This window comes from Diceros bicornis, chromosome 16 (assembly GCF_020826845.1).
Source record: "Diceros bicornis minor isolate mBicDic1 chromosome 16, mDicBic1.mat.cur, whole genome shotgun sequence".
In the NCBI taxonomy this organism is placed as follows: domain Eukaryota; kingdom Metazoa; phylum Chordata; class Mammalia; order Perissodactyla; family Rhinocerotidae; genus Diceros; species Diceros bicornis.
Window position 1 is genome coordinate 14,644,456 of NC_080755.1, and position 65,799 is coordinate 14,710,254.

General features: G+C 44.3%; 2 protein-coding genes across 5 annotated transcripts; one reads left to right on the forward strand and one right to left on the reverse strand.

The window, feature by feature from the left end:
• Window positions 1-15,703: 15,703 nt before the first annotated feature.
• TYMS (thymidylate synthetase) lies at window positions 15,704-32,351 on the forward strand. 2 transcript variants are annotated; one of them, XM_058556856.1, is made up of 8 exons: window positions 15,704-15,914; window positions 17,668-17,741; window positions 19,997-20,171; window positions 22,534-22,635; window positions 23,804-23,979; window positions 24,612-24,683; window positions 30,608-30,709; window positions 31,228-32,351. In XM_058556856.1, the coding sequence occupies exons 1-8, from the start codon at window positions 15,719-15,721 to the stop codon at window positions 31,387-31,389; spliced, it is 1,059 nt and encodes a 352-aa protein (XP_058412839.1). In that variant the 5' UTR covers window positions 15,704-15,718; the 3' UTR covers window positions 31,390-32,351. The 2 variants fall into 2 exon arrangements, with proteins under 2 accessions (XP_058412839.1, XP_058412840.1); XM_058556857.1 differs by lacking the exons at window positions 30,608-30,709; window positions 31,228-32,351 and adding an exon at window positions 25,842-26,162.
• Window positions 28,681-57,315, reverse strand: ENOSF1 (enolase superfamily member 1). Of its 3 annotated transcripts, XM_058556852.1 has the most exons (16): window positions 57,198-57,314; window positions 51,860-51,968; window positions 47,317-47,432; window positions 44,745-44,831; window positions 44,341-44,367; window positions 42,368-42,440; window positions 42,214-42,252; window positions 41,656-41,738; window positions 40,807-40,841; window positions 38,545-38,632; window positions 36,905-37,039; window positions 33,319-33,360; window positions 32,075-32,204; window positions 31,706-31,805; window positions 29,933-30,014; window positions 28,681-29,087 (listed from the first exon to the last, which is right to left on the reverse strand). In XM_058556852.1, exons 1-16 carry the CDS (start codon window positions 57,279-57,281, stop codon window positions 28,986-28,988), a joined length of 1,332 nt encoding a protein of 443 aa, XP_058412835.1. In that variant the 5' UTR covers window positions 57,282-57,314; the 3' UTR covers window positions 28,681-28,985. The 3 variants fall into 3 exon arrangements, with proteins under 3 accessions (XP_058412835.1, XP_058412838.1, XP_058412836.1); XM_058556853.1 differs by lacking the exon at window positions 31,706-31,805 and having other exon boundaries at window positions 29,028-29,087; window positions 57,198-57,315; XM_058556855.1 differs by lacking the exons at window positions 47,317-47,432; window positions 57,198-57,314 and having other exon boundaries at window positions 51,860-51,922.
• Between the last annotated feature and the right edge of the window lie 8,484 nt (window positions 57,316-65,799).

Consider the following 65,799-nt stretch of genomic DNA (forward strand, 5'->3'; position numbering starts at 1 on the left):
ATTTCTTTTTGATACAATAATTCCATTTCTAGAATCAATCCTAAGGAATAAATCTAAATTTGATTAAAAGTCTCCCCCTTGCCCCAAGATCTATATTTGCAAAATTATTTAAAATAGTAAAATATTAAAAACAATTTTAATGTCTAAAAACAAGAGAATGGATAAGTAGTTTATTGCTAAATATCTCCTAAATTAGTGGCACAATTAAAACTGTTTATAGGGGCTGGCGTGGTGGCGTAGTGGTTAAGTTCTCGTGCTCTGCTACAGCAGTCCGGGGTCTGCAGGTTTGGATCCTGGCGCAAACCTACACTTGCTCATCAAGCCATGCTGTGGTGGCATCCCATATACAAAATAGAGGAAGGTGGGCACAGATGTTAGCTCATGGCCAATCTCCCTCACCAAAAAAAAAAAACAAACCAAAAACTATTTATAATATTTTCCTTTGGTTATATGATCAATCTTAAAGAATTATAAATTTTAATTCTAAGTTGTCATTCATAAGGGACCTTGTTAGTAAGTCACCATCAATGTATAGTTAGGCTAGATATTACTGGATATGCTGCCTTTCCCTTTCCCTCTGAATTTTGGAGAACTTTTTTCAAGTTCTGTCAGTCAAACAACAACCATCTTTTTAGCATCTACTAAGTGACAGCACAGGACCCAGGCACTGTGAAGGAGCAAATGATGAATTGGACAAGATCCTTTCCCACATGAGCTTCCTATCTAGTAGGGGATGAGGTAGTACAAGACACACACACACACACACACACACACACACACACACACACACACACCAGTAATGCAGAGCGGCCTGTAGTGAGTGCCCAAGGGTTGGGGCCTCTGGGAGTTGAGGGGAGGGTCATTCGCTTTCCGGAAGAGCAGAACTTCTCAACTGGATATATTTCCTTTTTTCTCTTCCTTTCCCACTAGCTTTCTCTCTCTTCTCCTTTGCTCTTTCACTTCCCTCTCTCCTATCCTCCCTTCTACCTTCCTTTCAGTAAAAAAAAAAATATATATATATTTAATCAAAACGTGGAAGTGGGAGAGGAGAATACTTCAAAAAAGGTTCCAAAAAAGGGGAAAGTGTGAGCAAATGGGGCAAGAAAGAGTGGAGTGTCTAGTACTAAGGATGTTGAGAAGTCCTTTTAGTCTCCTCCCATTAGGGGCCTTTGAGCTTCCCTCTGCCTGGGAACCTCCCACCTTTATGAGTTTGGATTCCTTCTTTAGTTGCAAGCAACCAAGACTGACCCAGCTAAAGGAAATGCAAGGATACAGTCTGACGCACAAAATCAAAGGGGAGGCTGGACAACCATGTCTGGGGCTCAAACTCTATAGGCCACGGTGAGACACTATAGGGTTTTGAAGGAGACAGTGTGCTATGCTCAAATGGGTATTGACTATGCATTTATATCCAGATAAACATATTTTCAATGAAATCATCTCTTCACCGATTTTGGAATGATGCAGGTACAATGACAATAGGAAATGAGATATTGAGAAATTGAGCAAATTATTTACTAATAAGGCTCACAAAATGATCTTTCACAAAGGTAGTATTAATTTTTTTAATTTATAGTTTTTTTTTTTTTTGGTGAGGAAGATCAGCCCTGAGCTAACATCCATGCTAATCCTCCTCTTTTTGCTGAGGAAGACTGGCTCTGAGCTAACATCCACTACCAATTCTCCTCCTTTTTTTTTCCCCCCGAAGCCCCAGTGGATAGTTGTATCTCATAGTTGCACATCCTTCTAGTTGCTGTATGTGGGACGCGGCCTCAGCATGGCCGGAGAAGCGGTGCGTCGGTGCGCGCCTGGGATCCGAACCTGGACCGCCAGTAGCAGAGCGTGCATTTAACCACTAAGCCACCGGGCCAGCTCTAATTTATAGTTTTTAAATTCTAAAGGTAACAAAATCACAAATTCCAAGAATTTGGAAGACAAAAATTATCCATAATCCCACCATCTTAACAAAACCATTATCATCATCTTACTATACTTTTCATTCACATTTTCCGCTTATTTTCTTAGATGGATTCCAAAAAACAGAATTATTTGTTTTGAAGGTTAGCATTTCATTGTTCTTGATATATATCATCAAATTTGATAGCAGAAATACCAATTTCTCATATCCTAACTAGCACTACAACTTTAAAAACTTTACTAATAAATGAAAAATTTTATCTTACTGTTATAACTTTCATGTTTTTGGTTATTTGTGAGAATAAACATTTTTCCAAGTGTGATTACTAACAGAATCTCTTGTGCATCCTATTCAATACAGCGGATAAGATTTTGTCAGTGTTCTGATTAGATCAATACATCAGGGTCTCAAACCTGCCAACAGTGAAACAGAAACATAGTAAGGAAAAGAACGAGAAAGATAGTGGAAAAGAAACACCCCTGTCATTTCCAATCTTAAATATTTGTTAGGTGCCCTAGCTGCAGGTGTGTAGCTTGCTAAAATTGGAATTCCCATTTTATAGGGTGGGACATATATTTAGAACCCTCCTCTGGAATTCTCATTGAGTAATCTAGCTTCCTGAGTGCCCGACTTTCCTGATTGGTTTGCGATGTGTTTTATTTCCCTATTCCAAACTTCCACAGCTGCCAGGACTGGGATCAACAATCACAGGCTGTAACAGGATGTCTTGCACATCCTGAGTGTCCAATAAGCATTTGTTGATTGGGTCTTACCATCATTATCATCAGGAAAGGCACACACAAAAAACTCGTTGACTAAAGTAAGGGGTCATAAGCACAGAAGTTTATTCAGGAAACACTGTGCATGTAAGGACAAGAGAAACACTTTAGTTTCACATCACAGGCAGTGTCTATTGTAGAGGTTCAACAAACCAGGGGAACTGTGAAGATCCCTTCAAATAGTGTTATCAAAAATATCCATACATATGGATTTTCCATTATTTTGCTCTCTATTAATTTTTTCAAAAGCCAAGAGTATTCTATTACCCATTCTGGACTTTTATTCCAAGAAAAAAAATACACGAAGTCAATAAGTAATTTATTAATATTTTGATTACTTCTGCTTTTTTTAAAAAAAGGTAAGAAGATCTGATGCATCCTATACCCAGAAAGTAGAATTACCTCTTCAGCTGAGATCTGGAAACCCTGAAGTACATAGGAAAATGCAACAAACGTGGCTGCAGGAATGTGTGACAGTTACGTATTATGAAGTACTTTTAATTTCCTTATGTTGAGTGGCAGTTTAATAGCTATTCAAATTAATTACAATGAAAATTTCCTTCTTTAAAACATCAAATGTACATATTGCTGTATTCTATGGTATGTTAGTAGTTCTTCATGTAATAAATAAATATTAAATCACCGAGGTGTTTGTGTTCTGTCATTTCCACTATAAAGGTGTCACTTTCTAATTAACCAGGGATTCTTCTTTAAATTTGCTTTTGAATTTATAATATATCATAATTGACTTTTTGAAAAAATCTATAATTCATTCCTTCACTTAGTAAAGACCTGTAGTTTCTGCATAGTTTTTTTTTTATTGTGGAAAAAGATACATAAAATTTACTATTTTAGCCATTTTTAAATGTACAGTTCAGTGGCATTAAGTACACTCAGAGTGTTGTGCAGCCATCACCACCATCTGTCTCCAGAACTTTTTTCATCTTCCCAAACTGAAACTCTGTACTCATTAAACAATAATTCCCCATTTCTCCCTTCTCCCAGACCTGTGCAGCCACCATTCTGCTTTCTGTCTCTATGAGTTGGGCTACTCTAGGTGTCTCACATAAGTGTTATCATACAGTATTTGTCCTTTTGCAATTGGCTTATTTCACTAGCACAATGTCCTGAAAGTTCATCCATGTGGTAGCATATGCTGGAATTTCCTTCCCTTTTTAGGGCTGAATACTATTCCATTGTATGTGTTATCACATTTTGTTTATCCATTCATCCATCATAGACATTTGAGTTGCTTCCACCTTTGGGCTTTGTGAATAATGCTGCTATGAACGTGTGTGTACTGCATAGTTTTTTCTTAAAATTAACACGACAATGCTTTCTTTTAACAAGGTCATACATATTTTTTGGAAAACACAAGATATTTTTGGCTGACACTTTTTTTTTAATTAATTTTTTGTTGCAATAAAATTTGTAACATTGTATAAATTTCAGGCATAATCATTATGCTTCTATTTCTGCATTGATTACATCATGTTCACCACCCAAATACTAATTACAATCCGTCACCACACACATGTGCCTAATCATGCCTTTCGCCCTCCTCCCTCCTCTCCTCTCTCCCCTCCTCCCCTCTGATAACCACCAATCCAATCTCTGTCTCTGTGTGTTTGTGTGTTGTTTTTATCTTCTACTTATGAGTGAGAGCGTATGGTATTTGACCTTCTCCCTCTGACTTATTTCGCTTAGCATAATACCCTCAATGTCCATCCACGTTGTCACAAATGGCTGGATTTCATCGTTTCTTATGGCTGAGTAGTATTCTATTGTGTATATATACCACATCTTCTTCATCCATTTGTCCCTTGATGACCACTTAGGTTGCTTCCAAGTCTTGGCTATTGTGAATAATGCTGCAATGAACACAAGGGTGCATGTATCTTTACGCATTGGTGTTTTCATGTTCTTTGGATAAATACCCAGCAGTGGAATAGCTGGATCATATGGTAGTTCTATCCTTAATTTTTGGAGGAATCTCCATACTGTTTTCCATAGTGGCTGCACCAGTTTGCACTCCCACCAGCAGTGTATGAAAGTTCCCTTCTCTCCACATCCTCTCCAACACTTGTTTCCTGTCTTGTTAATTATAGCCATTCTGATGGGAGTGAGGTGATATCTCATTGTAGTTTTGATTTGCATTTCTCTGATAGTTAAGGATGTTGAACATCTTTTCATGTGCCTGTTGGCCATCTGTATATCTTCTTTGGAGAAATGTCTGTTCGGGTCTTTTGCCCATTTTTTAATTGGGTTGTTAGTTTTTTTGTTGTTGAGATGCATGAGTTCTTTTTATATTTTGGAGATTAACCCCATATCAGATATATGGTTTGCAAATATCTTCTCCCAATTGTTAGGTTGTCTTTTCGTTTTGTTGATGGTTTTCTTTGCTGTGCAGAAGCCTTTCAGTTTGATATAGTCCCATTTGTTCATTTTTTCTTTTGTTTCTCTTGCCTGGTCTGACATGGTGCTTGAAAATATGTTGCTGAGGCCAATGTTGAAGAGCATACTTCCTATGTTTTCTTCTAGAAGTTTCATGGTTTCAGGTCTTATATTCAAATCTTTAATCCATTTGGAGTTAATTTTTGTGTATGGTGTAAGGTAAGGGCCTACTTTCATTTTTTTGCATGTGGCTGTCCAGTTTTCCCAACACCATTTGTTGAAGAGACTTTCCTTTCTCCATTGTATGTTCTTGGCTCCCTTGGCGAAAAATAGCTGTCCATAGATGTGTGGGTTTATTTCTGGGCTCTCGATTCTGTTCCATTGATCTGTTTGTCTGTTTTCGTGCCAGTACCATGCTGTTTTGGTTACTATAGCTTTGTAGTATACTTTGAAATCAGGGAGTGTGATACCTCCAGCTTGGTTCTTTTTTCTCAGGATTCCTTTGGCTATTTGGGGTGTTTTGTTGTTCCATATAAATTTTAGGATTCATTGTTCTATTTCTGTGAAAAATGTTGTTGGAACTTTGATAGGGATTGCATTGAATCTATAGATTGCCTTAGGAAGCATGGACATCTTAACTATGTTAATTCTTCCAATCCAAGAGCATGGAATATCTTTCCATTTCTTTGTGTCTTCTTCAATTTTTTCCAGCAATGTTTTATAGTTTTCGGTGTACAGATCTTTTACCTCTTTGGTTAAGTTTACTCCTAGGTATTTTATTCTTTTTGTTGCAGTTGTAAATGGGATGGTATTCTTAATTTCTCTTTCTGCTGCTTTGTTGTTAGTGTATGGAAATGCAAGTGATTGTTGTATGTTGATTTTGTATCCTGCAACTTTACCGTATGCATTTATTAATTCTAGAAGTTTTTTGGTGGATTCTTTAGGGTTTTCTATATATAAAATCGTGTCATCTGCAAATAGTGACAGTTTCACTTTTTCCTTTCCAATTTGGATCCCTTTTATTTCTTTCTCTTGCCTGATTGCTCTGGCTAGGACTTCCAATACTATGTTAAACAGGAATGGTGAGAGTGGGCATCCTTGTCTGGTTCCTGTTCTTAGAGGGATAGCTTTGAGTTTTTCACCATTGAGGATGATATCAGCTGTGGGTTTGTCATATATGGCCTTTACTATGTGGAGGTATTTTCCTTCTATACCCATTTTATTCAGAGTTTTTATCATAAATGGATGCTATATCTTGTCAAATGCTTTCTCTGCATCTATTAAAATGATCATGTGATTTTTATTGTTCATTTTATTAATGTGGTGTATCATGTTGATTGATTTGCGAATGTTGAACCATCCCTGCAGCCCTGGAATAAATCCCACCGATCATGGTGTATAATCTTTTTAATGTATTGTTGTATTCGATTTGCTAGTATTTTGTTGAGGATTTTTACATGGATGTTCATCAGTGATATTGGCCTGTAATTTTCTTTTTTTTTGTTGTCCTTGTCTGGTTTTGGTATCAGGGTAATGTTGGCTTCGTAGAATGAGTTAGGGAGCTTCCCCTCCTCTTCAATTTTTTGCAAGAGTTTGAGAAGGATAGGTATTAAGTCTTCTTTGAATGTTTGGTAGAATTCACCAGGGAAGCTGGCTGGTCCTAGACTTTTATTTTTTGGGAGGTTTTTGATTACTGTTTCAATCTCCTTACCGGTGATTGGTCTATGCAAATTCTCTATTTCTTCTTGATCCAGTTTCGGAAGGTTATATGATTCTAAGAATTTGTCCATTTCTTCTAGATTATCCAATTTGTTGGCATATATGTTTTCATTTTATTCTCTTATAATCTTTTGTATTTCTGAGGTGTTCGTTGTAATTTCTCCTCTTTCATTTCTGATTTTACTTATTTGAGCCCTCTCTCTTTTTTTCTTGTTGAGTCTAGCTAAAGGTTTGTCATTTTGGTTTATCTTTACAAAGAACAAGTTCTTGGTTTTATTAATTTTTTCTACTGTTTTTTTAGTCTCTATTTCATTTATTTCTGCTCTGATTTTTATTATTTCCCTTCTTCTACTGATTTTGGGCTTTGTGTGTTCTTCTTTTTCCGGTTCCTTTAGGTGTGCTGTTAGATTGTTTATTTGAGATTTTTCTTGCTTGTTGAGATAGGCCTGCATTGCTATGAACTTCCCTCTTAGAACCGCTTTTGCTGTATCCCATAAATTCTGGCATGTCATATTTTCATTTTCACTTTCTCCAGGTATTTTTGATTTCTGCTTCGATTTCTTCATTGACCCAATCGTTGTTCAGTAGCATTTTGTTTAATCTCCACATATTTTTGGCTTTTCTGTTTTTCTTCCCATAGTTGATTTCTAGTTTCATACCGTTGTGGTCAGAAAAGATGCTTGCTATTATTTCAGTTGTCTTAAATTTATTGAGACTTGTTTTGTGGCCTAATATGTGATCAATCCTGGAGAATGTTCCATGTGCATTTGAAAAGAGTGTATACTCTTTGGTTTTTGGATGACATGTTCTGTATATATCTACTAGGTCCATCTGTTCAAGTGTGCCATTTAAGGCCAAGGTTTCCTTATTGATCTTCTGTTTGGATGATCTATCCATTGGTGTAAGTGGAGTGTTCAAGTCCCCTACTATTATTGCATTACTGTCTATTTCTCCTTTTATGTCTGTTAATAATTGCTTTATATATTTAGGTGTTTGTATGTTGGGTGCGTAGATATTTACAAGTGTTATATCCTCTTGTTGGATTGTTCCCTTGATCATTATGTAGTGCCCTTCTTTGTCTCCTGCTACAGTTTTTGTTTTAAAGTCTATTTTGTCTGATATGAGTATTGCTACCCCAGCTTTCTTTTCAACGCCATTTGCGTGGAGGATCTTTTTCCATCCCATCACTTTCAGTTTGTGAGTATCTCTAGGTCTGAAGTGTGTCTCTTGTATGCAGCATATATATGGGTCTTGTTTTTTTATCCAATCAGCTACCATATGCCTTTTAATTGGAGCATTTAGTCCATTGATGCTTAAAGCAGCTATTGATAAGTATGCACTTACTGACGTTTTTTAACTTTTTTTTTTCTTGGTGTCTTAGTAGTTCTTCTCTGTTCCTTTCTTCTCTTGCTCTCTTCCCTTGTGCTTTGATGGCTTTCTTTAGGATTATGTTTGGGTTCCTTTCTCTTAGTTTTTTGTGTATTTATTATAAGTTTCTCTTTTGTGATTACCATGGGGTTCATATACAGTAACCTACGTATATTGCAATCTATATTAAGTTGATAGTCTCTTTAGTTTGACGTCTATCTGAAAACTCTACTCTTTAACTCCTCTTCTCCCAGATTTTATGTTTTGGATATATCTAACCTCTTTTTTGTGCATTCGTATCTTTTACCCTCTTATCATGGAAATAGATAATTTTTCCCATTTGTGATCTTCTCTTTCCCCCTTAGATAAGTCCCTTTACCATTTCTTGTAGAACTGGTTTCTTGGTGATGAACTCCTTTAATTTTTGCTTGTCTGAGAAATTTTTTCTCTCTCCTTCCATTTTTTTTTTTGTGTGTGTGTGTGTGAGGAGATCAGCCCTGTGCGAACAGCTGCCAATCCTCCTCTTTTTTTTTTTTTTCCTGAGGAAGACTGGCCCTAGGCTAACACCCGTGCCCATCTTCCTCCACTTTATATGGGATGCCGCCACAGCATGGCTTGCCAAGCAGTGTGTTGGTGCATGCCTGGGATCCGGACTGGCAAACCCCGGGCTGCCGCAGCAGAGTGCACGCACTTAACCGCTTACACCACCGGGCCGGCCGCTTTCCTTCCATTTTGAATGATAACCTTGCCAGGTAGAGTATTCTTGGCTGTAGGTTTCTTCCTTTTAGCACTTCAAATATATCATGCCACTCTCCTCTAGCCTGTAAGCTTTCTGCTGAGAAGTCAGCTGATAGCCTTATGAAGTTTCCTTTGTATGTAACTTGTCTTTCTCTTGCAGCTTTTAGGATTCTCTCTTTATCTTTAATTCTGGACATTTTAATTATGATGTGTCTTGGTGTGGGCCTCTTTGGGTTTATCTTGTTTGGTGCTCTCTGTGCTTCCTGTACCTGAATGTCTGTTTCCTTCCTTAGGTTAGGGAATTTTTCAGCTATTATTTCTTCAAATAGATTCTCTGCCCCTTTGTCTCACCCTTCTCCTTCTGGGACACCTATAATACAGATGTTAGTGTGCTTGATGTTGTCCCAGAGATCCCTTAGACTGTCCTCACTCTTTTTAATTCTTTTTTCTTTTATCTGTTCAGCGTGAGTGATTTCTTTTAGTCTTTCATCCAGCTCACTGATCCGTTCTTCTGTATCCTCTACTCTGCTTTTGAGTCCCTCTAGTGAATTTTTCCTTTCCTATATTGTATTCTTCATTTCTGATTGGTTCTTTTTTATATCTTCCATTTCTTTGTTGATGTTCTCACTGAGTTCATCCATTCTTCTCCCAAGATCAGTGAACATCATTATGACTCTTTGTTTGAACTCTCTGTCAGGCAGGTTGCTCATTTATGTTTCACCTAGTTCCTTTTCTGGGGTTTTGTCCTGTTCCCTTACTTGAAATTATTCTTTTGCCTCCTCCCCTGTGCTTGTGTCTAAGTATTAGGTAGGTCAGCTACGTTTCCTGCTCTTGGAGTAGTGACCCTATATAAGCAGGCCTTATGAGGCCTGGCAGTGTGCTTCCCTCTTGTCACCAGTTCCAAATGTTCCAGGAGTGACCCCTGTGTGGGCTACGTGTGTCCTTCTGTTGTGACCTGTTTCCTCTCCCTGTAGGCGCCCAGGGAGGCTGAGCTGTCCCCCATCCAGCTGGTTGTAATGCTCAGCTGCGTGTAGTTGTTGTGGGCCCTTCAGTCTCTTTATCAGGTGTGGGGAGCCCCAGCACAGTTGGCTGCAAGGTCTAACAGCATATCCTGTTCCTGTTTTTCTATTAAATGAGTAGGGTGCCAGCATGGCTGGTTGTTAGGCTCAGGGGCTTACATTTGCTACAAGCCTCTGGCCTATAAGGCTCTTGTCAGCTCTCTGAGGATTTCAGCTGGGTGGGGCTGGCCTCAGGTGTGGGAGCACCCAATTATTTTAGGCTTTGGAAGGTGGGGCCTATCCCCTATGTGGGTCTTTGAGAAGCACAAGTCTTCTGCAGCTGACAAGCCCCACCGCCCACAAGTCCACACACACAGTCAACGCCATCCTGTCCCACGTGCATGCCCCGACCCCCTGAAGTGGACCCAGTCTCTCCAAGGCAAGAGCCCCACACCCTCCACCAATGCCCCACACTTTCCACCTGCTCCTTGTGCACGCCCTGCCCCACAGAGGTGGACCCAGTCACCGGGCTGCAGAGAATCCAGTCACTAATCTACGCAGGCCCACAAGTTGCCCGAGGGCTTGTTGTTGGGTGGCGCCAGTCTCTAGGGTGGGCTGCCTGCCCTGGCTGAGCTGGATTAAATCAATGCTCTAGTGCGTGGGGCAGACCCTGGGCTAGCAGGCCACAGGGTGAACTCCAATGGCATCTGCCAGTGTCTGTGTTGGCTGACACTTAAAGCCATAATTTGGATCTTGATGCAATACAATAACGGGAGAGTCATTTGCCAGTATATGTCGCTAAATATTACATTGGGGATATATTCATAGTCAGTCTTTCAAATTATAAAAAGAAATGTAATTAAAGAGAGGGCTCAAAACATTTAAAGCATTTTTCACCCAGTCTTAAGCTATTTGATAGAAAGGCTTGTCAGAGAAAGTTAGGGTTCAGAGGCAGCCCATTGAGTACAATCAACCCCAGATGAAGATAAAGCCTTTCCTATCATAACTGAAGGCTATAACAGCCTATCCTATCAATAGGATACTATTGATAGAATCCTAGATTCCTTAATGTGCAGAAAATCTCAAATAAATAGAGCCTATTCAACCATACATTTGATATATTTGTCAGAAAAGGTGCTAAAAAATAAGTTATAAAGGAAATCTGACTATTTTATGGCCAATGAGCTATCAAAAACTTGTAGAGTGAAGAAAGGAAAGGGAGAGCCAGTCCTGATGGTCTGTCTTGTGGTTAAGGTTCGGTGGTCTCACTGTTTCGGCAGCCCTGGGTTCATTTCAGTGTTGTGGAACCACACCACCCATCTGTCAGTTGCCATGCTGTGGTGGCGGCTCACATAGAAGAACTAGAAGGACTTAACAACTATCATATACAACCATGTACTGGGAGCTTGGGGAGAAGAAAAAAAAAAGAGGAAGATAGAACAGCTAATAGAAGTGAGCTCAGGGCAAATCCTTCCCTGCCAAAAAAAAAAAAAAAGGGAGAGATCAGGAGCAAAGCAGCCAGGCAGTAAAATATCTTTGCGCGCAGGCTGACCTGAGCTTAATCCTAGCCGCTACCTTTTCCGGGCATGTGACTAGGCAAGATCTTAATCTCTCTAAACCTCAGTGTCTTTATCTATAAAGTGATAAAACTAATGGTTTTTGTTTTGTAGAGTAGTTGTGAGAACTACAGTAAATAATCCATAATGATAACCATCAATAAATGATAGCTTTGACTATATAAATATTATACTTAGTATCTGATTCATGGTTGGCTCTCAAACATGTTAGTTTCCTGCTTTTCTTTACCTAATTGTATCAATATTTTTGAGAGTTTGTTATGCAAAGAAAAGGGGAAGGTTTCTCTAGACCAATAATATTCAAATGTTTTTGTTCTCATACACCTTAAAAGGAACCTGAAAAAGTTATATACATATACATTCTCTCACATGATTTTTCAATATAAGTTGAAAGAATAGCAAATTTTAATTTTCCCATGTATTGTAAATATTAGCATTTTAAAAACAAAACTAGGGGCTGGCCCCGTGGCATAGTGGTTAAGTGCGCGCGCTCCACTACTAGCGGCCCGGGTTCGGATCCCAGGCGCACACCAACACACCGCTTCTCTGGCCATGCTGAGCCCATATCCCACATACAGCAACTAGAAGGATGTGCAACTATGACGTACAACTATCTACTGGGGCTTTGGGGGAAAAAAAGGAGGAGAATTGGCAATAGATGTTAGCTCAGAGCCGGTCTTCCTCAGCAAAAAGAGGAGGATTAGCACGGATGTTAGCTCAGGGCTGATCTTCCTCACAAAAACAAAAACAAAAACAAAAAAAACCAAAAACTATTTCATCCCTCTTTAAAATGTACCCAGTAGAATTGAAATATCATGGCAATTTGATACCCAGCATCATCCATTTAAACAAATATACAAACAAGTTTTTCTTTAACAGTAAGAAATTTTGTATCATTCCATTTTTTTCCTTATTTTCATTCTACTTTCCCCAGAGAATTTTATCCTAATGTAATATATTTTTATGCTTAAATATCTTTTATTGATCAGGAAAACGTAAATATTTTAACAATTAAAAATTTCCTGGGACCCAAAAATCCAGGTATCAAATATTCATTCTGGATTGAGTTATCATTTTAATTCTTATTTGTACATAACTGATCAAAATAGCATAAATACATTGCAAATTTCTATAACTATTAAACATAAAAAGTAAAATTTTTAACAGAATCAGAGCTGTTAATGAGAAAGAAGAGATTTTTTCCCCCAATAAGTTAATGGATCCATTAATTATTTCTTCCTAGAATGAGATAAGATTCAGCATCAATACCAGCCTTATTTTTCGTTTTTATAAAAAGATGCAAACGCTGCAAAGCCTTCTAGCATAAATGCCCTGGGGGTTGGAAGGCTATTTCCTCAGGTCCTCCTCTGCTGCTTCCTTCTCAGTGTTCAGGTCTCAGCTCAGATGTGACCTCCTCAGGGAGGCCTTGCCTGATGACCGGATCTAAAGCAGTCCCTCTGTAGCCCTTTACCCGGTTATGTGATCATCACGACGCGTGTCACTATCTGCAGATGTCTTGTTTGGGTACTTAACGCATTGTTCCCCTCTGCTAGAACATCAGTTCTATGAAGTCAGGGGCCTTGTCTGCTCCTTGTAGAGACGTGGCAGGCACTGTGATATAAATTCTTGTTGGTTGGATGAATGAATGATACGCTTGTCTGAGAGGACTATTCGTTTACAGAGCAGCCACTGAGAAAGGAACTATTTTCCCTGTATAACATCAAACCAAGATCCTTGGAGCACCACAACGGAAGAGGAATCTCCATGCGGGCAGGGGAGCCTACTCTTGCGTCTTAAGAGTCACCTTGTGGTACAACTGATATTCGACTGGAACGATTAAACTTGGCATAAAATAACAAAAGGAAAATAAACACACAGGGTAACGTGCAACTGGATAAGCTGGGAGTTTTCAGCCTGAGCTCCTCCCCATGGTTGGAAATGTGTGGAAATACTTTTTGGTTGGTGTGGGGACTGGCCAATAGCTGTAGCTAGTTGGCTTTCCACAGGCATGCTTAAGCCCTGCAACCTGCAGGACAATCCCCCCAGAAAGAACAGTCCCACCCCAAACCCTGAGAGCATCCCCGTGAGAAACTCCGCAGCTCCCGGCCGCTCAGGACCGCGCCGCCTCGCGGCATTTCAGCGTCTCACAACCAAGAGCACTCTAGCCCAGACAACCGGAGGTCCCATTCCCATCAGGTCCCATTCCCGTCGAAAGCCTGAGTTTCAGGTTTTCTGACCGAGCACGTGTCTCTTCCCAAATGGCCAATCAGAAAGAATGTCCACCCCCTCTGAGGACAGCCCACCACCACCTACCCTATCCAAACAATATAACAAGACAGGAGGCCCATGGTTCCCAAAGGAGATACAGAATGTTACTACACAAAATTGGGGTTCTCTTGCCTGATGTGCATAAAAAAAGCCGATTATTACAGCATCAGCTTTGGGAAAAGAAATGTAGCTTTATTTTGCGAGATTGATCTGCAAGGAGACAGTGGGCATGCGCGCTCAGATCTGTCTCCCCGATCCCGGGCTTGGTGCACAATTTATGGGATGAAGGGCAGGGCAGTCTGAAGTGTGGGGATAGATGATTGCAGGTAAGGAGGAGTGAGGTAATTGATGATCTGCGCAAACATAGTCAAGCTTCATGCCTCTTCATAGGATGCATGTTCACAAAATGGCGGTGTTACCATGATCTAAGGTTGGAGTTTTTAGCTCCTTGATGTCAAAAAAAGGCACTTATGAGCATTTGCGCAGGCCCAGTTGACAGCTTGGTGGTCTCAACTGGCCTTAATTGGACAAGGGGGTCTCAGTTCCTGAAGGACAACTCTTAATTACTCTGTTGATAAGACGAGGTCAGTTGAACTGGTCCTGGAGGGACTGCGGTTACAAGATGACTTTTAAAAACTGTTATTACACTGGTATGGCGGTGGGGTGGAGAAAGTGCTCGGGGAGGGGAGGAATCTACTTGGCCTAGGAAAGGCTAGCCTAGTATTGTGAGGGATTAAATAGATTTAAAACATCTGCTATCTTGTAACCCAATGCATTTCAGCGAGCGCTATGAAAAGGCCTTTGTGAGCACAAATAGCAAGAACACAGACTTTCCAACCACGAGGCTTGTGAAATGTTCCCTGAAACACTTCCTTTGTTTGTTCTTAGTATTTTTTTTCCCTCTAGTTAACCCAAATGTGCAGCTATTTTGTAAATTGTTTTTAGGATTCAATTTATTTTGTAAAGGCTTTGTGCCACATGAAGGCATGTAACATTGTTTTTTACCAAGCAGATTAGGTAGGGCGGCAGCTGAAAGATATTTATCTCCTCCCAGAATCTGTTTTCCTGTTACAAAAATTTTAACCTTGAATTTGAGAGGTGGACGTTAGCAGAAAGATTCCAGAATCTTGCACAGACAATAAACTTGAGTTTATCAGAAAAAAACCCATCGACTTTATTGAATGGCAAGAAGTAGTGTTTAATAAGTTTCAGCAGAGCCTACATCTTATTTTTCATAACCTCAGAAGTAGCAATAACAAAAAATTTATTGACCATCTACTATGTGCCCAAAAAAGTTGTTAATTCAAAAGACTGCTTATTGCATGTGCGACTCATTATCAAATAGTCCTACTCACCAGTGTTTATATTTTAAACATTTCACTAAAATTGAAAATTTTGTTATTAAAAACTTGAAAACGACTGGTTGTCAGGAACCATGTAAAAAAAGCTGCCTTTTTCCATTTGCTCCAGTTGCCGGCCTTCAGTGAGGACGGGGAGAAAACGGAAATGCAAATCACCTGACAGCATGTCCCTCTTACCTGTAGGAAACACATCTCAAATAACAGGGTTTTGTTTGTTTTTAGATTTTACGAACAGGTGGGGATTGTTCCAGGCTGCCCTTGATCAGTGAACCCGAAATTTTCCAACTAGAGCAGCCCTTTTCAGCCAATGCACTAAGATACAGGCTTTTAGAACTTCTTTCTAGGCCAAATGTTCTTAACTTTTAAAATGGGCTCAACGCGACCCGAGGCGGGAGCTAGTGGTTTCCCCCGGCGCCGGCGGCTCAGCGCCCTCCGGGGACGTGAGGGGGCGTGGTCGCGCGGGCGCGGGGAGGGGGCCCGACGACCCCAGAGCCGGAACGGGCGGAGTCGCCGAGAGGGTGGCGGGAAAAGAGGAGCCCGGGAGAGGCGCCGCCTCCTGGCCCGGCGCAGTCCCAGCCTCGGCCTCCACGCCGTCGCCATGCCAGCTTTCGGCTCCGAGCTGCAGCGCCCGCCCTCGCCGCCCGCCGCGCAGGAGCGGGGCGCCGAGCCCCACGGGGAGCTGCAGTACCTGGGGCAGGTGGAGCACATCCTGCGCTGCGGCTTCCGAAAGGATGACCGCACGGGCACCGGCACCCTGTCGGTGTTCGGCCTGCAGGCACGCTACAACCTGAGAGGTGACACAGGGGGGCCCCGGGCCTGGGTGGGCTCCGAGCTGCAGCGGGAAAGCGCTCGGGGGAGGCCGGGCCCCACGGTCCACGTTTAGTCCCAGCCTCGGTCCTCTAAGGTAGGGGTGGCATCCTTATCCCCGTTTTACAGACGCCGAAACTGAGGCTCAGATTAGAGCAAGGATTTGCGTAGGGTCACACGGACAGGAGTGACATCGCTGGGAGGTGACACCAGGCAGGTGCTTCTCACCCCGCTAGGCTGTCTCCCCCAAAGCGGGCACGGTCCAGTAGTGTCTGCCGCATTCTAGAGAGTGGGAGAGGATCTGCCCGGTCTTGACCAAGGGCGTGGCTAGAGGCCCGCGCTGTTACCCCTCCTCCTCCCTGCCGGCACTGGCCGTTTCGTTTTGCAAAGGTTTTAAAATTGGAGCGAAGATTATGTGGGTGGGGCAGCAGCGGCGGGAAGAGAGAGAACTGACAGGCGCGGGCGGGAACTTGTGGTTCGTGACCGTTTTTCCCATCCAGGTGGTCCCACGAACCGGCTTTCCTCTTAAACCTTGAAAGAGGAACGCGAGAGCCCGAGTAGTTCTTATTCGTCTTTTCCTTTAATACTGGATGGCTCCTGGGAAGAAGTGTCTCCTGGGGGTTCTTCGGGTCAGGCTTTCAGGGGACACAGGGGCGGGATGGGGATGGGCACGGGACATACATCCTTGACTCGAGTCTGGAAGGTGGTTTGAGTGGGAGACCCACTATTAGTGAAGCAGATTCACTGTGGTCAGGGGAGAAAGCCTCCACCCCACACCCAACTGGAGACTGGAAAATACCGCGCGCGGTGGCTCGTCTGGCTTGGACAGCTTGGGGAGTTTCATCTGAGCAGAGGCATCCACCTTCCTGCAGCTCCAGGCACAGTGGCCTCCAGGGAGCCTCAGACCTAGTTTGTACTCCAGCCCAGCTGCTTGGATCCTGGGCAAGTTACTTAACCTCTCTGGTCTTCAGCTTCCCCGGGTGCTCAAAACAGAGGCAATAATGCTCGTAGGCGATACTGATGAAAGTAGGTGCTTGAAAAATCTATTAATCGACTTTACAAAGGATACTGTGGACTGAATAGGTGCCAAATTTAGAGATAAGCTTTTACATTTTTATTTCTCTATTGCTTGTTGCAAACTTCTGTATTGCCTGTAAAATAACGCTGCCTCAAGGAGGGCTGTTTGAGGATTAAGTAGGATTGTGCATATAAAGTGTTCAAATAGTTACTATTTTTGGTACACTTAAAAAATAGAGGTCAATTTGCTTACAAATATTTAAACTATTCTTCAGTTTTCGCCAGGGCGACATCTACTATCCCCTGGTCCTGAGCGAGTTTTCCCTGGCAGGATAATCAGGGAGTGTCCTGGGAGCCTGCAGGCTCATCTAGGGCACATTTTGTGTGTTGTCATCACACCTCTGCGAAGGAGTCACACTAACTGGGTATCGGTTGGTAGTCTTTCCGTGTCTACACAGGCATCCCTGCCTGGCCCCGCCCCATGTGACTGTGGAAAGCTTGTGTGCGGTGGCAGGGGGCTCGGGAGGGCGGGCTTGGTCTGAACTGTGTCAGCAACTTGCTCTGCAGCCTGGGAGCTCCACCCTGATCCCGGCGCCAGCGTGGCAGGAGTGGAAGTTTCCCAGTTGCTCCTGTTATGTCCTGGGGCAGTTTTCTTCCACAGAGAAAGTTGGATGGCGTGTTCTATTTTCCTGTCTTAAGAGTATATGGCAAACTCTTTTTCAGATGAATTTCCTCTGCTGACAACCAAACGTGTTTTCTGGAAGGGTGTTTTGGAGGAGTTGCTGTGGTTTATCAAGGTAAAGAAGTTGCTGCTATTGGAAATTGACCGTCTGTTCTCAACACAGCACCAGTGAGATCCTTTTAATAAAAAGTCAGATCGTGTTGCTCCTCCCCTAAAGCCCATAGTGGCTCCCATTTCATTCAGTAAGAGCCAAGCTCCTTACCAGGGTCCCTGTCTGGCTCTGGCCTCCTTGCTAATCTTTGAGCACACAGGACGTTCCCGCCTGGGGTTCTGGCACCTGCCAGTCCTGCTCCCTGGACCCTTCTTTCCCGGCATGTATCATGACTCACTCCCTCACCTCCTTCAAGTCTGCTCAGTGAGCCTCTCCCGACCTCCAGGTCTAAGACTGCGATTACCCCCAAACACCCTCCTCCCTCCCCTCCTTTGTTTACTCCCTAGAGAAACCTCATCACCTGAGGTATAGTGGCTGCCCTCCTCCTTCCTCCCCTACGAGGGGGAAGGCAGACAATAAATAAGTAAAATGTACGTTCTGTAAGGGCAGAGAATTGTTTCTCTTGTTCACTGTTGTATCCCCACGGCCTAGATCACAGCCTGCCACATACTAGGCCCTCAACATAGATTGATCACTGAATGTAGATCCCAGCCATGTTCTTGTGTTCGTATAGTAACAAGCTGTACCTCTTCCAAAAAGCCGTGTAGGTACCCCGGGCAAGGTTTGCAGAGTGCCGTGATGACAGGCAGCGGCCACGCCTGGCTTCCCTTTGTTCTGACTCCTGGTCCAGACCAGGTCAGAGGATGCCTGAGGACATGGGCTCAGCTCTGGGCCGTGCTAGAAGTTGGGATTCCTTCTACAGAGCACTTCGTGTGGCTTGTATGGTCTTGAGCCAAACCAGAGATCCAAGACCTCTTATCGCACTTTAGAAAGGGTTTAGATTTGGATCCAATCTAGTCTTCCTTAGTTCTGTATTCTTGGGGTATTTTCTTCTGTGTTGGCCTATCTCCACTGACAGTGAGCCTCTAGTTCCACATACATCATCAGAAGTCTTAGAAGAGGACATCTGTAAACCAGCTAGAGCCCAGTCTGAGTGGATGGAAAGGGGAGACTTGGAGCAGTATGTGAAAGATCGAGAAATTATTTATTGGAAGTGAAAAAATTAGTGCAAAGTCAACAATAGAGGAGGAAATGAGATGCTCAAAAATAAAAATGCATTCACCAGTTTTATCTTAAAGCTTGAATTCAGGATTCTAAGAAATCCTCACCAGTAACACGTCAGACTCACCTCTGATAGAGTTATTCCATTAGTGACTCCATAACATATAGGAGTCAGAAGGTACCTGCATTTCAGGTGGGACCTGCAGGCAAGATGGAGAGATGGGGTCTGAGTGGTAGTTAATGTCTATTGAGCACCAAGTGTTTTGCTTGTATTATCTAATCCTCACAGTAATATGTGTGGTCAGTACTACTGTGTGCTCTTTTGTAGATGTGGATATTGAAGCTAGAGGGGTCAGGGAGCTAGTCAGAGGAGAAGGGAGGTAGAGGACAGGCACAGAGCCCGGGTGTGTGGGGCACCACAGCCTTGCTTGTAATCGTTACAGCACATTATACCCAGAGGCACCAGAGGCCGATGGAGTCTGTCCTTGAACTGGATGCATGATCAGGATACGGGTTAGGAGGACATGGGCTAAATCTAGTGAGATGAAATATAAGAAAAAAATATAAAGCTTGTACTTGGCACAAAAGAAAAAAAACACCCGAAAAACCAACTCCACCTTAACTGTGCAAGTACCAGTTGAGGGTAAACATAACTCTCTAGGTGGCACACTTCCAGATAAGGTATGTGACTGACACATTTGCCAGAAAAGCTAATACTAATGAGTCCAGTCAGTAGAAATATCCTATATTCCAGGTCTGAGATATACCAAACAGATTGCATGTGAGGCATTAAATTCATTTTGGAGCATCACACTTAGACACAGCACATTTGGTTAAGAAACACAAAACTGTCAGATACGGTAGGAATAATTAAAGGAGTTAGAGATGTGTAGTCTAGAAAATTTAGATGAGGGGAGTAGGGAAAAAAGATTTGAGAGGGTGGTTCTGAAGAAGGGATCAGACTGTTCTGGAGGCCCTCAAAAAGTTTGGGCTGGGACCAGCCTACTTAAAAAGGGGCTGTGCAGAGACGTGTCAAGTGCCTGTCCCCTAGCGTGTCAGCGAGGCTGGAGGCCCACTTGTTGGGAGGCTCTTGGGGCATCAGCCCCGATGGCTCAGAATTCACCTGGATGCCTGCCCTACTTTCCCATCTCTTCCAGGGATCCACAAATGCTAACGAACTGTCTTCCAAGGGAGTGAAAATCTGGGATGCCAATGGGTCCCGAGACTTCTTGGACAGCCTGGGATTCTCCACCAGAGAAGAAGGGGATTTAGGTCCAGTTTATGGCTTTCAGTGGAGGCATTTTGGGGCAGAATACAAAGATATGGATTCAGGTGAGGAGACACAGCGTTGCCTCAGATATCCTGAGTGCCCAAGGTAGCATGAGTTTGTTCCACTATTTCAAAAAAAGTCTGGGGCTAAGAAGTCAGTGCCTGGGGAGCTGATGTATAACTGACCTTGTGAGAGGCTGTTTGAGATTCAGGAGGCACAACTAACCCTCACAGAGGTCAGATCACACTCTTGGTGATTAGCACTGATTGGGTGTTTGGCACTCTTCTGTACCCTGTTTCATTGGCAGATAGCAACATGGTCGCTGTGTTGGGGTATAAGGTAGAAAGTTCATCTGGGGGACAAGACGCCCAGGGATTGCCTTGCTGCAGCTTTGGTCTCCCTTTTCAAGACTGAGCCACCCAGCACACTGGGTGGTGCTGATGTGACAGCATAGTTCTTGGGTCACCCTTTTCTCCCTACCCTGCTGCGGTGGAGGAAGATGAAACTTTTCACTCCTGGATGTCCACCTTCCTCTGTCACTTGATGGCACCACTTGCTGAGTGTCACAGAGCCCAGCCCTGGTCCCTTGACTCTTCCTATCCCACATGTCCTTAGGTCAGGGGTTGCAAAAGCAAATGCCTACCTTGGGGTGTGTGTCTGTGTGTGCATGCATATGGGCAGGAAGTAACTGTGCTAGCTGGGCAGAGACCAGTGGCCTGGGCCTGAGTCTCACCCAAAGGGGACAGTCACCTCTCACTTCCAGCTAGCTAGAGGGATTTGTTGTCAGAATTCTTCAAGCCTAAAATCTGCATTTTATGTGTGATCTTGAGATCTTTTGAATGTTGGCGTGAAAATTCAGTAAGTTTAAAATGCTGTACAGACTGGGAATAGGCAAATTCATAGAGACAGAAAGTAGGATGGTGGCTGCCAGGGACTGGGGAGTTGTTGTTTGATGGGTACAGAGTTGCAGTTTGGGAAGATGAAAAAGATCTGGAGTGGATAGTGGTGATGGCTCTACAATGTTGGGAATGTACTTAGTGCTACCGACTACACACTCAAAAATGGCTCAATGGTCAATTTATGTTATGTAAACTTTGCCACACACGCACACACAAAATGCTGTCTGGGCCAGACTCTTCCGCAGGTAAATAAATGGTCTGTCAGTTGTTAGTGTGCAACCTCTGTCCTAGGACGTCCTCAGGATTTGAGGCTGCTCCCCTGGCTTAATTGTGCCTTAAATCCTGCCTAGTGTTCAGTTATTTATTCTCACTCAGGGGCCTAATAAAATTATGACCTTAGTTTAGAGTTGTGTGAAAGCTCGGCTGTTGGATTTCAGTAGGTGAGTCTGTCTTTTTTGTTTATTTTTAAATTTTTATCCTGAAATAATTATAGGTTCACAGGAAGTTACAAAAAAATATACAGAGAAGTCCCTGTACGCTTCACCCAGTTTTCCCCAATGATAACATCTTGTATAACATCTCACATAAATCCACAGAGCTTGTGAGATTTCTCCAGTTTTCCATACACTTGTGTGTGTGTGCGCGCGCATGTCTGCAATTTTAGCACCTGTAGATTTGTCTAACCACCACCACAATCGGTGCAAAACTGTACCATCACAGTTCATCTTTTTTTTTAATCTTCGATATTACCTTTTTTGGAACTGTGATTGTAACAGGACTTTCTCCCCCCGCCAAATTAAGAACTACTGGACTAGAACATAGCCTGACACCAGTAAGTGGAAGTTTAAGCAGAGGGGATATGAAGCTCTGCTCTTCTCAGCTTCCAGTTCCACTGCAGAAGGAAAGCAAGGAATTAAGTCCTGAGATCAGAAATGGGAGAAAAGTACAAGGCAGTATAATAATTATAGAGGTTTCCTGATATTTACAAGTCAATAGGTGTTTAGCTGCTAAATTGTAATTTTAGTTGGAAGTGTTGGAAGGATAGTGTCTAGATCATAGAAAGGAATCCATAGTCCTGTTAGTTGAAACGTGTATGCAGCAGTATATTCTACTTAAGGTCTGGTGCTTTCTGTGGCAGTGAACTGTGCCAAGAATGGTTGATGGGTATGGAGACCAAGGCCCACGGGGACCACTGGAAGAAACAGATTGTTGAGACTGGAGGTTAGCAATAGGGGGAGGGGAAGGAGACGACAGCATGACGGACCAAATATTTACAGGACTTTTACATAGAAAAGAAAATAGATTTTGTTATGGCTCCAGAGGGCAGACCTAGGAGCCTAGACAGAGCCCTGAACTCAACATAACCCAACAAGATCTGAGGAATTCGTAGGGCACATTGGTTATCTTATAACCATGGGCCAAGGGGGACTGTGGAAGGACAGTGTGATAGATGACCTCCAAGGCTATCTCACGAGATGCTGTGATTAACGTGTGTATGTGTTCTCTCTTTTTGGCAATTCTACAGATTATTCAGGTCAAGGAGTAGACCAACTGCAAAAAGTGATTAACACAATCAAAACCAACCCTGACGACAGAAGAATCATCCTGTGTGCTTGGAATCCAAAAGGTTGAGAGCATCCCAGTCACCCTCTCTTGTCCTAACTGTACCGTTAGCACAAAGGGCAGCATTATGGCCTCATGCCGAGGCAGCCGGCGGGAGGCGGGCCCTGGGAACTGTGCCTGGCCACTCAGCTGGGTGTCTGACCCCCGGCTAATTTTTTTTAATTAATTTACTTTTTGCTGAGGAATATTCACCCTGAGCTAACATCTGTCGCCAGTCTTCCTCTATTTTGTATGTGGGTTGCAGCCACAGTATGGCTGCCCACGAGTGGTGTAGGTCTGTGCTCGGGGACCAAACATGGGCTGCTGAAGTGGAGCACGCCAAACCTAACCACTAGGCCACGGGGCTGGCCCCCAGATTTTAACTTTTTAAATCAGGGCAGATGAAGTTTCAGATCACCTCCACCTTGATATTATTAATATCTTTAACAACTGTGTTGTAAAATTAAGCTTTACCAAGGTGTATTAAATATCCAGAGTGGAATATTTGCATTTATAATAGAGACTTTGGATACAGGACGATGTTCCTGGGACACCAGCTTCCTGGGGCCCCTGCAGATGAGTTAAATGAGTTCCTTCTGTACTCGTCGTCTGCTGCCATGACAGTAGCACAAGTAGTTAATTTCAGCTCGAGTGGAAGAGCGTTGCTTCAGCGGTAGATGTACACGCACACAAGTCTCCTGTTGGTGGACAGGTCTCCGTCGACTCTGTGCCGTCCCTGGGACTGGAATGGTCTGCCTTTATTTATTTATTTATTTATTTATTTATTTATTTGAGGAAGATCAGCCCTGGGCTAACATCTCTTGCCAATCCTCCTCTTTTTTCTGAGGAACATGGGCGCTGGGCTAACATCCATGCCCATCTTCCTCTACTTTATATGGGACGCTGCCACAGCATGGCTTTGATGAGCAGTGCGTATGCCCGTGCCCGGGATCCAAACCTGCAAACCCTGGGCTGCCTCGGTGGAGTGTGTGAACTTAACCGCTACGCCACCAGGCTGGCCCTGGAGTGGTCTGCTTTTGACGTGAGGGTCCAGGGGGTCACTGCGGCCCAGTGGCTCTTTCTCTTGGTCTCCACTGTATGCATTGGCTAACTGTTTCTTGTTTTACTTTGCCTATAGTTATGTTCTTTAAAACCACCAGCCCTCCTCATTTTCCTCTGTGCTGGCTCTTCAGATCTTCCTCTCATGGCTCTACCTCCGTGCCATGCGCTTTGCCAGTTCTACGTGGTGAACGGTGAGCTGTCCTGCCAGCTGTACCAGAGGTCGGGAGACATGGGCCTGGGTGTGCCCTTCAACATTGCCAGCTACGCCCTGCTCACCTACATGATCGCACACATCACGGGCCTGAAGGTGGGCTGCCCTCGGAAGGAACGATTGCTGCCAGTCCGATGCCCTAAGCGCTTAGATTCTCTAACGTGGAAAATGTAATTTCAGAGGATTCAGTCTCTGATTAGTTTTAAACAAGAAATGAACTTGCTCACTTTGTAACCTTCCATGGAACTTTCCTGTCTTTGTGGTCTATATAAACTAACAGGTTTATATAGGTTGTTTATAGTACGAGACAACTTTTTTCAAAAGCTACACTGGTTAAATTCTTTATTTTCTAAAAAGCTTTGGGATGTCTGCATACTCTATATAATGCATGAGTTTGTTTTTTTGTTTTTTTTTTTTTTTTTGGTGAGGAAGCTTAGCCCTGAGCTAACATCTGTTGCCAATCCTCCTCTTTTTGCTGAGGAAGATTGGCCCTGAGCTAACATTCCTCTATTTTATATGTGGGATGCCTGCCACAGGATAAGGGCTTGATAAGCATTGCCTAGGTCTGCCCCTGGGATCCCAACCTGTGAACCCCAGGCTGCCAAAGTGGAGCACACAAACTTAACCACTATGCCATGGGGCCAGCTCCTATAATGTGTTTTTAAATGATGTATTTTAAAGGAATTGAAACTAACGTTTCCTATTCTGCTTTCTCCCATGGGGTTCAGCCAGGTGACTTTGTACATACTTTGGGAGATGCACATATTTACCTGAATCACGTTGACCCACTGAAAATGCAGGTAAGAATTCTGTCTGTCACCCTTTGGAGTTTGGTACCTTGCCTTGATAAAAGGTTGATTTATAGAACATTCCTCATGTAATAGGCATTCTGCTCGGTGCAGTGACAGGTAAGATGACCTGCTCCCACTGCAGAGCTTCAGTTGAGGCACGGGTGGTGGGCAGGTGGGCAGGGACGGGGCAGACACGTGCCTCAACCTCCACAGGCGCTTAATGTGACAGGTGCTGTAGGGTACTAAGTACCAGTACCAGGAAGGAAGAGCCACACTTGGACCAGGGGATTTGGGACCTTCCAGAAGTGGCATTTCAACTCGTATTTTTACTGGAAGCAGACCTTAAATACAAATGTTTTCCCTTAATTTTATGCTAAATACAGTACTTAGATCTGAACTTCCAAAAATCTGTCCATTCAAATCCATAAGTTATAGTGGCCCACAAATAATGATTTGAAATGACAATCAAGTCTGTGCTTAATGAACCCCAAGGAAAAAAATTTTGAACCAAAAACCTTTTAGCCTCTTCCAGATGAGATCCGGGTTTGGAAGTTACCCCTTTGAGGGAGCTTGGCTGCTTTTGATGAGAGGGTGACTTCAGGGCTCAACCAGATGCTTCTTTCTGGCTGTTTGCTCCAGTCTGGCTGTCTGCCGGACAGAATAGTGTGAGGTCGTGGCCTGTGTCCACAGCCTCCTTGCCACTGTCTGTTCATCCCAGAAATCCTGGCTTGCATCCCTGCCTGTGAATTGTCAACAGATGTCCTCCTCTTTCCTTGCTCTTTCTGCCAGGAAGTTGGGATAGGGGTCATGGGACTCAAGTAACCATACTCAGTGCCTACTGTGAGTTACACATACAAAAGTAAGACTATGTCTCCTCCTTAATAAAAATACCAAGAGCAATTGATTATGAGAACTTATACCTGGTGAGTATCCAGGCTCCCAACACCACCCTGTGATTCTGTGAAACACCCTTCACTTGGCACGTGTGTGAGAGAATCAGCTACACTCCAACAGTATTGCATAACCAGGGACAAGGTACCTAGTGTTACACCCTGTAAAATAATACTTTGTTAGTAAAATACTGTGTACTTGTTTCATGAAGGGACATGGGAACAAAACTGAAGCAGGTCATACAGATATGGCAAAATAATGGTCTTTTGTTTCTAGCTTCAGCGAGAACCGAGGCCTTTCCCAAAGCTCAAAATCCTTCGAAAAGTTGAGAAAATTGATGACTTCAAGGCTGAAGACTTTCAGCTTGAAGGGTACAATCCACACCCGACTATTAAAATGGAAATGGCTGTTTAGAGTGCTTTTAAAGGAGTTGTTTGAAGGACATTGTCAGTCTTGAGGGGTTGGACTGGCTGCCCTGGTGAAAGTTCTTTTTGTTCTAACCATAGAAGAAACTAGGTCAAAAATCTGTCCTTGACCTATCAGTTATTAACTTTTAAGGCTGTTGCCACTGGAAAATCTAACTGCTGGTTCTCTTCGTAATAAAAGGCCTTGAGTTTGGTTAACCCGAGGATGTATGAAAATGCTGAAACTGCGTAAAGTCAGGAGACTGAAAACTTACATACTCTTAACAAAAACGCATACATGCATTTCAATCCTATGTTTTTATGAAGGTCAATGAATTTCAAGAATTTTATAAGCTATTCACCCAGATTTGAGTGAGCTGAATAACATCAGTTATAATGATAATGTCTGGTTAGTGTGGTTATGAACGTTTAAAGTCATATTTGTTTTTTATGTTGCTATAATAAAGAAGTATTCTGGGTTGATTTGTATTTTTTTTAATTCTTTTTTTCTCATATTCTTTTTACTTTTTTTTATTTTTTAAATTTTCTTTTTATTGCGGTAACATTGGTTTATAACATTATGTAAATTTCAGGTGTACATCATTATATTTCGATTTCTGTGTAGACTACATCATGTTCACCACCCAAAGACTAATTATAGTCCATCACCACACACATGTGCCTAATACCCGCTTTCGCCCTCCTCCCTCCCCCCTCCCCATTTCCCCTCTGGTAACCACCAATCCAGTCTCTGTCTCTATGAGATGGTTTTTTGCTGTTTTTATCTTCTACTTATGAGTGAGATCATATGGTATTTGACTTTCTCCCTCTGACTTATTTTGCTTAGCATAATACCCTCAAGTTCCGTCCATGTTGTCACAAATGGCTGGATTTCATCATTTCTTATAGCTGAGTAGTAGTCCATTGTGTATATATACCACATCTTTATCCATTCATCCCGTGTTGGGCACTTAGGTTGCTTCCAAGTCTTGGCTATTGTGACTACTGCTGCAGTGAACATAGGAGTGCATGTGTCTTTACACATTTGCATTTTCATATTCTTTGGATAAATACCCAGCAGTGGAATAGCTGGATCGCATGGTAGTTCTGTTCTTAATTTTTTGAGGAATCTCCATACTGTTTTCCACAGTAGCTGTACCAGTTTGCACTCCCACCAGCAATGTATGAGAGTTCCCTTCCCTCCGCATCCTTTCTAACATTTGTTGTTTCCTGTCTTGTTAATTATAGCCATTTTGACGGGAGTGAGGTGATATCTCAGAGTTTTGATTTGTGTTTCCCTGATAATTAATGATGAACATCTTTTCATGTGCCCGTTGGCCCTCTGTATATCTTCTTTGGAGAAATGTCTGTTCAGATCCTTTACCCATTTTTTAGTTGGGTTGTTAGTTTTTTTGTTCTTGAGATCTGTGAGTTCTTTATATATTTGGATATTAACCCCTTATCAGATGCATGGTCTGCAAATATCTTCTCCCAATTGTTAGGTTGTCTTTTCGTTTTGTTGATGGTTTCCTTTGCTGTGCAGAAGCTTTTTAGTTTGATGTAGTCCCATTTGTTTATTTTTTTCTATTGTTTCCCTTGCCTGGTCAGACATGGTACTTGAAAATATGCTGCTAAGACCGATGTTGAAGAGAGTACTGCCTATGTTTTCTTCTAGGAGTTTCATGGTTTCAGGTCTTAGATTCAAGTCTTTAACCCATTTTGAGTTAATTTTTGTGTATGGTGTAAGATAATGGCCTACTTTCATTCTTTGGCATGTGACTGTCCAGTTTTCCCAACACCATTTGTTGAAGAGACTCCTTTTTCCATTGTATGTCCTTGGCTCCCTTGTCAAAAATTAGCTGTCCATAAATGTGTGGGTTTATTTCTGGGGGTGTTCCCTGTTGTAGTTAGTAGGCAGCAAAGCCAGGCATTATGACACTGTCTCGGTTGTGCTGAGTCCAAAAGATGCTTATAGCAGTAATGCTCCCCCACTCCTCCAGGGAAGGCTGCGTACCTTTGGATTGCTCCCAGCTGGCCACGAAGCACCATGGCTTGTGAAGTTGGGTTTTTTTCTCTCCAGAAAGGAATTTCTGCCTCTTTCACCTCAATCAGGACTGTCCCTTGTGTGTGGGTTCTTTTTATCGAGTTTTCAGTTCTCCCTTAGTTGTAAATTTGTTGTGTCCATGGGAGGAGGGAAGTTCAGAATCCACCTATGCCGCCATCTTGACACCTCTGTCCTGTTTTTTTAAAAATTCTATATTGCCATTATGCTCAATTCCTGCCTAAAATAGATTTAACTGAACCCCCTAAATAAACACATTGTATTCTTGTTTGGATACTGCTTAGAGAGTTAGCATATATTTTAGAAATGCTAACTAAACTATTTTGCCCTATTTTTCTGTGATTCATCTAATTTTAGCTGCATTTTATCATTAAAATAATGATTATTTAGGATAAAAGTTAAGAGTTATAAAAAAATAGTGTGAAATACCATTTGCCCTGGTTAGTTTTAGTATGGTGTGAATACTCTAATAATACACCTGGACTGTGCGAGCAAGGATGCTAAACCACTTTAGGGCTAATCACTGGACTCGTCACCTTTGTTTCATCCGGGTACCCCATGGTGTGGCAGAACTATTTTTATTCTGCTAATTTATGACAAGCGTTAAGTAGAATAAGGAATTATTCCAACAAATTGTGCAACAAGCTGCTTATTTTCAAAGTACAGTTTAATGTCTAGGCACCAGTGCTTAACAGAAATTTTTAAGAACATCTTCCTGGACTTGGAGTTAGTTAAATCTGAATTTGTTTAAGGATTAAGTAGGAGCAACTGTGTGTATTTGTTTAAAGAAAGAATGAAGTAACAGTTACTGAGCTGATGCTTGAGGTTAATATGACTTTCAGCTGAACTTGTTTTGACACGTAGAATCTTGTTTTTTCCTATTTTTGTAAAACCACACCCAAAAAATTTTAAGCCTTTTCAATGAAAAAAGAAAAAGGTATTAGGGCTGAACATTTAATTCCCTTGAGCAGCAAGGAGTTTCTTCCAGACGTCACCGTCCGGATATTGGTGCTTCTGTACAGAGTCTGTCTTCATTTCTGTGGAATAACCAGCATCCTGTCAAAGACAGAAAAGGGAGCAGTGTTAACCTCCTGGAACAAAAATCATTTATTTTATATATTTCTGCTGCTCCTCAAAATGCTTTTAAACCTAAGCCAGAGGAAACTAAATTAATATTTTAAAAATGAGTTTTCAAGTTGTTTGAAATGGGGGAGAGGGACACACTTTATTGGCTACTTCGCAGGATTAGTTAACTAATCAAACTGCCTTTGATAGCTTAACCTCTGCTGTTGAAAATGAGCCCCGATTCTCTTGAACATGATGAAGATAAATGGCCCAGATAACACAAGTGCAGTCAAAGCCTTTCAGTTCACTGACTTCCTAGATGGAGCCAGGTTTGGTTTGTTTTTGCACAAGGAGTGCATATATTTTTTTTTTTTTTAGATTTTATTTATTTTTTTCCTCCCAAAGCCCCAGTAGATAGTTGTATGTCATAGCTGCACATCCTTCTAGCTGCTGCATGTGGGACGCGGCCTCAGCATGGCTGGAGAAGTGGTGCATCGGTGCACGCCCGGGATCCGAACCCGGGCCACCAGCAGCTGGAGCGTGCGCACTTAACCACTAAGCCACGGGGCCGGCCCGGAGTGCACATTTTAAGGTGTCAGCTGGTAAGGAAAGGCAGGCATTAGAGAAGCCTTGTCAGGGGCAATTTCACCCCCAAGCCCTGACCTTCAGGCCTGGAGAATTGAACATTGACCAAAGAGCCATTTGTTTCTAGATATTGAAAATAAACTCTAAGGAGACAAAGCTTTGTGCTCTAGGGTCTAGCTCACAAGAACCAGTACAGGAGGGTTTGGCAGTGCTTTCTCAGGGATAAAGCCAAGCTTTCTGGCCAAGCTTACCTTAGGAGGCATGTAGGAAGCCTTCTTGATTATCACAGGATACCGGAAATGTTCGTGCAGGTGGTCGACATATTCACACATCCTAGGAGGAAGGAATCGGATCGGGGCAATAATGCCTTAAGTTAGATAATTCATGTGGTGCTGTTAAATAAAGGGGCAAGTACACTATGAAGAAAGGGTGGACTGGTCAAGGCTTGGCTAGTACCACGTGTTTCTCTGGAAATCCCTCAAGCTCTGTGCCTCAGGTTCTTTTCATCTGTAAAATAATGCAATGTGGGGGCTTGGATGAAATGAACCCTGAAAGGTTTTGTGACCCCAATAGGCATCAATTTAGACTCCATAAGTATCTGGGATTATTTGGATACCTTTAGCCAAAAGTTAGATGAATGGATTAAAATCACCAAATGGGGTCCTTTCCATACATGATTTAGAAGAGCAGATCAGACCAATCTATTCAAATTCGGTGTCAGCCACTTTCCAGTTTTGTGACTTGGGGCAAGTGACCTAACTCTGCTGCCTTACTTCAGTCATTGGTTAATGAACAGCTGTGACAGGCAGGCCATGTGCCTGGGGATACACAAAGGAATCTGCAAGAGAGGGCCTCATGGTTTCAGTGGACATAGATGCTAAGTTATTGACTTATCATGATATGTGCTATGTATAATCTATGAACAGGCTACAGATGAAGAACCAGCCCCATGGGAGAGGGCAGTTGGGCCTCAAAGAATGAACAGGAAACAGGTGTTCCACACAGAATTACAACGCAGAAGTGCGGAGGTGTGACAGCACGCGGTGTCTGTGTCTGGTGGCTGTTCTGCTTGCTGCGTGGCATTCCTGAGCAGTGAGGTCTGCTTTCAGGAGAGCAGCATGAGGCCCTTTCATCCCCTCTTGGGTGGTCACAGTGCGCTGCAGCCAGGGCTGACCCTCAAGACTTGCAGGACCTTTCAAGGTTGGTGGGAACTACCCCCTTGGTCCTGCCTTCAGGAACTGAAATGAGAGGGGGCAAAAGCAGAATAATAACCCAGGAATGTTTATTTTTTATAGTTTAAACTACTTCAAGCATATTAAAAGGCAGCATCTGTCGACTAACTACCCAGCTTAAGAAACCATTACTCTATAATTCAAGCCCCTGTACACCCTTACACGTCCCATTTCTCTCTCCCAGTCCTGAATTTGGTGTTTCCCTTTCCCAGGTGTGTTTTTATGCTTTCACTATATACTCCCAGTTATCTTTCTGCAATACTACATTTCATTCCAGGAGGAACTAAAAGCATAGTAAAGCCTTATGCTTGCAGGTGCGTGGAAGGAGACTGCCTGATTTAAAGCTCACCTGGGGCATGTGGAGAAATAAGACGGAACTAAATAAAGATGCAGTCAGATCACGTAAGACTCCAGCGTTAGGAAGAGGAGATGGGACGGAAGCAGAGAATTTACAGAGGATGAAAGCAGAGCTTTAGAAAGTCAGAAACAGGAGCTGGTTGAGGAAAGAGTTCTGGTTTCCACCTGGTTGCAAACTATCCCCGGCCCATGTACTTAGAACACAAAGTGAGTCGGCTACCAAGAACCTACCTCTCTAAATGGAAAAGGACTCTAGTCACTGGGGGGTCTCTGCTGTTACTGCCCCCCGTGGAGAAGTGGAAGCAAAACCAACTTGCCTTCAGTTATGGATGTGCCAGGGACAGGGTTCCTAGTGCCTCTGGTTGCCAGAGCAGAATTTTAAAAGATCTGGCCTGGAGCGAGGGACACTGCTGAAGTCAATGCCACGTTACTGACCTGTTTTTAAGGCTTGCAGAGACTGATATGAAGTCAAATATGATCAGGTGCTGTACCAATTCACAGAGGCCAACTCCACCCGCATGGGGGCAAACAGGAACTAAAATGAAGACGGATCTCTATTTAATGCCAAGTAGGGCAGAGAGGGAGCGGTGGAAGAGAACCCATGGTTTTTCTTATTGCCCACAGGTGATTAAAAAATTCATTAATATTTAGGAATGAGATTGCAGGATGAGAATCATCAAAGATTCCCTGATTAAACCTAAATGAGAGTTAGAAAGAAATCAAAACAGCCAAGTGCAGAGGGAACCACAGGTGTCCGATGGGCAGGGAAATGAGATGTGGTCTGCAGCTCCGCGGTGCCCTTACTTTCAAACTTTTTGGCCATCAGCAACACTGAGAGGTTCTCATTGACACTTCCCAGCCTGCAGCTGTCAATCTGGAGAAACTGCAGGGCTTTCACCTGGAGGAGTTGCTTAAATATCACTCTATTGTGGCACTGGAAATAGAATTAAAATAAAACCAACAGAAGAGTCAGCCTTGGCCTTCAGGTCTCTACACCTGGCAACACACCAATTCCAAGTCACTCATCAGTGGCCTTCAGGAAGCCCGGACTGTATTTATTTTTTATCTTTTTTGTGAGGAAGATCAGCCCTGAGCTAACATCCGTGCTAATCCTCCTCTTTTTGCTGAGGAAGGCCGGCTCTGAGCTAACATCTATTACCAATCCTCCCCCTTTTTTTCCTCCAAAGCCCCAGTAGATAGCTGTATGTCATAGTTGCACGTCCTTCTAGTTGCTGTACGTGGGACGCGGCCTCAGTGTGGCCGGAGAAGCGGTGCGTCAGTGCACGCCCGGGATCCGAACCCGGGCCGCCAGTAGCAGAGCGCGCGCACTCAACCGCTAAGCCACGGGGCCGGCCCCTCACTGTATTTATTCTTCAGTCTCACTTGGCATGAGGCAAGCCCTGATAGTCCGGGGGCGGGGCTCACTTCTGTACAAATTTGCTGGGGGAAGTGTCAGTCATGTAAAGTCACTCCTGCTTGCCATCTATTAAGGAATGACTGTCATAGCGACTGGCATGAGGGAGATGAAGTGAAGCATCAGGATGAAACACAGTGACAGCAATGAGCAGGTGGCACCGATGACAAAACAGAAGCATGGCAGAACAGCATTCCTCCTTTGCTGAGAAAACCGAGAATCTGTTCCTTGGCACTGTTCTGCACCTGGGCTGAGTGCCAAAGTTTCTGGCAGGCATTTGTGCTTCGTTTATAAGCACAAAAAGAGAATGCAATAATGTTTACTCAATTTGGAAGCTAGCCTTCTTAAAACCATACAGTGCATTTTATGCCCTTGCAATAGCAACTTTAAATTACTGCCTTGTAAATTTTGATTAGATACTTTGAAAAAGATATGACTCTAGTCATATGAATTGTAGACAAGTATACAAACATTTGACTATATCTGACTCTAGTCTCTAATGAAGTAAAATGACCCAATTTCTAAGATTATGAAAACTTCCCAACTCAAAATACAACAGGTGGCATAGCCCAATGTACGCCAATGTCCTCAGTCGGTGGCCAGTGTGTACTGACCACAAGGAGTCATCACTTACCTGTTCTCCAGTGGCAACACCAATTCCTAATGGGACCAAGGCCTATAAAATATAAGGCAACCTGATGTTATTCACCTAAGTTTCTGAACTGCAACTCCTTACTATTTAAAAATTTAGAGCTGTTTAACTATTTAATGTTAACTATTTAGAGTTGAAGAAGGAAATGTCCCTGTTGCCAAGCCGGGTAGAATTTAAGGAGTGGCAGAAGGCAGTCAAGGGATGTGCACACAGGCGGGGCTGTGTGTGACTGCAGAGAAGGCCAGCGCTTGTTCCTATGCTGCCATTAGCTCCCTTCCTGGCTGTGGCTCTGCAGATCTCTTCTGCAGCACCTGCTCCATTCTGTGCCCCTGCCAAATGGGAATGGCCCTCCTCCTCTCCCGGACGTGGGCAGTGATGTGGAACTGGGAGAAGACACGGCCACTCAGCAGTGGCTCGTTGTAGACTCGGGGTCAGGCCTCTGGCTGACTCCTTCCTGTAGGGCATCACTCCCTTCATTCCTTTTCTGTTGTCTCCTTGGTGACCCCCCTTCAGTGGTTATTCTAGAACCCTCTCCCTTCAAGCTCAGTGGGTGGCCTTAGAGCCTACTTGACAGGTTAGATTCAGCTCATTCCTCACCTGGTGAACCCCTCACCTGGCGAGGTGCTGGAATCTTCTTAACACAGACTGCCGCTCTCTCTGTCCTCCCACCAGAAGCTCCCTCACTCCCCTTCCACCTGGGCTCTAGGCTGTGCCCTCCGGCCCCTGTGGGATGCCAGTGCCACGTTCACTCCCCTCGGGCCTCTCGGGTTTCTCCCCGGCTTGGCTTGCTTTCCCACTGTTCAGGGAACAATATCAATGACACTGACAGCTCACAATTTCTGAGCTCTTGTTCTGCGCGGTGCAAACCCTGACTGAAGTGATTCCTCATCACAACCACTGGGACAGGAGCCACCCTTATCCCATTTCCCAGAGGGGAAGCAGGCGCACAGGGCTAGTGACTGTCTGCAGATAGCATCGCTAGAATGGGGTTGCGCCAGAGCTGGAACTCTAGGCCGACTCCAGAATCAGAGGGGGCATCTCCTCTGATGCCCCTAGGGCATCATTCTAGGGGGAATCACTAGAAAAGCCAACTTCCCTGCAGAAAACCCCTTAATTTAGGAGCAGGGGTCCCTGATTCCACTACCTGTCCTGCCTCTAATGGGATGTGGAGGGATGTGGACGTGGGCAAGTCTCAGACCCCCTGAAACCGCAGCCTCCTCGCCTGCAGGTCAGCAGTCAGAGCAGGTGGTCCTGGAGGCGTCTCCTAGCGCTAACAGTTTATGCCTCCTGAAGCTTCTAATTTAAGTATGGTTGGTTCTTTATCTCAAAAGAAAACAGTGGGGTGAGAGTGGGGGAGAACATGGGGGAGGGGAAAGCCATTTGACTTATTCCTTCTACCATTTTAAAGCATTACTGGCACTGAATAGTACCAAATTTTATTTTCTCTTTTTAAATATTTCCTGAATCTGCTGTATTCTGGCTGCCCTCTCCCTTCATCTCCCCGCCACTCCCCTAGATTACTCGGAAAGGCTCCTAGCTCCTATCCCTGCCTCCAGTTTCTTTTTGCCCATTCCTCACCTCCCCTATATCCCTGTCTCAATCCATCCTACAGGTTGCTGCCAGTCAAATCATCTTGAATCCCCATCTCTAATTCAAGAACCCACAGTGGCTCACCGTGCTTGGCTGCATCATCTGAGCAGGTGGACCCCATAATCCGGCCCCACAGGCCTGCCTTCCCCACAGCCCCCACGTGCACCTGCATCCTGTTGTGTGTCTCCAGTGCCCCCGCCTGTGTCGGCTGTCTCTGCAGCCTCCCTCTGCCTTGGTTCATCTGTCCCCCTTCCTCAGATGCCTCCTGAGGGGACGCCCTCACTCATGGAAACAAAACCTCAGAGGGTTGAAGCCCAGAAGGGCTTCTGAGGAGACTCTCCAGGCAGGCAAAGGTTCAGGTCCCTGTCTGGACAAGCTGGCAGCCACCAGGGTGAGGCTACCTTGCAAGAACCCGAGGCAAAAAGTCTTGTTTAACCACAGCCCCTCACCTAGATTCTCATTTTGGCACAATTCCTCAGAAGGTTTCAGTTCTGTTTTAAGTAGAAGGCTGTGGTCACTCCATGGATCCTGCTCACATCTCCCTCGCGTGCCTGCAGCTTAGCTCTCGTCCTACCTCCACGTGGCTGGCTCCTGCCCCGCCCAGCCCACACCCCTCTCCCTTTAGTGAACTTCTTTCTGCTGCCCTCAGCACTCAGTGCCAGCCCAGCATTCCAGCTGTCTGGTTCATGTATCTTTAGTTTTTCTCTCCAGCTTGGCTGTAAAGTGGGGAGAACAGGGCATTCCTTTGGAGGGTTTTTGGAGGGTATCTGACATAAGAAGATCATATGTTGATTTACTGAGAGAAACGGAGAAGAATTTTGAGCCCCCAATCCCATGCCCCAGGAAGACTTCACGTAGGACACATTGAGGTGTCCCTCCTAGAACTTGGAACTAAGACTGTCTTCAGAGGGAAAATTTAAGATCAACACATAATGGGGAAGAGGAGAGCAATACCAAGTCACTTCAGGGAGAAAAAACGGTTCCGAGGCAGGCGGGACTTGACTATAAGTCCAATGAAGGTACTACCCTAATGGCACAGTGTGGGGGGAAAGGGTTATCAGAAGAAAACGTAAATGGGGGGTCAGAGGTGTGCTGGCCAGGCCTCTGCAAGCACTGCCCTGGGGGGGATGAACCTTAAGACTCAACATGTCTGGGGCAGAAGCAGGTGTATCCGCCGCGGAGACGGATGCATGGGGAACACCTTGGTCTGATGCCATCACATATTCAAATCCCATAACCAATTCCTGCCCTGATTCCTCACTCATCCAGCAGCCTTCGGTTTCATATGGCTACTCATGGAGCTTGCTCTCGTCAGAGGATACAAAAATCTAGCACGCTGAAGTCATAGTTCTCCTTTTAAATTACCCAACTGGCCTTCTGGCTTTATATATCAGTGCCGTCAACCTGGCTTATAGGAGACTCTCCTAAGGGAGAGGATGTTTCTCAGATGTTCTGACATATCAAGTTCTTCCTAAACCTGAAAGGGGGAGAGGGTGCCCCAGTTCAGGGGGATTTGCAGAGGAAGTGCCCTGGGGTGAGCCCTCTAGGGAGACAGACAGGCAGCCTCCTCCTGCGAAGGCCTGACCTTGACATCAGCCAAGCAAGCCTTCTGAGTCATCCAGCGTCTACGCTTTTTATTTCATTCTGGGTGAGTAAAATATTTTAGTATCAATCAGATTTCTATATTTACAAAGTATGGGAACCATGCCTATTAACCTTTGGATTGCTGGTAGCCTTTCAACTTTAGCAATTTACTTTCTCTAAACATAAGTAGAAATAGAGGCAGTGGATAAGCTGAAGCGAATAAAAGGACGTCAGATCTGCGATTCCAGTACTTGTCACAAGTTACAGTTATTTCAGTGACTTCATCAGGAGACATAAAAGGTAATAAGCAAAGGAATTTTAGGATCTGTCACGACCACTCTGGAAAACTAAACAAAAAGATACATGGTAACAGCAGCAGTAGCAGTTTCTCTACCTTGGAGATGGTGGCATGTCCCAGAATGTCATCAGGGGAGGTTGGCTCCTCAATCCACAGCGGCTTGAACTCAGCAAGCTTTGACATCCACTCCACGGCCTCGGGCACATCCCAGCGCTGGTTGGCATCCATCATCTGCAAGCAGATGGAGACCCTTCACAGTGACCTGCCCGGTGCTAGCCTTGCTGCAGGGCTGTGACTCCGAGGGAGGAAATGCTGCCACTCAGTGCCACCGACTGCCGAGCAAGATTCCCCAAGGGAGCCTGACATTTCCTCTGAGAGGCCCAGCACGCAGCCATAACAAAGAGAGCCAAACAGCGGCCGCCAAGACTGGAACTCTCACCCCACGTGCTGTCTTTTAGAGGAGAAGCAAATTGCTCACGGAGCCACTGTGATGGCTGTGCCTGGGCTGGGCCCAGGAGAAGTATCACTGGCCCTGGAGCTGTGGCCCAATCTGCATTTAGATGCCACCCAAACACGTGTGTCTTGCAGAATTTGCTGTTTGTAGGAACCGTTTTATCACATTCTGAATCAGGCACAGTCAACACTGAGTTTGTTCCACAGTCATTTGTTGACTATTGCCTACTACGTAAATAACCCAAACTCTACCATTAATTAAGCACCTACCCTACTAGGCATTTTATGGATTTTGTCCCATTTAATATTTATAACAACAATGAGCAGTCCATATTAACCCATTTTACAGATAAGAAAACTGACATGCAGAGAAGTTACGTAACTTGCCCAAGAACAATAAGTCAGGTAAACGGTAAGTTCAAATCCAGGGGTCTCTCTCCAAGGCCCTGGCTCTCTGCACACCACAATCCTGCCTGGAGGTCAGGTGCTGGGTGTACAGACACTAAGAAAGGGCTGTTCCACCCCCAACATTATCATGCTTCAGGAAGATGGAAACAGAGACGACATCTCTGGCAGAATGTGCTACGTGGTGAGAGTTCCCTCACAGGACGCTATGAGAACCCGAGGACAGGACACCCAGAACCAATCTGTATCATAAATTATCTGGATTAGCATGACCTCATAAGACAAAAGGAGCATTAATTCGTGTATAAATAATGGGACCTCTGATCCTGGGTCAAGGACTCAAACTTCTATTTTAACTTATGAAACAAGCCTCTAAAGCTTAATAAAAACATCTTGTTACTTTCTTTTATGAAAATATTTTATTCATAAGAAATGTTTTATAAAAATACATAGTCAGGAATAACTGATCCTTACATTCATCTCAGCAAAAGTTCCAGCACTTCTTCCTCACTGGCTCCGAGACCCGCCTACCCCATGAGCGGGTGCGAGGGACGTTAGGCAGAGAGATGAAATGATTGATGCACCGGGGCACCAATGGGAGACCTGTTTGCTGAGGCACATCCACGCTAGCAAGAAGGAACAATCCCTAACTCTTATCTTATTTAACTATAAAAAAGTTAAAAATGATCAGCCCCGAGTTTTTTTTTTTTTTTGAAGAGTTTGCCTACTGCAAAACCACAAAGCTGTACTTCCTCTGACACTCAGTTTTAAAATTCCCAACGTTCTTTAATCCTTGCTTGAAATGAGTTGTACTTGGGCCCTGGGCGAAGGCTTCATGCGAGGCTGCCCACTGCTCAATGGTAGGAGAGGATATTTACCAGAATCTTCTCGGGTCCGATCATGTCTCTGATGAGTCGGCATCTGCGGATGTCATCCTGGAGATCAGCACCGACTTTTACCTTGAACCTGCACAATATGTTTGGTTTGGTTTAGATCTGTCCCGACTTGGCAAAGACACCTGGACTTTCTGCAGAAGTGACCGTCTGTGCCACTAATTCACAGATCACATTTTCTGGTGACCTCTTGCTCTCTCCCACTCAATCTTCAGACAAGCCACTTGAAAATAACCCTGCAAATGATATCTCTTTACTCGGTATCAGGGTGATAACTCTAAATTACCTGCTGACCTGAAGTTAAGGAGCCAGAGAGAGCAGTCAGATCTTTAATAACATTAACTCACATTTTGCCATGCCATTAAAAGTAATGAAGTACGAAAAAGCTGCAAACAGAATTGAAGAGAAAAGCAGGGCTGGGAAGGGGAGCCAAGTGAGCCATCCTGTTACATCCTGGACGTGAAGAGCATGATTGATAAAACATCTCCAACTGCCTGGGCCTTCACTAGAGGGCTTCATCCCAATCAACTCAGCGAGAAGTCAGCCACAGGGACCCACGGTGCAGGGCCTGAGGCTGGGCAGTAAAGGACTTGGTCACGTGACTGAGGAGCAGCTGGGGTCTCCTCCACCTCACAGCTGGCCACGTGCAGGGAGCTCCCTTCATCTGTTTTAACACCCACTATTCTTCAGACCAGGCCTCCTCATCGTACCCCGTGACCCGCTTGCCTCGTCCCCTCACTCAGGGACGGCCTGAAGTCCTCCCTCCACTGTGCACAATGCCCACCCTCTGTGCCAACAGAAGCCCTGCTCTCCCACACACTCAGGCATCCGCTGCCTTCTCTGACCTGTGCTCAGCGCTAAACACACCACAGAAGACACTTCTATCCCACGTGGGAGCTTCAGCTGGCTACAGCCTCTGGATGCTGGGCTTCCTATGCTGGGAGGCCTACAAAATCTCTCCTCAGCTTCTCTGACTCAACAGACATGACTGCTCCAGCCTCTCCTGTGTATGTGGAGAGAGGGAAGGTGCTGGCACTTACTGAGCACCTGCTATGAATCCTGACTGTGCTGGTCCTTTTCAGATACAGCAACTTTGAGGAGAACTATGAGTTAATATCATTCCCATTGTGTAGAGAGAAAATGAGGCTCAGAGAGGTTAAGCAATTTGTCCATGATCACACAGCAAGTACTTGCACAGGATGAGGGAAAAGGGCAAGATGTTGATTCCAAATCCATCACATCCCAAGCCTCTTTCCACTGCTTCATGCTGCCTCCTTCAAGTTCTCACTCCCCCACCCTTTATTAGCCGAGGAGTTAATAAGAATTCAGTGCCTCTCAAACTTCAGTGTGCACACCCGTCACCCAGGGATCTTGTTAAAATGCAGATTCCGATGCAGCAGGCCTGGGCAGAAGCCTGAGATTCTGCATTTCTGATGAGCACCCAGCAGATGCTGATGCGCCTGCTCCACAGACCACACTCTGAGCAGCAGGAGGCTGGGTGGCCAGCCTGAGTGAGTCATGTAGAAAACCTGGTGATGCCACCTTGAGCTGCACAATGGACTCACAGTGACCAGATCAAGAGATGATGTCCCTCTGTGTCCTGCACTGCATCAGGATTCGGGCCCACTGACATGCACAATCTATCCCGAGGAAGACCCTTGGATGCCCAGGGGTCTATAGCACACAGGAGAGAGACAGGAGAGAAGTGCAGATGATTAGTCTGGAGACAGATGCCCGGGGGAAAGGGAAGGGCTGTCACCCGAGGGCAAGAGGAGGAGCTTGGCTCTTGGGAACTCCGTGGAGAACTGGGACCAGCAGCTGAAGTCATAGGGAAGGACAGGGTTCAGTACCCTGAAGCTCTCTCTGACCCTTAGAGACTCCAACACTGCAAAGTGCCTTACAGAGCGAAGCTCGCTGCCTCTGGAGGTTTTCAAGTAGAAGCGGAATCAAAGCTTGTTACTGAGGTAAAGAGTAGATTTCTATTCTAGATTGGTGCTTGAAATCGATGCTCTCCAAGGTGTCTTTCAACTCTGACGCTCTAGGATTCCAATGAGGACTCACATCTCGTCTTTAGAGAAAGCCTGGCCTAGGATGAAACGTCTCTTATGCGTCCCTACGTGCCAGGCTGCTCCTGGACGAACCCTGGTCTCCCTGGTGCCTTCTGATCCTGGCTCCTCTCCACCGCCGAGTCTCTCCTGCTGCCAACTGGGAGTCAAGGTCATTATCACACACATACAAGTACGTTACCTGGTCCAGCCGTCCTTCAGAGCCTCGGTGCAGAGCTGTGGGGAGAGGAGCACAGCCATCAGCACACTCTGAGAAGCTCTCCTTGGTCTAATGAGCACCTCAGTTGTCTGATCGGAGACGCAAATGCTATGGCTGTAGCAGGAACCAGAAGAACAACCAAGTGTTGCTGAATGAGGAGAAGAAACAGCTTAGCCAACAGAGCATAACTCTTTGTACTTGTAGGGTGACCTCCTTCTCTCCTCATCTCTATGGAAACCATTTCCTTAGTTGTCACAACATTCCTGGAAGCAAAGTGGAGCATTTATATCCCTCTTTTTAAAGCTAGGATGTTCTGTGGCTCCACAGAACTAATGGATGTAGTAGTAGCAAACAGAAGCTAGTCTCTCCCTCTCGCTTTCTCTCAGCTGTGAGTATGGTACAAGGAGAAACAGCAGGAAGTCAACCACGCACTGATAGCATGCCACTTGCCAGCCGCTGTGCTGTGAGCATTACACAGCTTATAGCATTTATCTGAATCCTCAAAACCACCACAAGATAGGAATTATTTCCCCATTTCACAGTGAGGAAACTGAGACTCAGCACGGTTCGGCGTAACATTGTGCAATGTGCTGCCACCTCTGCCTGGGAATCAAATCCTAGGCTGTCACCTTCCAGAACCCAAGCTGTGGCTCACTAGGTCAGAGTCCCATGTCCACAGTGTGAATGGCTTTACTTTTGTTTGTGTGTAAGGACTTCCAGAAGAGACCTTGGATCCATAATGATTTAGAAAGGCTAACAAGAAAATATTAAATCTTGTCCAGAAAGCCAGGAATATAAAACCTGTCTACAAAACCAGTTTCAAACACCCACCTGCTTCAGCGTGTCATCCGAGTACCCCAGCCAGGCACACGATGTGGTGTAGGCAGGGTAGCCATGCATCAGCATTTGCTCTTCTGTGGAAACACAACGCTCATCAACATTTTTCACGTTTCAGGGACCTTCAGAATTAGAATCGCCTGTAGCTCAGCTGCTGCCCATGGAGAATCCAGCTGTTCTCCTCTGACCCTGCCCTTCACATGCACCCAGCCCCTGGCCCAGCCTTTAGGTCACATTCAGGATCATGCAAATTCGGAGGACGTCGACCCTTGGGGGTCAGGATACCCTCCTGGACTGCCCCACTAGCCAGGGCCCTCCTGTGTCCTGTGGCATAACCCTAAAGCCAAACTTCCTTTTAGCTGCAGCTGAAGTGAACTCTGAAGGAAGAGGTCGCATCCAGGAGGCTTCTCCATCCAGACTCAACTGTCTGTCAGAGGGCCTGGCTGCTGGGCACGGGGCATCTGGGGCACAATGTGAACCCCCACAGGACAGGGACACTCAAAACTGGACAATGATCACAAAAATAATGAAAGAAATTTCCTCACAACCCACCTCTTTCTTTTTTACCAACTTGACCTTTCTGCAGTATTTCTGGAAAAAATAAAAGGCTTTATCACTCTTTTAGACAACAAAGCATGCCACTACGTTGTTTACACACCAGCATGTACCAGAGAGCTTCCGGTTCCATCACTGGACTGTGACTCACCGAAGGCTTCCTCCTCAGTCAGGACATCGGTGATGTATCTGAAATCTATGCAGGATAACAGCGTCCTGGGGTCCTGGCAGCACGACAGGAGGGGGAAAGGCCCACATCAATTCACAGGCGGACTACGTTTCTAAGGATCTGCTTACACTGCTACATGGGGCTTATCCTTTCCGGGAAAGGACCGTTGAGATTTGTGTTAAACTGTTTGATTCTCTCCTTCTTCTGCGCAGAGTCCTTCAGAGGGTCATCGCTGCCTCCCAAGAAGTCCTCAGGGCCTCATGCTCCGACTCCGTGCTCCCTCCCCGCCCCTCCCTTCCCTTGAAACCTAGGCTCCTACAACCATTCCAACTAACATGGTTCCGGAAAGAGGCCCCGGCGTGAGGCAAGCACTTGGTGCAAGTTAAATGGATAAGTGAGCAGCTAGTGTCCGCTGTACTTCATTGCTCCACACTTCAGGGCTGGCCGGCAGCAAGGCAGCAAACTCTGAGAGGAGGAATGCAACACTGGAGCTGCTTAGCGGGGGAGGAAAGGAGGCTGGTCTCAGAGCCAGGCCACCCAGGGTCAACCCTGTGCCCACTGTTTATTAGCAGCGTGACCTTGGGCAATTTCCTCTCCTGTCAAATTGGGACAATTCACTTCACTGACAGGAAGGGAGCGGATTCATACCTGCCAGTGCCCAGCACTCACCCTGGATAATCACTGGCTGTGCCCTTCCTGCCCCACGCTCAGTGCTCTGGCCACACGGGGAAGGCTGACATTCTCGGCTGGGCCCCTGGCTGAGACCTCTGCCCACCCCAATCTAACAGTCAGTTGGGAGGCAACCTGTAACTCCACTCCCGCTCAGGTTTTATCGTGTCCAGTACTGCTCCATGGTAACTGAGCAAGATCGGAAGAGCTCTTTCAGCGCTGAGCCCCTGCGTCTTAGGAGCACTGGCACTAAACAGGGAACAGGATCCAAAAGAAGGCAAAGTCCACAGGTGGGATTTCAGTCACCTTCCCAGTGGCCCTCAAATGATTTGGCTTTGGTGGCCATCTCCTACACTCCTCTGAAAGGCTAACCTTGAGCCTGAAGGTGGCTCAAGAGGTCCATGTCCTTCCCCGTCAGACGTTGCCCCCATGCCGCCCACAACCACGTCAGAGAGACGGTGTGATGTCTTCCTGTCTTCACTTCCCTCCAGACGAGGGACATCTGCTGGTGAACAGTCTTCAAGGCCACGGTGTTCTTTGTTTTTCCTTAGTTGTGATGCCAATTAATAACAAGGGCCTTCAATTGCTGACCACCAGATTTTTAGGACCATCCAAGGCATCACCCTGAGGCAGCTGATGCTCAGAGAGGTTAAGTGGCACGCCCAAGGTCACTCAGCCAGTGAGTGCTGAAGCCTGGGTTCAAAGCTAGGTCTGCCTGGGTCTGAAGTTAACTTGCCCAGAGTTTTTCCTCGTCAGCAGCCAGCTGCTCATCTCTGCTATAAACAGGTCAAGGAGAAAGGAAGCAGTGAGGTGCGTATCTTTAGAATCCAGTGTTTGGCTCCTTCCCCGCTGGAGTTGCACAGCGGAGACTACACAGTATGATCTGTCATTTGCTTTTGGAGTCAAAGTGACCAGATAATATCTTAATACTAACATCTTGCTCTTCAGTGTTTGTGAAGCACTTTTCTTATTTGGTCTTTAAACCAATTCTGTGAGGTTCCTGGAGAAGTTATAACTGTCCCCTTTGGAGAATTTGTACTACATGGGAAAGCTCGGCAGTGGGGGAGGCAGACCCAAAACTCAGACCACCCTGCCTGCACGAGCACAGCTATCTGTGGCTTCAAGTATCAGAAAAAGAATATTATATTGTACTGGTTTTTTCCTTTATCATCACTACAGTGACCCACAGACAGTCCTGAACATACTTCCCGATTATCAAAAGGCAAGTAATCCATGAAATCCGTTTCACTTACAGAAACAATCACAATTTTAAAGAATTTACTTACCATGTCAACAAGTAACTTCCACAGAGGCTTGAAGACAAAAAAGAAAAGATTTGGAAAACACATGTGTAAAGTACCATCTGTTTCCTGACAGCTGCACCAGCGGCAAACTATCAGACCTGCCCGCCCCCGCCCTCCGCCCCCGCCCCAGCTCTAATGCTGTCTCCCACCCCTCACTTTTGCTGCCCCCCTTCTTTCTCAGCCCTTTCTAACCTACTCTGACAATTTCCTAACTACTGCCAATATCTCTCAGCGGAGAAAAAAATCAAACAGTTCTCTTTATTTCCTTTTGGGGGCCTGCTGTGTATTTGTCTTTTGTCCTTAGAAGGCTGCTCACAGAGGAAGTGCTCACTGCTCTGCCACGGCTGTACTATTCCAGGCCCCGGCGCGCTCCTGAGACGACTCACCTTGCCCTCCTGCTTCGCCCACAGGTCCCACACAGCATTGAGGACGGCCGCCGTAGCCAGATGCACAGCACCTTTCTCAGGACCGATCTGGTTAGGAAGCAAAACACACCAGCACTTCTTAGAAATGAAGATGATATGTAGGTCTCCTAGCCAGAGACGCATTTCAAGAATTAAAGGGCAGCGATGGAAACTCACTTAGACGTTAAGCTTTTTTTTTTTCTTTTTTTGTGAGGCAGATCAGCTCTGCTAACATCCATGCCAATCCTCTTCTTTTTGCTGAGGAAGACTGGCCCTGGGCTAACATCTGTGCCCATCTTCCTCCACTTTATATGGGACACTGCCACAGCATGGCCTGATAAGAGGTGCATCAGTGCGCGCCCGGGATCTGAACCCCAGCCGCCAGCAGTGGAGCACGCGCCCTTAACCGCTATGCCACGGGGCTGACCCCATGTTAAGCTTTTTTTTTTTTTTGATAGTTTCCAACCTATAGAAGAGTTGCAAGAATAGTACAAAGAACTCCCGTATATTTCCCCTCTCTCCATCTATGTACACATATACACAAATAAAATATGATGTATATAATATAAATAAAATTTATTTTACTGAACCATTTGAGAGTGACTTGCAGATATCATGCTCCTTTAAGCCTAAATACTTCAGAGCGTAGTTCCCCGAAACAAGGCCATTCTCTTACATACCCACAGTACAATGATCAAATTCAGGGAATATAACAATGACAGAATACTACTGCCTACGAAGACAGTCCATAATCAAATTTCACCAATTGTCCCGATCATGTACTTTATTTTACTGACATATTGCATTTAGTTTTCATGTCTCTTGAGTCTCTTCTTTTTTTTTTTTTTTTGGTGAGGAATATTGGCCATGAGCTAACATCCATTGCCAATCTTCTTCTTTTTGCTGAGGAAGATTGGCCCTGGGCTAACATCTGTGCCCATTTTCCTCCATTTTACACGCGGGTTGCCACAACAGCATGGCTTGATGAGCAACGCATAGGTCCGGGCGCCTGGGATCCGAAACTGCGAACCCTGCGCGGCCAAATCAGAGCGCACAAACTTAACCACTACGCCACTGGGCTGGCCCCATTGAGTCTCTTTTTATCTGGAACAATTATTCTTTTTTCTTTTTGTGTGTTTTTTTTTGAGGAAGATTAGCTCTGAGCTGACATCCATTGCCAATCCTCCTGTTTTTGCTGAAGAAGATTGGCCCTGGCCTAACATCTGTGCCCATCTTCCTCTACTTTATATGGGACGCTGCCACAGCATGGCTTGATAAGCGGTGCATAGGTCCGCGCCTGGGATCCGTACCTGTGAACCCCGGGCCCCCGAAGCAGAGCACTCGAACTTAACCGCTATGCCACTGGGCCGGCCCTCTTTTTCTTTTTTTTAAAATGATATCAACATTTTTAAAGAATACAGGCGAGTTGACTTGTACAGTGTTCCTCAATGTGGGTTGGTCTGGGGTTCCTTCATGATTAGACTCAGGTTATCATTTTCGGCACAAAGGCTATGGAAGCGATGTTGGCATTTTGTTTTTTTGTTAGGGCTATTATCGTTTAGCACCTGGGTAAGTCAGTGTCCATTAGTCTTCTTCACTGTGGATTACTATTTTCCCTTTTTAAGTAAGGAGATTAATATTGCCCCCAAATTTTAGCATCTACTGATGATTCTCACCTCAATCATTTATAGCTATGATGGTTGCAACATGGTGATTTTCTAATGTTATCATTCCTTTTATATTAGTTTGTATTCTACTGTAATGACAAGATTTCCCTTGTTTGTTTACTATCTGAATGGACTCATGGATTCTTATGTTATTCAAGGAGTTATACCATTACTACCATATTTATTTTGATGCTTGAAATGTCGCAGATTCAGCCAGTGGGAGCTTCTTCAAGTGGACACCTTTAAAAGCAAGTTTAACTTGCTCTGCAGAAAGTTAAAAATGAAATCTGAGGCAGTGTGCATTCCCTTGTGCCTTTCTCTGTGCACAGACAAGAGACTGAACAGAATTGGGAAAAGACAGAGCTGGTGTCAGGAGACAAGGGCAAGTCCTGGTTATTGGATTGCTCTTACTGTGACAGAACCTTTCTCTAGAATCTCACTGTTTTCATGCCTTGAACATAGGGTTCACATAAAAGGTGCTCGGGTTTCTATCTTTTCAACCTCTACTTTTCTGTTTCTGTCCCTAATATCCTCCTCCCACAACTCCAATACTACTCACATTCTCTCTCCCTAAAAACGGTTGCCCATTCAGCACTTTATCCTCTAGAGTCTAGACCAGTTCTTCCCATTCAGGGAGCGGAGATGAGGTCCACAAGGGCAAAGCCAGCTCTCGGGATCCAAATACGCCCAGATTCAAGTCTTACAGAAAGGAATCGGTTACCCCAAAACACTGACTGTCTAAATAGTTCAAGCCCTAATTTATTTGAATAAAATGTTTTACCTTCAAACTGTAAGCCCGTCTCTATTTTCACATTTGTTTAATCAAAAGACATCTTAGACCTTAGTAACATTATTTGTGGAAACACTTTATGAAATAGGCCACTTACCCATCTGAGCTGCCCGTCACTCGTGAGCTGCCTGTAGAAGCCTCTGAAGTCACCAACAATGTCCCTGAGGTCCTTGCTAAGCACATGGTGGGCCAGGGCATTCACAGCACAGACAACTAGTAAAAGAGGATTTCATTCTTGGGCATGTTTTGGTATAAATCAAGGCATGCAATCACCACAGACAACCTAATCGCATTTTGTGAAAATAATTTTCAATACAAAGGTGTATGCTTTAAAAATATGTCTTCTGTGGTCGTCTTAAGTAATATCACACAAGTAGAATAGCTGTTAATCTGGAGACTAAGCTTAATTTCTGAATAGAGCAAACACATTTTGATTGGTTGCCATGTGAAAAACAGATTGTAGATCTGAAAGTTTAAATCATGTTTCCAAATTATTTTCTGGTTCACTTTGTAAAGTGTCTGGACAGTCAGATTCAAAACGAAACCTTGCTAGTTCATTGTTCCAAAGGAATGAGAAGACTGACTTACAGAATTAAAAAAAAAAGGGCCTTTTCATTCTTGTCAAGTACAGTCATGTGTCGCTTAACAAAGGGGACACATTCTGCGAAATGCGTTGTTAGGTGATTTCGTCCTTGTGCGAACATCACAGAGTGTACTTACACAAACCTAGATGGCATAGCCTATTACACACCTAGGCTATGTGGTACTAATCTTATGGGACCACTGTCGTATACGCTGTCTGTTGTTGACCACAACGTCACTATGTGGCATATGACTGTATAGGAAATATCTTCAATTCACAACATAACACACTATTAAAGACGAGATGAATTTGCAATTAGCCTAATACATGTTAAATGTTAAAGTACATGAAAACACTTTTCATAAACATTAAGTTTCTTACCATTGACTTACTTATGATATACTACATTTTTCATAAGTAATTTGAAGGTTAAACTTAATTTGGGTCAGCATTACCATCAATTATTTATTTTTGGTGTTTTACTTAAAAAGGCTTTATAGTGTTATTTCAGATGAAGAATAAGTAAAGTAGCAAATTGAATGGGAAAGACCCTTCTATCCTTTGCTCAGTCCATAAAACACTCAGTCTATGTGTAAATGGCTGAAATAATCAAATCATCAACTTAGCCCCAAAGCAATTAATTTATTAGAAAAAATTTTGATAAACTTATTGTTTGGTGTTGCCATTGCTTCAATATTAAAATTCTCAAGTCATTTAATGGGATGGTTGTAGAGGCGCAGTTTTCCTATCAATCATTTTCTAAGAGAAAGACCTTTGGAAGTATTTGAAACACGCACTTAGAACATGCCTGGCCTCTGTGTGAACCAGCTCTCAGATGATTGTGCACTCACTCTCACACGGAGCATTTAGGGCTGAACCAACGATTCGTGTTCTCTAGGGCCTTTGTTAATGGGATATGGAATCATTCCAGTTCAGATATTCATTCCCTAGAATTGTGAGAAGACAGGCTCCTCCTCACTCCTTGACGGCTGGTGCTCTTGGATTAAAGACATCTGAAGAGTAAGTCAGCAACTCAGAGACAGGCATATCATTAACTACCTCAAACCTCCGTCTCACTGATGAGATGGCTGCTAGAAATCACTGACTGAAGCACACCTCTGGTTTGCGTCACAATGGCAAAACGCATTTAACAAAAGTTAAGGATGATCTCATCTTTTACAGCTCTAAGAGGTGCACAAGATGAACAGATTCATCTATAGTGTGTGGATTTTCCTTGCTCAAACGGAGGCCACTGCACGAAGTTAACTAAAATTTGGTGCGTTTGATAGAAATTTGGGTTGTGGTGGTCTGCCTCCAGCATGAAGAACAGTCCACTTCTGGTTTGCATGTTTGCTGTGATGGGTGGGAAATTCATCTGGGAAAAATTGGCCCTTGAAGGCAGCTTCTTGCTGCCTAAACCCAAGGGTTTTCTCCTGTGATTACATCTGCCCAGGACTCGATTCTGGGACCCTCCAGCACGGGAAAGACAAGTCAGTAAAGCTTATGGATGACCACGGGTGTCTGAGCTCCAGGGCTGGTGTGAACACTTAAGGCTGTTTTTGGTCTCTAAAAATTCTTCTTTTTTCATCTCTTTCTTTTTCTTTTCCTACTTAAAAACAACAACAACAACAAAACACTGTATCGGTCTATGCTATACATTAAAAAAGCAACTGTAACCCTCCCTCTCTCTCCCCCTCACACACACACACACACACACACAGACACACACAAGCACTTTCTTCACGGTAATGAAGAAAGCACTATTTTCTTTCTCTTTTTTTTTGGATCATAAAAGAACAATTAGGTAAGCAAGTTGATAAAGGCTGCAGGAGAACTGTGATGAGCTAATGGAATTTTTTCATCTTTAATGTGAATGCTTCGTGACACATTCGTGAGACTGCAGTGAGTCACCTGAATATGCAGCGAGGTTAAAGGTAAAATGGGTTCTGTCATGTTGTGGTCTGAAACAGACAGAAGCCAACAACATCACCACACAAGAGCCATTTATTAAAGTCATAAAGAGATGAAAATCGATTTACCCCTGCCCCAGACATGCCCCAGGACGGCTGGGTGGGAATGGGAATGGAGGAGGGAGAGATCAGCAAAGGCCCTACAGCCCTGAACTCAGTGACCATCTGAGAGGAGCCTTGGCCTGTCTTAGAAGCACACGACGTGCGCAGGCTCCCTCCACTGCGGCTCCAGTGGGCAGAGTTCAAAGTCTTAACTGTTAACAGAGAGTGGTTCCAGTGGCTTGTCCCATAACATGTTGTAGGCTTGCTGAGTTTTACACACCTTTGCAGCCACCCTGTATGGTTTGCAGTGTGGAGAAAGCAGCTTCATAAAGTGCTCAACTTACACCAGAGACCCTTAAAGTAGCAGGAGAAGCTGACACAGCTCACAGACCTATGGCGTTAGTGGGAACTGCCTCGGGAAATGGCAGCAGTAAATCATTAACTTAACCGGGAGGGAGGTGGGGAATCACAGCCAGGCTCCTCCTTCGGCCTGGCAGATTCCTGGTTACCCTTGAGTCCCGTCTCAAAGCCTCACCTCTGCCATCCCTGACCCTCCTGGACAACGGACTAACCCTCTCTCTGCGTACCTTGTACTCACTTAAAAAAAATTAGTCCTTCTCACACTGCACTACTGTTTCTTCTGCGTCCGTCTCCCTGAGACGTGTGTGCCCTCCTTCTCCTTGTGTGTGGGACCCGGTCTCCTTTCTCGCTCTTTCTACAGGCTTTTCTCCAGCACCGGATAGACAGGAGCACTCGAGAGAGGTCTGCTGAAGAACAGGCTGACGGCGTGACCCAACGCCAGCCCTCTGAGGAGCTGGAACAGCTTGGTGGCGTCCACTGAAAGTTCAAGAAAGGTTCCCTCATCCTTCACACAGACACAGACAGACACACAGACATACACCCGCCCCCCCTTTTTTTAAGGAAGATTGGCCCTGAGCTAACATCTGCCAATCCTCCTCTTTTTGCTGAGGAAGACTGGCCCTGGGCTAACATCCGTGCCCATCTTCCTCCACTTTATATGGGACACCGCCACAGCATGGCCTGACAAGCGGTGCGTCAGTGCACGCCCAGGATCCGAACCGGCGAACCCCGGGCCACCACAGCGGAGCGCACGCACTTAACCGCTTGCGCCACCGGGCCGGCCTCCACACACATCCCTTTTATCTGCTCAACAATATTAAAATCTTTCAGTAGGGCATGACTTTTATTCCACAACTAAGAGAAAGCTAACAGTGCAATATTCATGGGAGGGCCAGCACGTCACCACGGAAGTCAGAGAAACTGTTTCCTCCCCTCCAGGACCCTCTTTCGTCAGCCTATGATAATTTGGCTTCAGCCCCTAATGATCCATTGAAATGGCTGATCTGGCCAAGGTCATCTTTTTGTACTTCTTGAATTTTGTAACACGTGCACGGATTATGCATTTAAAACAAATACTCGTATTTAAATGTTCTGGAGAGAAGGCACTTTGGGCAGTCAGGAGGTTCTGCATGCCTGGCCCAGCGGCTGTCTGGGCCTCGGTTTCCTTCTTTAAAAATGAGGGGGCTCAAGCTCTCGTCAGCCATGAGATAAGGACTTACTCATGACTCGATGTGCAGCCTACACAACCTGCTCTTCCCTGAGGAGAGCTCTAAAACTGGGCAGGGCCAAAGGCCTTTTCTGCCATGAAGAGCAGTGAACTTGTAATGACTCGGTGTGAGATATTTTGAAAAGCAAGTGGACCCCCTGTGCACTTCACAGTAAGCCTTGCTACGTGAGCACACGTCTGCCCCCTCACGTCCCCTGGTCACGTGCTTAGTTTAGGTCCTCAAAGCTCTGCAGAGAAATGGTCTGAGACTCGAGGATTTTCCTGCAGTCTACCGATGACTATAAGGCGAGAGGCCAAATTCTGCCACTTTTTAATTTCTCCCAATGACATAAATAATAAACCATAAAATGTCGTTTGTACTTACTTCAAGAAGTAAATACAGAGAAAAATAAGGTCAGAACTGGAATCTAAATGAAAATTAAGCCTTCTGGAATCTTAAAGAGAATATACAACTCACCAACTTCAGTGCCTCTTCCCAGAGTGAAGGTAATTCCATACCCCTTGAGTCCGTCTCCCGCATCGGTCTCTAAGATGACATAGGCTGCCGAATAGTTGGGGTCTGTGTGCTGTGGAAAAACGTCCCCCACCCAAACAACGCGAATGTGAAAAACCCGAAAATAAACATGAGAATGGCATCATGTAATTACAGGACATGCAGCGGGGATATGCAGGAAGAGCTCCAAGCCAACGGAACCCATGATGTACCCCAAAGAAAACAGGAGCTCTGAGTGGATGCAAGGAACGTCCTCCTGAAGGAGTCAAACGATTTTAACAAGTGCCCTGCATACATTTTTAACGCCAGTTCGCAATCACGTCTCCTTTGCTGTCTGCTCAATTTTAAACCCAGGAGTTTCGCCCACAGCTATCTCCGTCAGCTCTTTGAACAGAGTTACATTCACAAGCAGCTTCAAATTGAACATGCTAAGCTTTCAGAAAGCTCTCACGTAGAATCGGACTCTCCACTGCAGTTTATAGCAAGGCTGCAAAGACAACAGCACACATTCAGAGATCACTGGGGGGGATCGAAGAATTACAACTTCAAGACAAATGAACCCATTTTTTGTTTTGTTGCTTTTTTTAGCTTTCTACTATCAAACAGTATTTGATAATAAGTGTTGACTGTCTGACTATTATGAAACTCAACACGACTTGTTGATATGGGGAACGAAGAAGTGAAAAAACAAGTCTGTCTCTAGAAATTTCTCACACAGTGGGGAGAAAGTGCCAACACACAAGAACCAAGTGAGAACGATCGCTAAGACAGTACAAGGTCGCGTGCTGACGTGTGGTCAGTCGAAGTACCAGAGAAGTTGAAGGGAGAGGAGCACAGAGGAAGCGAGGGACTAGGACACGCGGACGGGCAGAGGGGCAGGTGAAGGAACGCAGGCAAGAGAGAGCAATAGGACACTGGAGGCTTGTGAGACGGAAGCGGAAGGCCCGTCAGGACACTGGCTTGCAAGTGAATGAAGACGAGATTGGATGGGAGGTGTGGGGGCAGATAATAGAGACCCCAAAAAGCCAGGCAGAAGATCTGAATGTGTTAATAAGGAATGGAGGATGCAACTATGGAAGACTTTTGCATAGGGCTATGACAATTTATTACTATTGTTGTTGTGATTATATACTATTTATTGTTCTGGGAACACTATTTTAAGAGCTTTACATGATTGAGTTTAATTCTCACAATATTATAAAGTAGGTGCTATCATCCCTATCTTACAGATGAGGAAACTGAGTTTCAAGAGGCAGAATTTAAATCCCTGGGTTCAGGGCCGGCCCCATGGCTTAGCGGTTAAGTGCGCGCGCTCCGCTACTGGCAGCCTGGGTTGGGATCCCGGGTGCGCACCGACGCACCGCTTCTCCGGCCATGCTGAGGCCGCGTCCCACATACAGCAACTAGAAGGATGTGCAGCTATGACATACAACTATCTACTGGGGCTTTGCAGGGGGGGGAAGGAGGAGGATTGGTGATAGATGTCAGCTCAGAGCCGGTCTTCCTCAGCAAAAAGAGGAAGATTAGCATGGATGTTAGCTCAAGGCTGATTTTCCTCGCGCGCGCGCGCGCGCGCGCGCGCGCACACACACACACACACACACACACACACAAACAAATCCCTGGGTTCAGGGAAGGGGAGGAGGTGCACATGACGGATGAGAGGGCTGTGTCTAGCGTTGAAGCCCAGCGGGGGTTCGGCGTGATGTGTCGCTGAGCACCAGCTGGGTAGCGGAGATTGCGCAGGTCGCTGAGGGGGCACAGACATGTCTGCACTTGAGAAAGTTACGGTTTAGAAGCCATGGCTACAGAAACTCTAATAATATGAGGCAGAACACGGCCAGACTCTGAGAGAGATGCAAATGACGAAAGCCAGGCAGAGAGTGCTATTAGCTGAATGCACTGGAACTTGGAGGCGGCTTTACGGTGAAAATAGACTCTGAGCTGGTCGGTTGAGGACAGGGAGCTTTGCAGCAGTGAGGAAGAGGCATGAAGGATCTGGGAGGGAAGAACATCTTAGATGAGATAACAGTGGCAGTGAAGGCAGTGAAGGGCCAGAAAAGGCAAAGACTGGAGCACAGTCAAGGGTTGGTGACCATCCTGGTTTAGCCACTGGGTTCCTGAGGGGGAAGAGGGGACACAAGGCTCAGAGGGAGACTCCAAGAATTAAAGACCCGTGGACAGTTTCTGGGTTACGTGGAGAGGAAGCAATGGAAAAAGGAAAGCTTTCACTGAAGCCTTCAGCCAGGGTCAAAAGGAGGAGTTGAGCCGAAAGTGACCTGAAGCTTTTGAGTCCTTGTGACTGGCAGAATGATCCTGGAAGGATCAGGAGGGCGAGTGGGGCAGGGTATGCAAGACAATGAGCTCGGGTTCCGATGGAAGGTGTTTAGCATGAAGGTGAAAAATCCGACAAGAAGCGCCCAGATGGCAGCTGGACTTGAGGTGAGAGGGAAGGCCCGGAAATGGGATCTGGGAGTCTTGGGCATAAAAGTGGGCACTGAAACCGTGAACATGGAGGGTGTCTTAATGGGAGCGTGTAATGAGACAGGAGAGGTGTTGAGGCCTGAGTCTTGGAGAGGGAAGAAGGGGGTCAGTATAAGAAGGAGGAGCAGCCAGAGGGGCAGATAGACGGCAGGAAGAGGAGACAGCAGACAGCATGAAATGTAGACTGTGAAAAGGACACTGGAAGCAGAAATAACGAGGGCAATTCCAAGAGAAGGAAGGAGACAGAAGTCGACTTCAGATTAAGGAGGAAGTAGTTGTAAAGGATGGAGGCAACAGGCATGGACCAGTAATTTAGCATTTGGTGGGGAAGGTGCAGAAACAGAAGGAGGTAGAGAGGTCTTAGGGTCAAGGAGAGACTATTCCCAAGTGGGAAGCCCTGTCCATGTGGGATGGAGAAGGAACCACTGGAAAAGAAGAGACTGAAGATGAAAATGCTGGAGATGGAGGGGATAAGAATGGGGCCCTGGCTGCCAAGAAGGGCGGGAATGGGGACACAGGAGAATAGATTAGTTTTGGAGCAGGACACGACTTATAGAATAAAGGGAAAGATGAAGAGGGTTGGTTTGGAGACTCATGTGCAGAGATGGGGCCAAGGGAGCATTTGTCTTCAGTCTCCTCACTGACGTAGCAGGCAACATCTTCTAACTCCTGGGGGTGAAGGACTGGGGGCCAGAGGAGGGCGAGAGCTGTCTGGACAGCCGCTCCAGGGAGCTCAGCAGACAGTGGGGAAAGGAGAAGAAAATTATGGCTGGGAGGCGGCAGGGTCAGCGGGAGCTCTGGAGCCTCAGTGAGTGCCCGGACAAGCAAACAACTGGTAAATACACCGCAGGCCTGAGCACTCCACGTTTCTTAAAAGGCTGATAAGAAATCATAAGACTGGAATTCTCTGCTTTTAACAGATTTGAGGGCTCCTTCGTGAAAATATCCCACTTCTGATCAGGACAGCTCGCTCTGCTGCTAAGTGCTGAACGCAGCTGCACTGCTGAGTCCAGCACGACGTGAGGGCACGAGAAGCGGTACCACGGAGAAGTGCAAAGCAGCACACTGTATTAAGAAGTCACCTGAGAATCAGCACACAACACACGCCCTACCTCCAGAAGACAAATACTTAAGTATTTATGGGCTCACAATACAGATGTCAGATAACTTCTTTTCTCCTGACCCAGAGGTCATAAACCACTCAGGTCCAGAGACAAATTCCATTTCTTAAATTATTCTACAGGAAATCAGGCTACTTTAACACTTCACAAATTCAAAGTGCTTTGCATTCACAAATTTAAAATCTCTTCTGCTTCAGTTTCCTCACAGGTAAATAGTAATTATAGCCAAAACTTATTGATGGCCTTCTCTGTGTCAAGCTCTCTACCAGCACCTCATTTACATGGATGAAGCAGATATTATTATACTCATTTTACAGACGAGAAAACCGAGGCCTGGAGAGATCGAGTGGTTTATCCCACAGCTGCTAGACCTCAGAGGGGCAAAGGCGTTGCATTTTGTGTTTGGATTTTACAAGCCAGTAAAATTTCAAATATCTATTTGGAGATCCACAAAGGATTGTCAACTGAGTGTTTTTTAAGTCATTTACCATAATATTATATAAGAAAAGACACATAAGGATTTTAAAAAGCAGGAAGAACTTAATCTCAGAATAAAGGACATTCTTTTAACTGTAATAACTAAAGGACATTCTTTTAACTGTAATAACTTTGTTTAGCTGGTATTTTTTAACAAGAGGCCTATTTTTATAAAATATTTCAGGTACACAAAGGGCATAGGTAATGTAACAAACATCTGTGTGCCCTCCTCCTAGCTTAAGAAGCAAAACATTCCAGTGTGAATTACAGTTCTCCGGACTGTTCTGTTCTCTTCCCATTCCCTTCCCTCCGCACAGATAGCTATTTTCCTAACATGGGTGTTGCTCACTTCCCAGAACATGTTCACTCACTCAGCCATGCAACTTTGTTCTTTTAGTGTGGCCACCTCACCCGTGGACCAAGATGGGCAGCGAGGATCCAGTGAGGCACAGGCCTGGAGGAGACTCCGCAGAGAGCTCCTATATTTGGGAACCATTGCACTGGACTGTGGTGGTGTCCCTCTAACACTTTCAGGAAGCAAAAACGCCCTTCAGTATTTAGGTAGGAGACAAAGTCTGTACCTTTACTGTTATCTCCAAAGACTGACACATACTTGCATGAGTCTTTAAGTGACAAATCCTTTATAACCATGCTTTCAGGTAATTTCATGAGAGCCCCCTCTCACACGACCCAGAGTTACTATAAGCTTCTTTGTCTGGTTTCCCAGCCACATTGTGACTCTTTCATTTCACAGAGGGGCCCAAGAGGCCCAGAGAGGTTAGGGTCTTCTCCAGGTCACACAGCAAGTTGTGGCGGAGGCAGGATCACCACCCAAAACGCCCAGCCCCGGGCTTCCTGGTCTCCAACACCACGAACCCCATCAAGTTCTCAGTACAGAAGAGGCCAGCGATGTGTTGTTCTAGGGTTTCGTTGGTGGGGACGCAACAAAACGATGTCGCTGCTGTTGCATATTATGCATTCTACCATTTCCAGCAAAATGCGAAACATAAATGTAAAAACAGGAAATATTCAACGCCAGCAATAAGAAAAGAGAAAATAAAAAGCCTAGGAGGATGGAGAGTTTCTGGATACTTTTATTCCCCTTCCTGGCCTCCTCCTTCACAAAAGCAACGGTTCCAAAGTTGGAAATCTCCCCAGGACGCGCGGGGCTCCCCGCGGTAGCGAGGCTGGAGATCACCCAGGGCTCGGGCAGTACCTACCATGGCGTCCGAGCCGTGGCCCCCGAGCGACGTGGGGAAGCGCACGTCGCGGACGGACAGCCCGCAGATCCTGCCGCGCACCATGTCTCCGCGGACCCTGGAGCCGCCCGCACCGCTGGATCCCGTGCGCGGACCCCGTGCGCGCGAGGGGAGGGGGGGGTGGGGGGGCGGCACGGCGGGCGCTGATTGGCCGCGCGGCCCGGGGGCGTGGCAGCGCGCGCTAACTTGGCGTGACCGGAGCTACGGGTCCGCCCCCGGGCTCCTTGGGGCTCCCGTCGTTCCCGGCGAGTTTCCGCCCAGCGCTGGCCCGCGCTGCCTGCGCGCTGGTTCGCTGAGGGTCTCGGCCGACCTCTGGGCGACGATGAGCCCCCGCGCCTGGTCGGCGTCTCCGCAGAACCCTGCTCCGCGGGGCTGGAAACTCGCGAAGAGACCTTCGCAGGAGCGGCGCCGGGAGGGAAGAAGGCGGGTGTGACCAGTGTGACCGCCTAGCAGCAGCTTCAGGCGGCGGGCTCGGCTCCTGGCTGAGTCCGCGGGTCGGTGCCGGTGCAGCCAGGGGATCCGTGGGCTAGGAAGTCCTAGGTGTCTTTTAAGTAACCTCAGCCTCAGATTGCGCATGATAAATTAAGAGGCGAGTCACCGTTTATTAAACCCCTGCTGATGCAGAGTGCTTAAATAAATTCCCTCTTACCTGCCAACCCTGCAAGGTAGGTAGATCGTTTTCATTTATTGGTGAAGAAATGGGACTTCAGAGACATCAAGTGATTTAAGTAACTTGCCCGAGGGCACACAGCTAGTTAAGTGGCAAAGTGTCCTGGGGCAAAGTGTCCTGGGCTCTGTCCTCAGGATTGCAGGGACTCTTGTGTTCAGAGCTGTGGGATCCCTCTGAGAACATGGTGAAAGCCATAGACACTCTTCCCACCTCCCCCCAAAGTTTGCACACACGTGAGTTTTTATACCATTTTAGAGGGTTCACTGACCCTGTGCCCTGCAGTACAGCACACCGACAGTTCCTACCTCTGGGGAATGCTTTGACGATTAAATGAAATGTTTGGGAAGCAATACTATAGATGTATTATTCTATTAATATGTTTCTGTGGGTATGGCAGGGATATTTTCAGGGACACCCGGGTCACCTCCGCTGTTCAAGGATGCATATAACCCTGTTGGATGAATTCCTTTGCCTTAAGGCTGAGATACTCATCTCAAATGCCTGCAGAGGCCAGGCGCACGCAAGGAAGCAGAGGGAGGGTGAGGCGGGAGGCGGCTGGACTGCAGCTAAGGGCCTTTGCTCTTCGAAAGGGGTAGCCAGTTAGTGCTAGCTGATCGTGGTTCTGTGCGAATTAGAGCTCCGGGTTGCTGTATCTTCTCATTTTCCAAGAGAAGTCTGAAATTCAAATGTTAATATGAAATATTCTTTCTTTTCTCCTGTCCTGTCCTACGCACTTGGCAGTATAGATATATAGATATTTAAGATATGGATCGACATTTATTAACATTTAAAGTTTTATCCATTTGTTCACCACTATTTTTTGCTTTCTTGAATTTTTTTCTTTTTTTGGTGTGGCTCGAATATATATATGGTCAATTCATTTTTTCAGAATAGATCTCTGGTCTGAGTGATATATCTTCTGAGTACTTTGTGTTCTGAAGATGTCTTTGTTTTTCTTTCAGATTTGAATGCTGGTTTTATTGTATAGAATTCTTAGTTCAAATTAATACTCTTTGAAGTGTCATTCTTTAAAGAATAAGCTGGGGTTTTTTTCTTTCTCTTTGGAAAATGTTTGGGTTTTCTCTTTATGGTTTTGAAATACTACTAATATGTGTTTAGGATTAATTTTTAAGTTAATCCTATTCTACAATTGATGGATCCTTTCAACCAGAAGCAATATATTTCTCTGGAAAGTTTTCTCCACTATTTCTTACATTGGTTTTTCATCTTCATTCTTTTGTTTTCTTCATCTGGAACTCGGGGTGGGTTGATATTGAACCTCTGAGTCTATCATCCATGCTTTAACTTTTTTTTTTTGAAAATTATTCTGCACTTTGCTTTTTTTTTTAGATCTTTTTTTTTTTTGAGGAAGATTGGCCCTGAGCTAACATCTGTTGCCAGTCTTCCTCCTTTTTTCCCTTTTTTCTTCCCAAAGCTCCAGTAGATAGTTGTATGTCATAGCTGTACAACCTTCTAGTTGCTCTGTGCGGGACGCCGCCTCAGCATAGCTTGATAAGCGGTGTGTATGCCCATGCCCAGGATCTGAACCAGCAGTCCCCGGGCCGGCAAAGCGGAGCGCGTGAACTTAACCGCTGCACCACCGGGCCAGCCCCATGCTTTAACTTTTTAAAGAAACTCTTTTGTGTGTGTGTGAGGAAGATTAGCCCTGAGCTAACATCTGTTACCAATCCTCCTCTTTTTGCTGAAGAAGATTGGCCCTGGGCTAACATCCGTGCCCATCTTCCTCTACTTTACATGGGACACGGCCACAGCATGGCTTGACAAGTGGTGCATCAGTGTGCGCCCGGGATCTGAACCTGTGAACCCCGGGCCACCGAAGCAGAACGCGTGCACTTAATGGCTATGCCACTGGGCTGGCCCCTAAAGAAACTTTTTGACTCTTTGTTCTTTTGTGCTAAGTTCTGGGCATATCCTTTGGCTTAATATTCCAGCTCACTGATTTGATTTCCAACTGTGTTCCTTCTTTCATTCACCCAAATTGTCTAATTTTTCTTTGGTGTTATTTTAAATTTCCAAGTTTTCTTTTCATAGTACCATCATCCCTTTTTAAAAAATGGATGCCATATCCTCTCAAAACAAAGTTTTCTTTTGTTTCCTCCATTACGTTTGGTTCCTTAAGGGTTTGTTCTTGGTTGTTGCTTTTTAATTCTTTTCATTCTTGATGCTGGTTATCATGACATTAGTGTTCATATGTCTCTTCATATTTATTGTTGAGAATCACATTTGGCTTTCTGTGAAGTTAGATCTTGAAAACCTGTTTCTGGTGATTGTGGAGGAGGGGTGGGAGATGTGGCTGCACAGGTACAAAAGTAGCTTTTCTTCCAAGCGGGGTGGCTTGAGTCCCTTTTGAGCTTTCATTTCAGTCATGTTCAGGGCTGGATCCTAGGGAGAAACATCAGAATAAACCACTCCATTTTCTGTTTCCCTTGTGGTGATCAGGATTTACTTTAGGATCTGCTGTGCTTTCATCACCAGCCCACAGATTCCATCTAGGGATCTCCCAAGGCAAACTGTGAACTTTGTTTGGAAAATTGTTAGTACTTTTATCAGCTTATCATACAGCAACAGGCCATTCCATATGCTGCCCCTTAATTAATGACCCTAAAAAAATTGCTATAATTAATATCCCTATTACGTCTAGGGAAAATAAAGTAACAGGGACAGGATTTATACTCCCATCTTACACAGCTAGAAAACCAGCTAAAATATTTGGAAGAAAGGACTTCAGACACTGGACCACAGGGAGAGCAGGACAGTGATCATGGCAAGAAGAGAAACAAAGCACCCTACAGTTGCTCCAGCCTACTGTCTAGAGGCTGTTTGTAGCCTACAGTGCAAAGAGGGACCCAAACTGAGCCCAGCAGTCTTGCTGAGTTGAGGAGACAAATATTAGTGTTTATTTCTGTTAGAGGAGGCCAACATGGCTATAATTTGAGAGGCAGAGAACAGAAGGATCCCTTCTAATCTTTGGCTGAGTACTGACATGCATATGAGTGAAAGGAAACTACTCTAGTTTGAGAAAAAGCCACCAGAAAGGAATAGGCAAAAAAAATTATGGGCAGTTGCACGGGGTTGGGGACAATACCTGTTCCTGCCAGCCAGAGAGAAAAGATTTGTAATACATAGAGCACTGGGTAGAATCCTCAGCAGGGTAGTGCCTTATGATTGGAGATAAATTCTCCTAAGACTAAAGATTGTTTTGGACCTAACAGAGCTTGAATATAAACCTTGGAAGGATTCAACTGATTCCAAGTAAAGAATAGACAAAATAATATATGGAGGTTGCATGGGGCTTAGAATAGTTCCTGTCCCCACCAGCCGGAGTAGAAAGTGTGCATGAAATCAAAATTCAACATTATTTAAAAGAACACACACAAAATTCCAGCAACCAAAAACTATAATTTACAGTGTTTAGCATCCAATCAAAATTACCAGGCATATATAAAAGCAGTAACAGATAGCCCATAAACAGGAGAATGGCCAATTAATAGAAATAGACCGATGAGTGCTAACATCCAGATAAGAACCTTCAAGAGAGTAAAATGTAAGCATAATAAAGAGAGATATGAAAGATATAAAAAAGAAGAAATGAAAGCTAGAATTTCTGAGATAAAAAATATATACTCTATGGGATTAAAAGCACAATAGACACTGCAAAAGAAAAGATTAGTGAATATGAAGACAGAGCAAAAGAAACTATCCAAAATGAAGCAGAGAGAAGGATTAAACAGAAAAAGAACAAAGCATCAGTGACCTGTGAGACAATATTAAATGGCTCAATATACATGCAATTGGAGTTCCAGAAGAAGTGAATAAGGAAAACAAGTTGAAAGATAACGGCCCCAAATTTTCCAACTCTGATGAAACTATAAACCCATTGAATCAAGAAACTCAAAGAACCCCAAGTAGCATAACCTTTAAGAAAGCCATACAAAGGCACGTCATAAATTGCTGAAAACCAGGAATAAAGAGATTATATTTTAACAGTCCAGGAAGAAAAGACCCTTTACATATAAAGGAACAAAGTTGAGGAACACAGAAGACTTTTTGTCAGGAATAATTCAAGGTAGAAGACAGTGAGAGACTTCTATAAAGTACTTCTGGAAAAAAAACTGTCAACCTAGAATTCTTAACTGAGCTAAAACATGTTTCCAAAAAGAAGTCAAATAAAAACTTTTTAAATGCAGTGCTGTCAGATCTGTGCAACAAGAAATATTAAAGGAAGCTCTTCAAGGAGAAGGAAAATGATACCAGATGGAAATTTGGATCTACCTAAAGGAATATTACCAAATATAAAGGGAGACATTTAATAATAATAAAGGGGTCAATTTATCATGAGACACAACAATGCGAGATGTATGTACACCTAATAAGAGCTTCACAATACGCAAAACAAAGATAGAACTAAAAGGAAAAATAGAAAAATCTACAATTATAGTTGAGGATTCCAACATTCCTCTCTCAATAATTGATAGAAAAAGCAGACAGAAAAGCAGTAAGAGTATAGAAGATTAAGCAACACTATCAATTAACTTGACCAAATTGACATTTATAGAATACTCCAGCCAACAAAAGCAGGATGCACATTATTTTCCAGTACTCATAGAACGTTCATGAAGGTAGAATATTCTGGGCCACAAAACGGAATTTTAATACAGTTAACACATTTAGGATTAAAATTACACAAAGTATGTCCTCTGACCAAAACAGAAATAAATTATAATTAGTAAGAGAAAGTTATCTGGAAAATCCCCAAATATTTAACAACAGCACAAAAATAAATAACTCATAAGTCAAAAAAAGAACTCAGAAGGGAAATTAGAAAATATGTTGAACTGAATTATGATAAAAACATGACATATCAAAATATGTGGGATGCAGTGAAAGCAGTATTTAAAGGGAAATTTATTGCATTAAATGCTCATATTAGTAAAGAATAAAAGTCTCAAATCAATGATCTAAGCCCCTGTCTTAAAAAAACTAGAAAAAGAAGAGTAAATATACCCCCAAATGACAGAGGAAATAAAACCCAGGATTGAATTAGTAAAGATAAAAAATCAATGAAATAGAACACATGCGGGCACACGTGCGCACACACACAAATAGAGCAAATCAATGAAACCAAAAGCTAGTTCTTCGAGAAAAATCACGAAAATTGATAAACCACTAGCCAGACTAATGAGAAAAAAGTAGAGAAGACACAAACACTGTTGATGGGAATGTAAATTGGTGCAGCCTCTATGGAAAACAGTATGAGGTTCCTCAAAAAATTAAAACTACCATATGATCCAGCAATTCCACTTCTGGGTGTTTATCAGAAGAAAATGAAAACACTAAGTCAAAAAGATATATGCACCCCTATGTTCACTGCAGCATTATTTACAATAGCCAAGATATGGAAACAACTTAAGTGTGTCCTTTGACAGATGAATGAAGAAAATGTAGAATATTTTTGTACACAATGAAATATTATTCAGCCATAAAAACAAAGGAAATCTTGCCGTTTGCGACATCACAGATGGACCTTAAGGGCATTGCGCTAAGTGAACTAAGTCAGACAGAGAAAGACAATTACTGCATGATCTTACTTATATGTAGAATCTAAAAAAACTGAGCTCATAGATACAGAGAACAGATTGGTGGTTGCCAGGGGCAGGGGTTGGGTGAAATGTGTGAAGGAGATCAAAAGGTACAAACTTCCAGTTATAAAATAAATAAATCATGGGGATATAATGTACAGCATGGTGACTATAGTTAATAATACCATATTGCATATTTTAAAGTTGCTAAGAGTAAATCTTAAAAGTTCTCATTACAAGAAAATTTCTGTAATTCTGTGTGGTGACAGATGTTAACTAGACTAATTGTGGTTATTATTTTGCAATATATACAAATATCAAATCATTGTATTGTACACCTGAAACCAATATGTTATACGTCTATTATATCTCAATAAGAAAAAGAATAGATAAATAGTCCTATATCTATTAAGAAATTTAATAAAATGAAAAATCTTCCCTCAAAGAAAATTCCAGGCCATCTCAGCTTCACTGCTTACCAAACATTAGCAATTCTATGTAAACTCCTCCAGAAAATATAAGATGAGAGGACATTTATCAGCTTTTTAAAAAAGAGGTTAGCATTACCCCAATACTAAAACAAAGATATTAAAGAAAACTACCGACCAATATCTCTCATGAACATAGACACAAAGATCCTTTTAAAAATTAGCAAATCCAGGGGCTGGCCCAGTGGTGTAGTGGTTAAGTTTGGTGCGCTCCACGTTGGCGGCCCAGTTTCATGGGTTGGGATCCTGGGTGCGGACCTACACCGCTCATCAAGCTGTGCTGTGGTGGCATCCCACATACAAAATAGAGGAAGATGGGCACAGATGTTAGCTCAGGACCCATCTTCCTCACACACATACACACAAATTAGCAAATCTGACACCAGCAGTATATAAGGACAATACATCATGACTGAGTGGGATTTATCCCAGTACTGGAAGGTTGGTTTACCATGAAAAAAATCAGTCAATGCACTTCTTCCTATTAATAATGGACTAAAAAAGAGAAGCTATATGATCATTTTTATAGAGGCTGAAAAGGCATTTGACAAAGTTCAACACTGATTCATGATTTAAAAAAAACTCTTAGCAAAGTAGCAATAGAAAAAACTCCCTCAACCTGACTTACACCATCTGATTTCATGGTGAAAGATTAATGCTTTTCCCTTAAGATTGGGAACAAGGCAAAGATGTCTGCTTTCACCACTTCTATTCAATATGGTTCTGAAGGTCCTAGTTAGTGTAATAAGGCAAGAAAAAGAAATAAAAGGCATATTGGAAAGGAAGAAATAAGCCACTTTATTCTTGGATGACATGATTGATGGTCTTTGTAGAAAATTGTCTGTAGAATTTACCAACAAGTTACTAGAACTAATAATGAGTTTAGCAAGTTTGCAGGATACGAGGTCAATTTAAAGTTAATTACACTTGATATACCAGTAATTAAATATCAGAAATTGAAATTAGAAAACAATACTTCTTACAATTGCATCAAAAATATGAAATCCTTAGGAACAAATTTAATAGAAAATATGGAAGTCTATACAATAAAAACCATAAAACATTGTGGGGAAAAATTAAAGAAGACCTAAATGTAGAGAAATTTCTATTCTTGGATTGGAAGATTCATTATTGTTAAGATATCATTTCTTCCCAAACTGAAATATAGATCTGATGCAATCTAATCAGAATCCCAGCAGGATTTTTTTTTTTTTTAAAGATTTTATTTATTAATTTTTTTTCCCCCAAAACCCCAGTAGATAGTTGTATGTCATAGCTGCACATCCTTCTAGTTGATGTATGTGGGACGCGGCCTCAGCATGGCCAGAGAAGTGGTGCGTCGGTGCGCGCCCGGGATCCGAACCCGGGTCGCCAGCAGCAGAGCGCACGCACTTAACCGCTAAGCCACAGGGCCGGCCCCCAGCAGGATTTTTTAAAGAAATTGACAAGTTGATTTTAAAATTCTTATGGAAATTTAAAGAACTTAGAATAGCAAAAATAATCCTGAAAAAGAACAAAGCTGAAGAACTTAATCCTCCTGATTTTAAGACTTACTATAAAACTACACTAATCATGTCAATGTTTATTGGCATAAATACAGACATGTAGATCAGTGACACAGAAGCATCCTGAAATAGACCACACATATATAGTCAACTGATTTTTGAGAAAGGTGCCAAGGAAATTCAATGGGTAAAAGAAAGTCTTTTCAACAAATGGTGCTGGTACAATTGGATATTCCTATGAAGAAACAAATAAAACCACCACCCTGGGCCCTTACCTTATATCATACACCAAGACTATCT

Bases quoted from the DNA above. Each gene is read 5' to 3' on its own strand.
- TYMS (XM_058556856.1), top strand. From the start codon at position 15,719: ATGCCAGCTTTCGGCTCCGAGCTGCAGCGCCCGCCCTCGCCGCCCGCC. The intron at 15,915-17,667 runs GTGACACAGGGG...ACTCTTTTTCAG, and splicing joins GGCACGCTACAACCTGAGAG to ATGAATTTCCTCTGCTGACA. The intron at 20,172-22,533 runs GTGAGGAGACAC...GCAATTCTACAG, and splicing joins ATACAAAGATATGGATTCAG to ATTATTCAGGTCAAGGAGTA.
- ENOSF1 (XM_058556852.1), bottom strand. From the start codon at position 57,281: ATGGTGCGCGGCAGGATCTGCGGGCTGTCCGTCCGCGACGTGCGCTTC. The intron at 37,040-38,544 runs GTAAATATCCTC...ATCTGCTTGCAG, and splicing joins TCGGACCCGAGAAGATTCTG to ATGATGGATGCCAACCAGCG. The intron at 29,088-29,932 runs GTAAGCTTGGCC...TGTCTTTGACAG, and splicing joins CTTCCTACATGCCTCCTAAG to GATGCTGGTTATTCCACAGA.